This window comes from Paroedura picta, chromosome 8 (genome assembly GCF_049243985.1).
Source record: "Paroedura picta isolate Pp20150507F chromosome 8, Ppicta_v3.0, whole genome shotgun sequence".
NCBI lineage: Eukaryota > Metazoa > Chordata > Lepidosauria > Squamata > Gekkonidae > Paroedura > Paroedura picta.
Window position 1 is genome coordinate 59,274,403 of NC_135376.1, and position 70,926 is coordinate 59,345,328.

Below are 70,926 nucleotides of genomic sequence, written 5' to 3' on the forward strand. Positions count from 1 at the left end.
CCTTAAAGAAATAAAGGCTCCTATTTGTCACTCAAGGTTATTGGATCAAAGGAGCATAAGGGAAAGTAAAGGAATTCCCAGCAGCCTATGGGGGAAGCTGTGACTGAACTAATACAAATTTTCCATGTTTTGGAATGGGAGATATTTAATTGGGTAGTTTACAGGCTATCCAAGACTCCTAGTTTCTTATGCCTTCACGGGATCTCCATGACATGGAAGTGAATGCAGAATCAGGCAAACCGCAAAGATCGCAATGGAAATACATACTGTATGATTGGGGACTTTCTAAAACTGTTTTAGTTCTTGGTGCTAATTTTAAAAATGCACTGGAGTCTTTTCCAAGCAAGTCGCACAGGTTAATCTTAGCACCATCCCTATGAATTTTAAATAATCATAATAACCACTTTTCTTCCATTGCTAACTTCTGCATGTACTTCTTTTACAAAATAATATTTCTTCTTTCTTTAATAAAGGTTATGTCTGTGGATAAGAAATTTTGATTTAAAATACATGTGCAACAAAATTTGAGCCCAATGGCATATTCCTTTTTAAACAAGAAAGGGCAATTACCATGCATCAGTATACAAGGAGGGGGATGCTGAAGCTGCAAAAAAGTGATTTGCAGAGACAAGACTCAAGACAAAGTGTTGACTGCCCCTTTCCCTCTGCTATTGGGCCTGCTGCTAATGCTAAGGCATCTGATGGCTTTGTGGGACCTCTCTCTTGCAGAAGTGCCTCACTTTTCTGTGAGCCTGGATAGCAAAAACTGAAAGCCAGCACTTCAGTCATGGCCTAACAAACAGGAGAAGACTTGACTACACATCTAATTTCATTTAGACATCACATAATAATGAGCCCAACGTTCGAATGAATGATTGCTTCTTTGTTGCCTAATTCAAATCACGTTGGAGCAAAATAAATAAAGATGCAACCACAAGAAGGTCTAAAAGAAGATATTCTCTTCAGTCTGGTGCTATGAACTGTTTAGCTAGATAAGGGCTTCAGTGGCAGAATGGTTGCCCAGCTTTCTTTTGTCCAGGATTTGTATTAAACTTCTAGTTCTGTCCCTCAAAAACATTGTTTGATTTAGAACAGATACTTTTGTCATACAGTTGTCCTTTCCCAATAAAACCAAGAGTTTGCAAAATGCTGAACGAGTCCTGGAGGATGCTGATATGAGACAAGCACCACCAGTGGCAACAGATATCTCCGTTTCAGGTTGGATGGAGCAGGCAAAGTCTGACCTGAGTCTCTTCTTAGTATAAACTCCCAGAAGCAATAGTACTTGCATTGAGAAAGATGTGAGATCAATTGAAAACATGAATACCAAACCAGCCCTTGTACGTCCCCAGGCTCACCCAACCTCCTAACAAGTTGCAGGTCAGCAAGATTTTGTAGGAAGCTTACCACTCTAAGTGGATTCTATTGTCACAATCTGTCATCACTGCCAGGATCTTACAGGGGAGCAAGTAGCTTCTGGTGAGTAGAAATGTAATTCTTGTTCTTTGTTACAGAAGTTTGAACCTCTGACCATAGAAGAGTAGTTGGATTCAAATCCCCTTTCTTTGTATAGCCTGCAGTATGTTTTTCTCAGGCTGAATTTTGGTGTCTCTAGTAGTAGAGTCCTGCTGATACAACTTTGTTGTCCCCTCCATCAATGACTTTTTAAAAATGGGTTTTCAGCACTGTATTCATTTTGACAGGAAGCTAGACATTTCCAAAGTAAATAGCAGTTTTGTTTTGAGAAAGAACAGGAGAAAGAAGAAAAGTTGGTTTTTGTATGCCACTTTTCTCTACCAGGAGTCTCAAAGTGTCTTACAATCACCTTCCCTTTCTTCTCCCTACAACAAACAACCTGTGAGGTAGGGAATACCTGAAAGTTAAGTGTGAAGAATGCTGTAGTTTTTATTAGCTTGCTTTCTGCAATAAATTTGGCCTATATGCTGAGGAAAGTCTAAGCAAATGGCAGAGTATCGTTTTTTCAATAACAAGGTTTAAAAAAGGAAATAAAATAGCATATCTTACCTGCCAGTATTTATGAAACAATATTGCCAATGTTTCTGTTTTCTCAGTGTTTCATATACTGTATCAATTTGATATACCTAGATATATCCACCAGCTTGAAATCTGGTGGAGAAGTAAGGCCAGGCTTTTGGACAGGAATACAGTTTCAATGCCATCTTTTCAACTTTTCCAATATGAAATTAAACAGTTGTAGTTCTCTTGAACTTTCAAGTGGAATTTCTAAAGGCACAATTGACCACAACATCTTGTTTTAATCTCTGCTGTTAAAATTTATACCCAGATGTGGAAAATATCATTATATTCCTGTTGGGGTTTATAATCCTGACATATTTCTAATTCTCTGTTTTTTGCCTCAAGTGACAGAAACAATTTAATATTCTCTGGCACAGAGAAAAACACACAGTAGGACTCATCCTGCAGCTGATATTGTATGGAGTTGTATTGATGGCATCAGCCAGATTTCTACAAAACCCTTCAAGGACCCACAAAGATAAAGGCACGTTCCAGGATTGTAAATTGCCATGTATGCAGAACACATTTTGCTATGGTGAAATGATTGTGTGATATGAATAAGAAACCTGTTTCTTAGATAAGGAATGAGGAACAAGTAATGATCTTGAGATCTTTGCTTATTGCTTTTAATGTATCTAGGAAGCCTTTCAAGTAAAGCTAGTAGTTCCTAAACTAGTCAAGTGGTATGGTCACTGTCCATGGTGCTGAAATACAAATCTGTGTCTTTCTCACTTTTTGTATAATATTATTGTGAAGCGGATATCATATTTCCAGAAGCAAAAATGAGGGTTTATTTCTTACAGGAATGCCATTAAGAAAAACAGATGAATCAAATTTGCATACAGATTACAGATATCTATAGTACATTACATTTTTATGGTCCTAGAAATCTTTTTTAGGGATGTCAACTTACATTCAGAGTTGTCCTCCTTTAGAGTAGATACATTGATCCTTCAAAACTTCCATTTATTTGGTGAAAACTGATGTAGCAACTTTATATTTTTATTTATTTTTTATTTTATTTATATACCGCCAATCCCAGGCTTGTGGTGGTTTACATATAAGATAAAAACCCCATACAGAAAAACAGATAAAACATTCTAATCAATAAAACCCCATTCCCAATTAATCAATAAAATAGTTCTAATTTCCAAAAATGGTGTTATAATAATACTATCCCTGGATGTTACATTGAGCCTAGTTCTCACAAAGAACGCCTAGTTCTCATAAAGAACGCTGCCTAATGGCATTACTGATATCAAATCCATAGGATTGTCAGAAACGGGGGTAGGGAACCAGACTGATAAAGGGTGCAGACATAGTTTAATACACAGTTCTGCCACCCAGGAGGGGGAGGAGTAGCCCAATCGTCTCACCCTGGTCTTTCCATCTGGCCTCAACCAAATGCCTAGTGGAAGAGCTCCATTTTGCAGACCTCGCGGAACCTAGTGAGTTTTGACAGGGCCTGCAGCTCTCCGGGAGCTCATTCCACCAGGTAGGGGCCTAGACCGAAAAGGTCCTGGCCCTGGTCAAGGCCAGGTGCACTTCCTGGGGCCCCGGGACCATCACCAGTTTCATACCTGCTGAGCAAAGAGCTCGACAGGGGGCATAAGGAGACAAGTGGTCCCACAGGTAGGCATATACAAATGGAATGTTACAATTAGGAGCTTGTATCTTAGGAGCTTGTATCATGGAAGTGTTGCAATATTAGTAATATTATTGTAGATTACACAGGCACACACATACCCATGGTGTCTATATTTTAGATTTCCTAGTCCAAACCCTGATGGAACTGCTTCTGTGTATCCAGAGATATTCTTTAATTTAAAACTTAACAGCTCCTGTGGCCTTACTAGAGTCTGCAATATAAATCAGATATGAGACTCTTTTTAAGAAACTGATTTTTGGCTCAATAGACCATAACCACTTTGAAATCAATGATTATTTAGGAACTCTTAAAACTGTAGATAATTTAGCTGCTGTACACACAGATATTGGTTCTATTTTCTTCTTATTGGTTTACATGTGGATAATCTATATTTGTCTGGTTCTCTGCTACACAGGTGGTTGAGTATATCCAAGCAGTTCAGTAAAATGCTTCAATGCCATCCTCATAGAAAAGGACTTAAAGGGCAAACCTAGAAAAGATTCATGTTATAGTTCTATTTTATTTCAATGGAAAGGAGAAAAGTTCAGCATTGTTCAGGAGATACTGATGGGAAACATCAGACTTTTTTTTCTTTTCACAGATCTGGAAGTGTGCATGCCTGTGGTGGCTTCTTGAGACACAGAGATGAATCCAAAGGTCATTTCCCACCATCATTAGCCATTTCTGCCAGAAGAAAGATTATCATTCTAATTTCCTCGTTGCAGCTCACTGATCTCCCCAAACACTGTTCCTACAGACAGAAGACCCTAAGGAACAGCAGAACTCAGATGCAAGGTAACCATTCACAGCAACCGTAATGGTTATAACAAGATATTCCAAGTTGTTTTTCAATGGATGAGATATGTCATCATCTCAGTTTAAGCCATGCCAACATGCTCTGATGTATCAATGCAGGAGGTAAATCCCTGGAGAAGGAGCAATGCAGATTCAAGGTAGATAGAAGGGTTTAATAAACATGGTTGAAGACTGGCCAGAAAGAAACAAAAATGAAAGAAGGAGATAGGCTGTTCATCTAAGGTTACCAGCTCTAGGTTGGGAAATGGCTGAAGAATTTGGGGTGGAGGTAGGAGTGAATGGATTTGGAATATAATGCTATGGAGTCCACCCTCCCAAGCATACCTTTGCACTTCCAGCTTTCTCTTGTCATAGCCTGCCTGACTTGTTTTGTATTCCCCTCATGGCATGTATGGTTAACCTGCCTCTGCAAATGTTGCAGTTTTACCTCTTATATCACATTGTGACTCAATTAAAGACACTGCAGGATTTGGAGATCTTTTTAATCCCCCTTCAACATTAACACATGAGGCTGCCTTATATTGAACAATATCATTTGAACGATTAGGGTCAGCATTCTTTACTCTGACTATAAGTGACCTCCAGGGTTGAATAGAGGTTTTCTACATCACTACTACCAGAGATCCTTCAACTAGTGATTACAGGGATTGAACCTGGAACCTTCTGCATGTGAAACAGATGCTCTGGTTAGTCATGCCCCTTCTCTGGTTCCTGATATAATTTCAGGAACACTTTTTACTCAGTGGCTTGTATTCTGCCACTCTGATCAATAAAGCTGGAAGCCTTTCATCCTAAGAAGCCCTGCCTACAACAGAAGTGGCTCTTCTGTGGCAAGGACATGTGTAATTTGGAGAAAGTCTCTTTATGTTGGAGGCATGTATCTCACTTTCTTGAGCAGAAGAGTAGGGTGCAAGCTACAGTACTGTATATTACAAAATTATTCCCAGTGCCAGCTTGGTTTTATGCCTTCAGATTTGCATATATCATTTTGTATTTGCATACCCATAAAAATAAAGCTACCCTCCTACCTAAAGAGAGAAAAGGAGAAAGGGTTCCAACAGAAATAATTGGCAGGAAAATCCCTTCACAATACAGTAATGCAAACAGTCATTCTAAATCACATGAAGAAACTATCCCAAACAACACATTTACACAATTGATCCATGTAGAGATTAGCCAATTAATTCTGGGTTGAAGTAGCAATAAAAGAATTGTTTGTTGTTTAAATTCAATGTTATTTGAAATGCTATAAACACTAATTGGGCCTAGAATATTATTTATGAATAATGGAAAGATGCTAATTGATATGACATAAAAACTGGGCCCAGAACTACTTGAGAGGATGATGTTACACTTCCTTCAATTGACTATAAACTCTGGGCTTACATATGCCCCCTAATTTTCTGAAGAGCTAAAGTAATTAAAAATGCAGATTAATCCCTCCACTTTGTGTTTTATTTGCTGTTAGCTACAACAAGCAGTAATGAAATGGATGTTCTTTGCCTTAATAAGAGATATTTCTCAGACCCTTTATAAAACAGGAGGTAACTCAGATAAAATCAGTCATGATAATGAAGAAGAAGAAGAAGAAGAAGAAGAAGAAGAAGAAGAAGAAGAAGAAGAAGAAGAAGAAGAAGAAGAAGAAGAAGAAGAAGAAGAGTTGGTTCTTATATGCCACTTTCCCCTACCCGAAGGAGGCTCAAAGCGGCTTACAATTGCCTTCCCATTCCTCTCCCCACAACATACACCCTGTACGGTTGGTGAGGCTGAGAGAGCGCTGATATCACTGCCCGGTCAGAACAGTTTTATCAGTGCTGTGGTGAGCCCAAGGTCACCCAGCTGGTTGCATGTGGGGGAGCGCAGAATCAAACCTTGCATGCCAGATTAGAAGTCCGCACTCCTAACCACTACACCAAACTGGCTCTCTGTCCCATTAAGTCCCATTTAAAACAATCAACTGACAGAGTTGCAACTATTTATTGAATGGGACATCATGACAAACCAATAAATGGTTTCTGGAGCTTGCATCTAATGTCCCAGGAGCACAATGCCTGTCCATTGATGGGCTGGGGAGGACTAGGACTGGTACTTTCCATGGGCAGTAAAGAAAGGTCTTCCATTCCAGACAAGTACCAGGTGTATTGCTATGAGTTTCACAAAGCAGGTGCTCAAATGGCAGAAGAAAGTAAGGGTAATAAAAGGAATAACTGCAACAAATGGTAGTACCATACTGGCACCAATTGCTCGCACCATTACCTGCGGCAGAAAAAGTTAATCAAGTTTCAATGGAAAACTTAAATTGAATTAAAACTAGACTTCAAAACTTTAGTTTCAAACTGGAACTAAAAGTTCACTAAAACAAAATTCCATGACTAATCCCCACGATTAAGACCCATTCCACTGATTGTAATAACTAGATCATGCCTCACATAGATAAGAGGAGCACAGGGCACAGGTGATTTATGTGAGGCCAGTACAAATTTGTTATATGGGCCCCACACCACATGATTCCATCCTATGAGTCATGAAAGAAACATATTTTATTTCTAACATTGCAGTCCAGCCGATGATCCTACAAACCTAGATAAAATGGAACAATTCCTCTCACCAATGCTTGGATTATGAACAGGAGTGCAGTGTGAGGCCAGTTACCCATGGCCTGGTATTTTATATGGATAGATTTAATTTTTGTTAGTTTTGGCATTGTTAGAAATATTGTGTTATTTCCCTTCTTTTATTTTTAAATTGAATATATGCATATAATGCTAGAAACAACACTTCTATCCCATCCCCCCCCCCACATCATCTTGATGAGTAGGACTATTCTGCTGTAAAACAGAGGTATAAGACTTTTTGTAATCCCCTTGATGGGTACAGCCACCAAATGCCCACCATATGGCCATCCAAAATACCTCAGCAATATTTATTGCAGCTTTCCCTATAAGTAAACCTTGTTCTGTTGTGTTCTGTTGCTCACAGTGTTCTTTTTAAAAAGTTCTCTCAATTGAAAAATATATGATCAATGTTATTAGTCTAATCCATTCATAGCTTTATAGACCCCAGGTCTTTCAGGGAGTGTCATAAATCTTCAGGATGACCCTGGCAGGTAGGCGTTTGCTTCACTGCAGTGATTCAATGGATGGCTTCAAAATCAGACAGCTGGACAGCTCCTAGTTATATTAGAAAAACTGATAGCATTTGGAACTGGCTTAATTAAGCAACAGCAAGCTCCTGTCAGGTCCCATGTTAGTATAGAATTATGTAATTCCCATGATCTCGTTGTTGAATACATCACACATACCCCTTTATAAAGAGTGTTATTGAATACAGAGCTGAACAGATGTGAATGGTCTATAGTCCAGATTTGCTGTCCAGAACTACACAACCCAAAATAAGACATGAAGATTCCAAGTTTCAACTTTCATTTAGGGAAAATGTGCACGTATGAATGACTGTGCCAGTACAGGTAGTTGAATACTGATTGCCAGTGAGGTAAGATGGCAGCCCACTGTTTAATGAAGGATTTGTAAGATGTGACTCCACGTAGATGTGTGGGCATGCACATTGATACTGGCTTTTAAAATAGCTTCAGAAATAGCAAAATATACGATGGCACTTACTAAAAGAAATGTAGTCCCCAGGAATATGTTTGGCCTGCTGAATGATTTCCACATCATGATTAGGCAAAGGGCAAACAGCAAAGCATACTGGGGACTGAAGCAGCTCTGAATAATCATGCTCTACTTGATAATGGAAGGGGGTTACTTCACACTGGAAGTGGAAGAGATATAATAAAAAGGAATGTTGCATTTAATCCAGTGCTGAATATATTTTTTCCTGTTATAGTCACAAAGACAACCATGGGCTGTGAAATGATATGGCCTTGCACAGAGATGAAGCTGTGCATTTTTAACTTTCTTCCTGTTAAACTTTTTCTTCTTCCCTTTCAAACTGGCTATTCCCTACTAAGTATCTCATATCAAGTGTTACCTTAACAATGTGCTTGATTGTGTTGTTAAGATGTATTTTCACTTGACCCTATCAAACTGATTTGCTGAGGAAGACTTGTGATAGCTATAATTCCCTGCTACCATTCTGTCAACCAAGGATCCTGCGCATGTTATAGCTGCATGATAAGCATAAGCCATAATAAGTGATTGACCTTTTATGCACTGGGAACCTCACTGCCCCAGCTCCCATGCAGGAGCACAAATCGGGGATGAGGTGCACCGGGCCAAATGCTCCCCACTGTGAGTGCAGGAAGAGGTGGGGCAACCTGACAGGACTAAAACTCCAGACTGCAACCTGGCATGAAACCTCCATTGCATAAATGGTCAAAGGGATACTACACAGTCTTAGCACAACCTATCTCACAAGGCTGCTCTAGATTAGAATGGAGGAAAGGAGGGCAAAGTGATGCCACTTGGCTCCCCATTGGGGAGAAAGGCAGGAATAAGTAAAGTTTATAATAAAGCCAAAGCTTTAGTACAGAATAAGATCTACAAGATAAACCTGACACGCTATTGAATACTGACAGTTGTATACCAAATTCAAGCCTGACTAAGCAGTTTAACACAGATAGAAAACTGGGGGAAAGTTGGCAAGCAAGTTTCAGAAGGAGGCAAAGATTTCCCCTCAGGCCAAAGAAAGGGGATAAATGTTTGGTGAGAGGAGAAATTCTATATCAGCCAAACAGGGAGTTATCTCTATAGAGTATAGACATCCCTGGTCTGATGTGGTTAAAAAATCCCTTTAGAGACCTTAAGAGTCAGTTAAAAATTCAAGATAAGTACTGGTGTTTCAAGAGAAGGGGCTTGAAAAGAGTGCACTAACCTTCTGGAAACCAAACCAGTCAGAGAATATGCAAAGAAATTGTACCAGAGAATTTTGGAAAACACTGGAAAAGTCTCTCAGCTATTGTGAATAGCTTAGGAAACTGTCATTAGCCTGAAACAAGCACTAAGGTCTGTGCATGTACTGATTTTACCTCAGCGTCATGAATACTGAGTTTTTCATCCCTGATTTCACCTGCCTTTTCCCCCTTTGTTAAATAAAATGGCATTTTTGAATTTCAAAATATCTCAAGAACCATTTCAGTTGTGTAAGTTAAAGGATGCTCCCAATCCTTCCTGCAGGTTCCTGGACTGAGCCAACAGCCAAAATATCATAGCAGGAAAGGGTGGGACAGCCAGAGTTCTTCAGCAAAGAAGAAAACACATGACTCGGGTGGCTCAGTCAGTAAATGAAAAGAATAACAAAGGGAAAATCTTGCCTCTGAGGGAAGAGTGTAGATGAGGGGTGCATGTGGTAAGTGTTGCGATATGAAAATAAAAGCCACAACTATTTTATCCCACCACAAACTAAGAAAATATTTTAGACATTTGGGAGGAATTATCATAGAATTCCTGTCAGAAATGGCACATGAAGGTAAGGGAGAGGAGACACCCACTGAGAAGAATCCTAGTCTGAAGGTAGGACATTTGAGAATGAAAACTGAGCTGACAAAAATAGAAGCAGATAAAGAAAAAGACAGAATTTATGCAGAAAAAGAATAAGCTAAAGTGGCAAAGCAAGTGAGAGAAAAGGAAGCTGAGAGGGAATATGAAAATAAATAATAAATAAATGATAAAAAGAAATGTATAATATGAAGATGAAGAAAATTCAGTTAAGGGCAGAATTGCTGCTTTCACAGAGGGGTGGGGAAAATACCTCAGTGGAACAAAATTTATTTCCACATTATCAAAATCAGATAATGTGAAGCAATTTTTCTTCAGTTTTGAAGAAACTTATAAAGTTTTTGGGGTCCATGGTCAGTACAGAATAATTTATTTGTACCCATAGATTTGTGGAGGACTGAGTGAAGTTTACTCAAAGATAGATAAGGAGACTTCAAAGTATTTACCTTTTAAGGAGTGAGAGTTAGATTTGGGGTATTGGCTGAACAAAATAAAATAGTTGAATTCTAGAGCTGGGCCATGTAGGCCAGCTAGTCCAACCTCCTGCTCAATGTAGGATCAACCTGAACCATCCATAAGTATCTGTCCAGCTGTTGCTTAAAGACTGCCAGTGAGGGGGTGTTCACCACCTCTTTGGGCAGCTGATTCTACTACTGAACAACTCTGACTGTGAACACATTTTTCCTGATATCCAGCTGGTACCATTCTACATGTAGTTTAAGCCCATTACTGCAGATTCTATCCTCTGCTGCCCACAGGAACCATTTCCTGCCCTCTTCCAAGCAACAACCTTTCAAATACTTAAAGAGAGCAATCATGTCCCCTCTCAGCCTCCTGTTCTCCATGCTGAACTTTCCTAAGTCTCAGCCTTTCCTCCTAGGGTTTTGTCCCCAGGCCCCAGATCAACTTTGTTACTCTCCTTGGTATCCTCTCAATTTTGTCCACATCCTTTTTGAAGTGAGGCATACAGAACTGCACACAGTACTCCAGGTATGGTCTAACCAATGTGGCGTACAGCAGGACTGTGACATCTTGTGATTTTGATGTGATGCTTCCATTGATACAGCCCAAGACTGCATTTGCCTTCTTAACACTTGATCACACTGTCTGCTTATATTTAGCTTACAGTTCACAAGTACCCCCAAGATCTCATTCACACACACTGCTACCCATAAGTTTATCTCCCATCCAGTATGCATGCTTCTCATTGACCATTTATGCACTGGAGGTTTCATGCCAGTCTGCAGGCTGGAGTTTTAGTCGTGGCAGGTTACCCTAACTCTTCCTGCACCAACATGGGGGAGCATTTGGCCCGGTGTGCCTCATCCACCCCCGATTTGTGCTCCTGTATGGGAGCTGGGTCAGTGAAGTTCCCAGTGCATAAACAGTCATTGTTGTGAGCCAGATGTAGAACTCTGTAATTATTCTTATTGAATTGCATGTTTTTCTCATTAGCCCACTTCACCAGCATGTTCAGATCTCATTGAACTCTACCTTCTGGGGTGTTCACTTTCAGAGAAATTAAAAGAAAGCAGGATGAAACATACAGCTAAGTTGTCTTTTGAAATGAGCCTTAAATAAATGGACTGAGGGAAATCAAGTTCAGACATTTGAAGAACTGATGCAATTAATAGAAGACGCAGCCGCGACTTACCGGGGCCGGCTGTTGGTGCGGCGGAGGTGCGGGCGGGCAGAAAAGGGATGCGGCTGGTCCCTGAAGCTCCGGCGAGTGTGCGGCGCGCTGGAGCACGCTCGCCGGTGTGGGCGGGGCCACGGGGAGCCTATTTAAGGCTCCACGTGGCTAGGGCTCGGCCTCTTCGCCGAGCGTCTCTGAACAGCTTCCCACCCACCCTCCCTAAAAATAAATAAGGGGAAATGATGTTATTGTTATATGGTGTTGAAATATGGTTGTCATTAAAAAATTTGTCTGATTCGTCACAACTGCGGGGGTTTTTGTGCATGAGAGGGAGTGCATTTGAAGGGAGGCGGTATGTGACCGTACTCCCAAGGGAGGGGACCTCCTTAGGAGGTGGTCCAAAGTGGGCAAAAGCCAACCCAGCGGGGTGGGCGCGCGTGCCTCTTTGGACAAGCTGCCTTGGGTCAGCCAGAGCAGTTTGCACCCTGTGGCCTCCCTTATCAGGCAGCTTCCCTGAGTAGGCCAATTCCTGGGGTTTAAAGGAGCTGTTGTTCCCAGCGGGGAATAAAAAGGGCTCCTTACAATTAGGAATTGGTGTTCGTAGCAGGCAGCGGTCTGCTTAGTTGGTGTACCCTCTCACGCTGTGCCAACCCTACTGTTTTAATAAAAGTTGTGGCCATGTTTTAAGCCAATTTATGTGTAGTGTCTTTTCTGTGAGCAAAACCTGCACTCCTGCTAGCCAACAGTTTTACCAACAAGTTCCTACACAACTTATATGATTTCTGAGGGATAAAAAGTTTAAAATGGCAGATGAAACTGCCACTTTATTAGATAAGAGGAGGATTTTGGGGAGAATCTCTTTTCCAACCCCCCATCAAGAAAAATAAAGTTCAGAGCACCTCAGGGAAAACTGAAACATCTAAAATCAACCCTGTGAACTGGAACACTCCCAAGCTAAATAGGGAGGGATAGTGTGTTCTATCTTCCAGGAAGAAGGACACATGAAAGCCCATTGTCCAAAGTTAGAAAAAGGGTAACAGCAAACTTCACCCAAGACTGTCAAATTAGTTAAAAGGACAGGATTCTTAGACTTCCCACCAGACTCTGTACTGAAAGAAGCCCAAACAGAAAGTCTAGCTAGAGTCTTACAAGTCTGTAAGGTGCAGGAAGATTGTAAAAGGGGGATATTTGGAGTCTATAGGCATAACAACAAAGAAATAATAGGCTGGAGAGATACTGGAGCAGAAGTCAATTTAATAAGGCCTAAATTTATAAAGAAAGAACAATACTTAACAGGAAGAACATACAGCATTAAGGGAAAAGAGTTTGAAGTGAACTTGGCAGAGCTCCCAATTAAATATAAAGGATACCAGGGCAAATGGATAATGGGAGTGTGGGAAGAAATGGATGCTTCCATTTTATGGGGGAATGACCTGGACTCATAAGATAAAGCCGTTAAAGTAGTGACCAGGAGTAGGCATCACAATCGGGCTTCAGTGCAATAGCCTAGGCCTGAAATTCCAGTGGTTGCTACGGAAACCAATTGTAGCAGCCTAGCAGAAAATTTACAGGCAGAGCCCAATATGATAGATACAGGGAATCCATGCTGCAGAAGAAACTTTGCAAGATTTTTGGCAAAGGGCTGAAATCACTCAGGAAGTGACAATTGAATCTCCAAATCTGGGAAGCTGGGTTTGATCCCCCACTCCTCAACATGCAACCAGCTGGGTGAACTTGGGCTAGTTACAGTTCTCAGAGAAAACACAGCCAAACTTCTTAACAACTGGGATCCGCAACATCAACATCAACATGTTGTTGATGTATTTTGAATGTTGTGTGTGTATATATGTGGATATGTTTATGTATACACACACACAGAGACACACACACATACACACGATGTTTAAGAAAGGTAATAGGCATCCACATTCTTTTCCCAGTGCATAGGAGAGGCTTTTGAGAACCTCCCTGATGCAATGAACTCAAATTTTTAACAGCTAAGAAGTGCTATGTAAACACACAAAGGACTGTGAAGGGTTAATTCTTAGGCCTTTAAAATTACCCACCATTTGATCCATCTTTGAAATGAGATTGTTGGGGATTGAACCTGAGACTTTCTGCAAGCCACTAGATATGAGGACTAGGAGCAATGGATTCAAATTACAAGAAAGGAAGCTCTGCTTAACTATTAAAAGCATTTTCTGTCAGTGAGGACTGTTCATAATGGAATATGTTGCCTTGGAGTATGATGGAGTCTCCTTTGTTGGAAGCTTTTAGGAGGAGATTGGATGAACATCTGTCAGGAGTGTGTGATTTTTAAATCCCCAAGAAGGTGCCGGCCTGGACTGGATGGCCCTTTGTGGTCTCTTACAGCTCTGTGTCATTCTTATTCAGATGCTCTACCACTGAGCCACAGACCCTCTCAGTTATTTCTTAATCATGCAATCAAAGGGTGGATTTTTCTCCCCATCATTTCAATGTCTGGGTGAAATGGAGACTCTAAGGCATATTAGTGCCATCCAAAGAATGGTGCTATTCTGGAAAATTTGGCAGAGACTAAAAGGAAGCGTGCAACATGCAATGCGTACTTGTTCATTCATCCCTTGACTTGATATTTTGCACACCTCCATGTGCTGTATAATGAGCCTCTTGTGGTGCAGGGTGGTAAGGCAGCCAACATGCTGTCTGAAGCTCTGACCATGAGGCTGGGAGTTAGATCCAAGCAGCCGGCTCAAGATTGACTCAGACTTCCGTCCAAGGTCGGTAAAGTGAGTACCCAGCTTGCTGAGGAGTAAAATGGTAATGACTGGGGAAGGCACTGGCAAACCACCCTGTACTGAGTCTGCCAAGAAAATGCTAGAGGTCGTCACCCCAAGTGTCAGACATGACTCGGTGCTTGTACAGGGGATACCTTTACCTTTATGTGCTGCATGTGTGAATATACTCGTCTAAAGCAGATCAGTAGAAGGTCCTTTTTCAAACAGTGATGCTTTAAATGTTCCAGTGCACTTGCATCACTTTGCTTACAATCATCTTTGTAATGGTTCCTGTATTGAAACTCAGAATTCGTCTCCCCATAAAGCAGTCAAAAGACTGAGATATTGTGTTAACTGCAAGAGGCCAATCCTAAAAACACTTTCCTTTGAATAAGCTCCCTTGAATAGACTGGAGCAGGATTCTGAATAGACCTGATGAGGATCACTGTCTTGGTGAACTCCTTGTGGCTAAGGTAACATTAAAGCAGACATCTTCCAGGTCATACTTAGCCATACTTCACTGCATCAAAAGAGCCATGCAGTGGTTTTCCTGAATATATCCTCTGCTGTCCTGCCTATTTTAACTGAGGATTCCACTCCCTATTTCTGTTTCTAGTCAACCTGTACTCCTGTTTTAAAACATTTTTAAGGATCATTGACTTGCCCTGTAACACCTTATTGTCCTTTTATTATGAATGTGGAAGACTGAATTCCAGAAAGAGTTAAGGACACAGATTATGTTGGGATAAAGGAACTTTAAGTACCAGCAGCCTACTGATTTCAATGGGACTTAAAGGTCTACTGACTTTCTTGGGCTAGCAGCTATAGTGACCAGAGCTTATAGTATTTAGTATACATTTTTATGACAGTTCATCTGTGTTTCTAAATCTGCTAATACTGCATATATTGCATTACAAATATGTAATATCAGCTATATTATGGGTGCTTTCCCCTTCCCACAAACCTGCTAGACATTCAGCAGCCTTGGATATAAAGCATATTGCATCTCCAATTGGACAAATATGATTGATTCATAGAATCATAAAGTTGGAAGGGGTCTCACAGTCCATCTTCTAGTCCAACCCCCTGCTCAATGCAGGATCAGCCTATGCATGCATGGTAAGTTTCTGTCCAGCCACTGCTTAAAGTCCACCAGTGTGTGGGGGGGAGCTCACCACCTCCTTAGGCAGCTGATTCTACTGCTGAACTACTCTGATGGTGGACATTTCCCCCCTGATATCTAGCCAGTACCATTCTACAACTAGTTCAAAGCATTCACTGCATGTCTAGTTGTCTGCTGCCAACAGGAACTGCTCCCTGCCCTCCTCCAAGTGACAACCTTTCAAATACTTCAAGAATATTCCTCCCTAACTTTTATGCAGTGTCATAGTAGGCTTAGCTCTGTGCCAGAAATCATGTCCTAGAAATGTCATTGCTGTAACCCTACACAGGAGGCTGTTGGAATCCCATTATAGAGCAGCCTGAAGCTTGGTAGGATAGGGTCAGAAGAGACCTCATCCATTCTTTTGAGCCCTCAAAGTAAAAGATAAATAAAAACGTTTTGGAAACTGAACACTGTGTCCTGCCATAAATATTCCACAAAAAAGCTAGTCCTTGGAGACTGATGATGAGGTCACAGACTCTTTTTCTCTCCTTTCTGGAACTGCATGACCTTAAACTACTTTTATTTCATGTACATTGAAAAGTAGGGTGGCAGCAACCATGTGCGTTGTACAGGATATCTGAGCTCTTTTACTGGTACTCCATTAAGACCATCAATCTTTATAGATATTTTTAGTTTCTCTCCTAGATCTTCCGGGTGGGAGGTGTGGGTTTTTTATACAGCGGTTTGTCCTTATTCATCCGCCAGAATAGGATAGGATAGGTAAAGGTGTGATAGGAAAGTCCAACAGAGGGCGCTGTGTGATTTAGTTTTGCTGAAAGGAAACTTTTAAAAGAAAGAAAGTAGATGTGGAGGATAAAGGTTGTTTAAAGTTGATTTATTCTTCACTGCACAGACTGGCACGGAAAGTGCTTGAAACGTCAAACCAACATGTATCAGATTATCAAGATATCAAGATATTAAAAACAATTTGCTTGGTCTGTTTTGGTCTGTTGTCCCACTTGAAAATAATGCAGGGGGCTTAGGTGGGGTGCAGCTGAAAAGATCTTGGTATAAGCCAGGGGAAGGGGAACAGCTCCGGTTTGTTTTGTCTCTCGGGAAGGGAGAGAGAGAGACAGAGAGAGACAGAGAGAGAGATCAAGGTGCCTGTCAATATTCTCATCATTTAGATCTTTCCCACTAGCGTATGGGATTCAGATTTTAGCTTTAAAAGACATTTAACCGGTTGGAAACCTTTTCCACAAGAAGACCCAGTTTAAAACTTCACTTCATCCAGCGTTCTTTCCCTTCTGCTTCATCTGGATTGTCCGAAGATAAGCCAAGATGCCTGTTCTTCTTGTGAAGGTGGAGAACCACGACAGCCAAGTTAATTCGGAGTGATTCACCTCCCAAACAATGCCACGATCCACGTGTGTTTTAAACACCAAATCATCCGGGTTGGGCATTTCGTTTCCGAAAGGCCACGGGGAAGGGAACAATTACAAAGCTGTGATTGATGAGAGTTGGGGAAGGAGCCGGCCTGTTTTGTTTCGTTTTGAACAAAACATCCCGAGCTGTGTTATCAAAGCAAGAGGCGGGTCGCCAGAGCTTGTTTCTCACCCTTGGGTGGGCAAAAGAGTTCGCTTGCGGATAGTCATTTGTGCAGAAGTATCCCCTGGACCGTTTATGCACTGGGCACTTCACTGCCGCAGCTCTCATGCAGGAGCACAAATCGGGGGCAAATGAGGTGCACTGGGCCAAATGCTCCCCCGTGTGGGTGCAGGAAGAGGTGGGGCAACCTGCCACGACTAAAACTCCAGCCTGCAACCCAGCATGAAACCTCCAGTGCATAAATGGTCCTGGAGTCTCTCTTGTTGAAAGGGACAAAATCGACAGGTGTGAGGAGGTTTGGTTTGGCCCCACCTCTAGCAAAAAAAATCCTGGCAAACTTCTTCCCGAAGAAGTTGCAAATGCCGGAATGAAACAACACCTATTGGGGGGGGGGGGAGAGAGATTAGCGAAAGCCACTTCATGGATGTGCTTTCATTATTTTCCACTTTTGCATGCTCAAAGGGACGCTTGGGTCGGTACAACGCGTGGCCTTTTGAGAGGCATAGATCTTCCGAGGCGTTGCTGGGCGGGGGAGAGGGCATCGGCGTTTACGAAACAGTCGTCCCCCTTGACTGGGCAAGCACACCTGAAGGACGGGGAGAGATGTCCTCCCCTCCTAACCCCCCAGCAAGGCGTTCTGCACAAGTGGGGTGGATGAACCTGAAGAAAGCACCCGGTCGAAATGGAAGAGGCCTCCGGAGATGCAGAGGCATAGCCACTCACCCCCACCCCCAAGCCGAAGAAAGGTACTCCACGAAAAGCGCATCTCTCTGTGTCTCCTTGAGGGCTCAGGGTCCAGACCCCCCCCCACGAGGAATTGGGCCCGGAATGTGGCTGGTGTGTCACGCCCTGCTTTGCCCACAGTTTGACCCTAACCCCAGTTGGCGACCTTCTCTATTCGTTATCTGTATAGCCCCACAAGTACCCATCTATTAAATCCATCGACATTAAACAAAACTTATAAGAAACAGATTTCTGGGAAGCTTTTCTGATGGACAAATGTGGCATGCAAATGGTGCTCTTCTTTCCTTTGTTTCTTTCACCTTCCTTCCTTCCTTCCTTCCTTCCTTCCTTCCTTCCTTCCTTCCTTCCTTCCTTCCTTCCTAGTCCGGGCTGTAAGGAATGGAGATGAGACCCTTTGAGAAAGATCTAGGGCGCTTTGCCCCGCTGGCAGTGTGCCCTGCAAGGGAAAGTGAGGGGGGCCTTCCCGAACCCCCTAAATCTCCCCCAGCCGCAGGCTGGAAAGGCCCTAGGACAGGAGCCCCCGGCGGGCGCACACGACCACCCCACGCATTCAGGGGTGGGCTTTCGGGGACCATCGGCTTTGGATCAGCCATGGACAGCATCGGTGGCCGCTGCCCTGCTGGTTTCCGAGCGGCCAAGGCGGGTCCAGATGCGCGGGATCCCTCCCGCCTCCCGCTCACCTCCCGGCCGCCTCCCTCCCCACGGTGCATGCTGGGGGGGGGGCGAGGCCCGTTGCCCTAGCACGCTAATCGGCCAGTGCTCATTTGCTGCCTAATTGGACCCTCTGAAGCCAATAAGCGGAGAGCTGGCGTCTCCGGGCGCCCGAGCGGCAAGGCGGAGGGGGGCGTGGAGGGGCGAGCGCGGCTGCCTGGCCAGCGGTGCGGGGGGGGGGAGGGGGAGCCTCCTCCGCCTCTCGCTCTGCCTCTGCCTCCTGCGCGGCCGGTCTCCCTCACTCGCGCCCGCGCCTCCGCCGGGGCAGCCCCGTGGCCCAGCCGCCGCCGCCCGCCGCCCGCCGCCAGGCCCTTCGGAGCTCCACACCAGCAGCAGCAACAGCAGGAGCAGCACTCGGCGCCGGATTGACGCAGGAGCAGCCGCCCCTGACAGCCCCGGCGGCGGCGGCAGAGGAAGCGGCCAGGGAGGCCTCGATGCCCTCGGTTAATTCGGAGACCCTCCGGAGCGCAGTGTAAACACCGCCCCGTCGACGGGCGCCCAGTGGGAAGAATGCCCGAGACCGGACAGGACGCCCCTAGCAGCCAAGCGCCGCCGCCGCCCCCCAAGGAGTCCCCTTTCTCCATCAAGAACTTGCTCAGCGGGGACCATCCCAAGGCGCCCCCCAAGCAGCCCCGGGCGCTCTTCCCTCCGGTGGCCAAGGGGGCTCTGGAGGGGGCCGGCTTCGCCCTGTCGCAAATGGGAGACCTCACCTTCCCTCGCTTCGAGATCCCGGCTCAGCGCTTCGCCCTGCCTGCCCACTACCTGGAGAGGTCTCCTGCCTGGTGGTACCCCTACAGCCTGACCCCTGCCGGAGGCCCCCTGCCGAGGCCGGAAGGTACTGGGAGACCCCTCCCCCGCCCCTTGCCCACCAGCCACCCTTCCCTGTGGACCGGCCAGTTAGGGGAGGTCTGGCGGAGGGAAGTGCGGGACGGGGGTGGGAGGGGGGATCGCTGTGGCTGGGACCTTGGATTCCATCTCCAGGCTGGGACCTCCTCCCAAGCTACCTTCTTCCACCGGCTCCTCCCGGGCTTCTCGGTAGCCCCTAGAGAAGTTCTTTCCCAGTCGACTCCAATAAAGTCAGCCAAGGGGGGAGGTGGGTCTGCCCCAAACAATTGGGGGAGGGTCTGGGCAGGATAACCTGAGGGGGGGGGGTCCCCATGACTTTTGCTCCGTCGGCTTCCACAAGAAGGATAGCAGATCCTGGATAGGAGAACCCCCCCACCACCACCTTCTGGTCCATCATCTAATGAACGTCCTCTAATGAACATTAGAAGACATCCAAGGAAGCCCCATTTGCAAACAGGCCCACCTACCCAACCCATCCACCCAATCGTCAAATCGTCTCTCCCCCCAAACTTTGTGGCTTCATGGCCACCTTTAAGAATTTTGTCTCTCCCCCCCCTCCAGTGGTTTGGCATGCCGTCCAAAAGTGCTGAGTAGTTGGGTCCCGCTCCAATCCTAATCGCGTTTACTTGGAAGTCCCACATCAAAATCCTACGAATTTCGTTCCGAGAAAGTGCTGAAAGCATAGATAGGCAGAAGCCTGACGGGGAAGCGCTGGAGAGTCTTCAGGAGACCCATCCGCGTGTCGGCTTGTCCGAGGGGAAGGGGGAACCATCCGGGACTTGCTTTTTTAAAAAGTGGAATGGGACCGTCATAAGAAAGGGGCTTTCGGGATCTCATGTTCCTTTGGGATTTAGGACCCCCCCCTCCCCAGGCAATCCTTTGAAAATAAGTTCCATAGGGAACGAAACGGGACGGGCTTTGAAATGAATGCAGACAGATCCACGAAACGGGTCAGGCGGACTCCCGGGGAAGTGTGCCTGAGACTGGCCCCTCGCCTGAGCGTAGAATGGCTGGCTTGGAGGTGATTTACTTCTGAGGAGGTGCCTTTGGCCAAACCTGTCGGCACAGTGCCTCGGGAACCCTAGGGGGGGGGATTGGGATTGGGGCTGGCTGCATCCCAGCCGGCACGCCTTGGTGGAGGGGGGTTCTTCTCGGAAGGAGAGCCGGGGCTGGCCGGTTGCCCGAGGGCCGGCGGCGCTGCTCCTGACTGCGCTCTGTGTGTGTCTGTGGCTTGCTTCCCACCTGGCAGCTTCCGTGGAGAAGTCGCTGCGGAGAGACTCGTCGCCGGCGTCGGCGGGGACGGACCGGGACTCCCCGGAGGCACCGCTGCTAAAGGCTGAGCGGGAGGCACCGGAGCTGGACTCGCAGAGCCCGGCCGAGATCGTGCTGGAGGAGAGCGACGCCGAGGAGGCCAAGAAGGAGGAGAGCGGCGCCGAGGACTGGCCCAAGCGCGAGGCCGACGAGAGCGCCGACAAGAAGCCGTGCCGCAAGAAGAAGACGCGCACCGTCTTCTCGCGCTCGCAGGTCTTCCAGCTGGAGTCCACCTTCGACCTCAAGCGCTACCTGAGCAGCTCTGAGCGCGCCGGCCTGGCCGCCTCCCTCCACCTCACTGAAACGCAGGTCAAGATCTGGTTCCAGAACCGGCGCAACAAGTGGAAGCGCCAGCTGGCCGCCGAGCTGGAGGCTGCCAACCTGAGCCACGCCGCCGCCCAGCGCATCGTCCGCGTCCCCATCCTCTACCATGAGAGCGCTGCCGCCGCCGAGGCCGGCGGAGGAGGCGGAGGGGGCGGCGGAGGAGGGGGAGGAGGGGGCCCAACGGCGGGCGGCGCACCCGTCAGCCAGCCCCTGCTCACCTTCCCCCACCCGGTCTACTACTCACACCCCGTGGTCACCTCGGTGCCGCTCCTGCGGCCCGTCTGAGAGAGAAGGCCGCCCGGCTGAGCCATCCTGGCGAGGCGGCCGAGGGAGAGGGCCGGGGGTGGGGGAGGGAAGAGGGCAGGCGGGGGCCTTCAGGGACCATGGCCTGCTTCTCCTGGCCCTCCCGGCCCGGCGCCTGAGGCGGAGCAGGGGGAGAGGGGCTAGCTGCCCTGCTGGGCCAGACTTTCAGCCTCCCTTGCCCTCCAGGAGACGTCGCAACCCCAGGAGAGAGCCACCTGGCAAGCTACTTTGTCCTTGCGGGGGTGGAATAGAAGGACGATGGCTATTTTTATTTTTTTATTTTTTTATAAAAGTGGGACACAAAGCGTCGCACTGTGGAATGGCCTGGTTGGGGACCGACGGCTGATCCAAACCAGAGCCAATGGGTCCCTTGGAGACCTCTCCTGGCCGGTGCAACTCCCAGGTTCTGGGGGTCCCGAGCCCTCCCGAGGGTCTCTGCCTCTATCTCCCCCTCCCGGAGTGGAGCTCAATCCCTAGACAGAAAGGCAACCTTATGAGTTCAAGAAGCTTCGCGGTGTACACTTTTTTTTTACTTTATTTATGAATCTTATTTTATTCCGGATGTTTTTATTTTCAATTAAAAAGTTGTGAAGGGGGAAGCTATAGCTCTATGTTGCTCTTTACATACCGCCCTTAAAAAGAGAAAAGACTCCTTTGGTTTGTCTCGCTGACCTGTGCAATATTGTACAATTTGGAGGGCCCTGTTTGGGCGGGCGGTGTTTGACCGGGGAGGAAAGGTCTGAGTTTATTTTCCATTGTGCGATCGTTGTGGGGGAGGAGAGAAAGTGCACGAAATAAAAAAAAGGGGGGGGGAGGCTGAGTGAAACCGTTGCGACTGAACTCTAAACTCCCCAAGGGCAGGGTGGAGTGTGGGGGGAGCTTTAAGTGATGGACAATCAATCCGCCTGCGGAGAATTTTGTAACTTCTTTGCTCTTCTGTACAGTTTTCTTGGCGGGCCTGGCTTTTCAGAGGCCGCCTGGAATGGAGAGCCCCAGTCTTCGTTGCCTGACCCTCTCACCTGTTGTCTGACCAAAAAAAAATAAAAATAAAAAAAGATTCCCCCTTCAGATAATTCCTCCACTTCCCCACCCCACCCCCTTCTCCCTCTCCAGCAGGGATCGGTCCTATTTTTTAAAAAAAATGAATCATGGGGAGAAGAAAAAAATAATTGTTATAATGATTCAATGTTGTGGTTGGAGAAAAAAAAACACAAATAAAGAGAAGCTGTTCCTTAAGGATGATGCTGACGGGCTCGTTTTCATTCCGGGAGGATGGGGAGGGGACTGGGGAAGAGAAAGCGGAGAGCGGTCTCTCTCCAGCCCTCTGACTGGGGGGACATGCAGGCCCACCCCACCGGCTGGCTGAACCTGGAGCCCAGGACAGAGGAGCCATTGTTCTCCCGAAGGAACCCGCCGGCCAGTTTGGCCTGCGCAGCACGGGCCTTGCCTCCAGCTCTTTTCCGGCCAACGCAGCCAGCTCCCTCGGACCCTTCCCATCGACCACCTGCCTCTCCACGCCTCCCCCACGCAGGTAAACCTTTCCTCCGGAGCACGAGTGGTGCCTCAAGCCCCTTTCCGGGCGGGGATCGCGGGGCTCTGCCGCTTTTTGGCTCCGGGGAGCCCTCCCTTCCAAAGCGTCCTTCCGACGGGCAATTGGGGGGCGGGGCAGTTTGCAGCGCAGGGGGGCTGGCAGGTCAGGGGGGCGCGCTCCAGATCTCCTTGCTGCTCAAGGCACCGCTCCCCGCCCCGGCTCTGTGGCAGCGATCTCCTGGGTCGCAGCCAGCAAGAGGTTAAAGCCCCTCCAGCATCACTGCCGGGCTCGGAGGAGGGCGAAAGGAGGCGGGAGCTGCAACCTCCCGGTGCGCCTGAAGGGGCGGCGCGCACCATTGCTGCCGGAGGAGGGTCGCCGCGCCGGCTCTCCTCCCCCAGGCCGCCGCTCGACATTCGAACTCAGGACCCACCTGGCCACCCTCCAGGGGCTTCGGGACTCGTACTGCCAGCCGGCACACCTCTGCCTTTCCCGAAGCTGCCGCAGCGGACGACCCTTGTCTTGCGGCTGGAGCTCATCACAGGGGTGGTGGCGGGCCCCAGGCCGAGCTTCCCAGGGCCACAGAGACCCCTTTGCCCCCTCCAGAGCCAGTCCTTCTCAGCCACTCCTGGGGTCCAATTTCACTCCCAGGGGCCCGGGCAGATACTTTAAACTGTCTGAAGGAGACGCTTTCCCTTTGGCTCCAAGTGCGCCATTCAGGGAGGGGACAACCCAACCTGGGGGACTGATCACTTTAGCCTGTCTCAGAAAACTGCCGGCAGGGTTTCAAGCAAGCGGGAAGCCCAGCTCAGGTTTCTGTTCCTCCCTCCAGAGAAAATTTACCCCGAAAGTTTCCCCTTTTTTGTTTTGTTTCCTTGGCGCTGTGTTTTGTTTCATCTGTTCAGCTCAATTGGTACAGGGTGTGTGTTCTTTAGTGGAGCTTTTTGGCCCACTCCGGGAGATAATCTTGTTTCCCGTTTATAGAAAACTGGCATGAATCATCCTTTTTTTTGGTATGTGTATATACAGTTGAGGCAAGTTTTCACCATTAAAAAAAAACGACTATAGAGAACAGATCGCCATTTATTTTCCTTTCGTTTGGGATTGAAACCTTTTGGCCTGAGTGATCGATGGAAAATAAACAGAAATCCAGAGTCAAAATCCGGTCTTCCTTGTGTCACCTACAAACACGCTGATGCCTTTTTGCTGTTTGCAATACTAACTTGGGGCCAAGTCACTAGCAATCCATTAAAAAAAGAGCCTGTTGCAATAGCAAATACCCCCCTTTCCATCAGCCAGCACCAGGCTGCAATGTTATCAAACGCCGAGAAAAATAACTTCTCTATTTGTGGTTAGTGCCTTGAAAACGGTTCCTGGCTCACCCGGTCTTCACTCAATCGAGAAAGGACCAGTTGGAGGCGAGCACAGCTTGTCCCCCTCTTATTTCTCTATCTGGCTTTTATATGCTACACCTGCTGCTGTTGGCTACAGTCCTCCTCCTCCCCACCCCCACCCCGCCCGCCCGCCCCTGAAAGCATCCCAGACTGAGCCGCAGGAAGAAAACAACCCAGAGCCTTGCCTAGAGTGCAAATGGAGCCACGAAGAGGGCCGGACGTTATTTTGAGTCTCGCATTTCGTTCTTGCTGCCCAGGGGCTCGGGCTGTTCCTTAGAAGGCATTTCCTTGCAAGCTTCGGGAAGCTCCGCGAAGCTTTCTGGGCAAGGGGAAGGGGGGGTTGGATAGGCAGCTGTCCCTCGGGAGGAAGGGGAAGGCACCCCCTGATTCTGAGAAAGGAGAGGGAAGAAGGCCTCTTTGATTTTAGAGGCCGCCCCCAGAGTCCCTGCTCTGAAATCTTTTCCCGTTCTCTCCTATCCCTCTTCCTGGCTCCCTGGCCAGAGGTTTCATCCAGGGGGTGAAGGGGGCGGGTGGGGGCAGATTCTCCTCTCCTTTAATATCCCAGCCAAGAAAGCTACTCTGACAACTCCCAGGCTCCCCTTCGAGGCGCTCAGAGCTCCCCAGTGCCCTGTTTCTTCCAGCCGCTGAGCTGCAGTGGCCCGAGTGGTGCATCTCGGGGCCTGGATTGGAACGGCCCTGCGCGCAAAGGGCATCCAACCGCCAGGGAGACCGCATGGCACCCCTCTGAGTCCACTCTTCCGTGCCCAGAAGGGTTCTTTCCCCTCCGTTGCGCAAGCGAGGGGAGAGGGGGCTGGGAGTCCGAAAGGGGACCCCTGCTGTTCGCCCTCGGCCTGTCCTGTGGAGACGAGACTTCATGGGAGGCTTCCTTCTGGGAACACTGGGAGCGCATGCCCAGGAGGAGCCCAGGAGGGGGACCAAGTTTGGCGCTGCAGGAAGGGGGACTGAAGGACAGCCAGGTCAATAGCGGGCCGCCCTCCTACCGAGGCCTCTGGGGCTGGGTACTTCTTGCGTTCAAAATAAGCGCTGCTTTGAGCTTTGGCTCCGGCTGAGGTTATAAATAGGGGGTCCTCTTTCTGAGGACGGAGGCCACTTTAGGAGACCTCCCCTTTGGAACGCTGTCCTCTTCCTGACAGCGGTTCAAAACTGGCTCTTGGGAACCGGCGCAGGCCGGCTCTTTGGTGTCGGTTCCAAGACAGTTGCTGCAATTTCTTAATCTGCAGCCACTCCGGGGCCACTTCTCTTTATTGCTGGAATTGGGCTCTGACAAATCTCAGCCTTTGTTTGCCAGGCAAGAGAGAGAGAGAGAGAGAGAGAGAGAGAGAGGGAGAGAGAGGGAGGGAGGAAGATGAAGAGAGCGAGAGAGAGAGAGAGAGAGAGAGAGAGAGAGAGAGAGTGCAAGAGAGGGAGACACCCGCCCCTCGTCTTCTCCCCTCTCTTCAAAGCTCGAAGGAGCCAGATCCGCTTGCTGTGTTTGTATTAGCAACACACATGTATTTCTTTTATTTGGGAGTAAATAGAGGCCGCTTGTGTATAGACAACAGCAGACACCAAGATATAAAAGTCCCCTGGCCTCCAGATTTGGTGGGGAGGAATTCAGAAGACTGTGGAGCGCGGAGATTAGAACACAGAGCAGAAACGCCGCGTGCCCAAGCGTGGCCGGCCGCAGTAGAGGTTGAGCAGCGGGAAGCAGGGAGGTTGGTACCCGCTTCGCAGCCGCGGATGACGCCAGGGGGGAGGGGCCCTCGCCTACCCTGAATCCACTCCGGAGAGGGGGCCAGGGAGAGGACTCGGAGCCGGGAGAGGAAAGCCCGTTGGCCCGATCAGTCGAGCCCTGTTCTGGGGGCTGGGAGGGGGAGGGAGAGGCGCCTGCAGGAGTCCCCCCCTCCCCGACCCCCCCCCCGCCGTCACCCCGACCCCCTGCAAGTGTCTCTGTAACAATCACTTTGCTCTATCGACTTAGCATAGTGTGTGCAAACGGAATGAGAAGCCCATTAAGAGCATTAACAGATTGGCCCGGCATAATACAGCGGCTCGTATTGATCGCCAAACGTCTGTAAAATATTGTTTCAAATGAATCCATTGTTCCTCTGTGCTCTTTTCGCCAGTGTGTTGATGACCTTGGGATGCTGGCAAACAGGCACGTTATCTTCTCCCTGCTCCGCTGTGGCCAAGCCTCCCTTCCCCCTTTGTAGTTGCTCATTTGTTTTTGCGGAGGGAGCGGGGCATGGAGGCCACACGCCCAGGGCCCATCGAGTTACTTTTCTCTCTCTTTTTTTAAACGGGAAAGGGGGAGGGAGAGAACCCTAAAAGCCAGCATTTTGCCCCAGTCTTTCCAGACGGCACCGATCCCTACAGTGAGGTCCAATGGCCAGATCTTCAGAGTCCTTGTGGGAGGAGAACCTCTCCTTTCTCTTCACCCCCGCCTCTGTGCAACAGAAGTCCCTTGCCTGGAAGGGAGGGCAGGAGGCTGCAGGGCCATCTTGACTTTGGGCATCCAAAAAACCCAGGGGAACTTGTGGTCAAACCTTGGGAAGCTGGCAACGGGCAGACTCCTGGAGGCTGGGCCCCTGAGTGCTCCACTGGTTCTCTGGGGGAGCAGAAAGGAGAGGAGGTGGATCCCAAGGGGCAGGGGCGCTTCTAATCCCACCAGTCGCCCATCTTTTCTTTCGCGCCCTCAGGGCGGGGGAAGGCTGCGGGGGGGGGGGGGGAGGAGGGAGACCTCACCCTTAGGCTGTGTCTTAGTGGGTGCTGCGAGCAGCGGGGACAGAGCCCCAGGTCCCTGGGCAGGCAGCCTGGACGAGGCCCCCAGCGGCTCTTGCAGCCGCCAAGGGCTCCCAGTGTTTGCGCATTGAGTTAGCGGAGCGGTTTCCCGAGGCAGGGCTGCCTTGCCCCTCTCTGGAATGGGTTCCACGGCCGCCCATCCCTCTCAGGCCTGTCCGGGCAGCCCGAACCTGGGCTTGCCTCCCAGCAAGTCATCCCCACTGGGCCTTGCTTCCAGCAACGCTTTTCTAAAGCGGCTTCCTTTCCTGGGGCGTCAGCCCAGGAAAACACGCCAGGCCGATGTCTCCACGTTTCCTCTTTATTGACATTCTAGGGAGTCATCGCCCCCCCCCCGCCCCATCGACTTGCGCGGAATGAGAAATTCAGGCTGCCAGGAATTGAAACAGGGGTGTGGGTCCATGTGCCAAGGCGATTGCAGCTCCAGAATTCTGGAGCTGAAGGCGAACGCCGTAGCTTTCAGTGGAAACAGGATTCGGGCACGTCGGAGGGCCCTTGCAAATTGCAAACTAGTATTTTGATTAGTCTGGCGAAGCAAAATCAAATTAAAAGGCCAGTGGCGCCTTAAAGATTAACCTTGTCCTTCAATACGAGTTTTCCTCCTTCAAACAGTTGTGCGAAGAGAAAACCCTAGTTTTAAATCATACCCGGAAAGTTTATTTATTTAAGTTATTCATATTTCGCCTTTCTCACTGACTCTCAAGACGGATTACCAATTGTAAATCAATGCAAACAACATAATGAGACATCCAATGAGCAATGCAATAGGGCTGGGATTGCATAAATCTGAAACAGAGCACAACAGGTTGAACCATACAGAAACCAAACAATGGGAAGTTACCTCATAGTATGTTCTAGTAGGATTTCCCCCTCACCTGTCTTCCTAAAGTAGTGGGATGTCACTCAGAAAAGCTTATTGCTGGTCTTTAAGGTGTGGCTGGTCTTTTGTTTTACCTTGGAAATTGCCAAGGGTGTGTGTGTTGGAAGAGTTAGTTCTTACTGGTAGATCCTGCGCCAAGAAGCGTGCGTGCCTGCGTGCCTACCACGCAAGAGTATTTCCCTGGCCAGGTGAGAGAAAACCTAAGCAAGCCTACTCAGAGTTTAGTCCCATTCCAGTTAAGGAGACATGCTCCAGGGAAAAGGTTCGTCAGACTGCTGCCTTTGTCTAATGTAGCACAAAAACTTTCCTTGTTTGTTTAGGTTCGCATCCCCCCCCCCCACACCCATCATGGAGTTCCCGCTGGCTTGCCTGGAAGTCCCAGGAGGTCTCCTATAGGAATACTAACCTAATCCAGCGAGGCTACTGCACCCAAATGCTCTTCCCATGCACCCAAATGCACCCGGAGAAGTTCCTGACCTTGTGCAGTCGTGACTGCATTCCACCACAGGTCCCCTCCCCATATGAGCGGTAGTATTTCGGTCTGCCGAGGGGGAGATTTAGATCCCCCCCCCTAAAACACACATAGCAAAACAATTGACATTTGTATTATATTTCTTGAATTTGTATTTGTGTCTGATGTGATCTGCCCTGAGCCTTTGGGGAAGGGTGGGATATAAATATTAAAATAAATATATCATAGAGTAATTGACACATCTGGCCACTTCCCTGGTGGCCTACATATCTACGTGTAGGGACCTCATGTGGCAGCTGCAGTCATTTGGAAACTCCCGCTGCCTCATTCTGTCTTCTAAACAAAACCGGCTACAAGAAACCGGCTACAAGAAAAGACAAGAGCTCCCACCTTGCATGGAGAACATCAGGGATGTCCCTTGGAGCTTTCTAAGCCAAGCAAACATTCGAAAGGTCACAGTCCAAGTGGCAGTCTGAAAACACCACTTCTCACCATGTTCGGCCTAAAGTTTCTTATTTGGAAATGAATCCATTCAGGAAAAGAGTGCTCTGGAAAGGGCAGCAGGGCAAGGACATACAAGATCTGTTTTTTCCAGTATGTGGTGAGGCTGAGGAGACATGCCAGGAATGTTTCAAACCTTATTGAACTAGCAGCATTGCCCCTTCCCCAAATTGGAGGGGGGGTGCAATAGCCTTCCTGCCAGTCCTTCAGACATTCAGGTCACATTTGTAAGCGGAGGCTCTTTCAGCTCAAGTAGGCCTTCCATTTTTTCATGTTTCAGCTCAAGGGACACATCCAATGAACTAACTTTCTGCATGCAAGAGGGGTATCCAGGTTCCTGTGAAAATGAGCCTATTCAGTTTGCCGGAGAGGACACTCTGATCCTTTTTACTCCACCCCCTCTGCCCTGATGGACTAGCGGATAGCCCTTGTCCTGATGGACTAGTTTTCTAGCAAAGAGGGGACAGGCTGCTTTTCACTAAACCACTCTATAGCGGAATTCCTCATCCCACGTCTCTGACCAGAGAACGCCATGGCCTTCAGATACTATCCTCCTCACCTCCTCGTGAGAAAGACCCCGAAGAGACCCACAAAGAACTGAAGACCCCTTCTCCTTAGGCCAGCCTGGCGCGGCTTCCTGGGTCCAAAGTCCCACTGAACCCCGCGGTGTTGATATCCGGCTAGCTTAGCACGAAATTACACGCAGGGGCTCCAAGCTGGAGCGCCACTGGGGAGTTAATGCTCTAACTCGGTGCCACTGACTTCCGAGGGCCCGCAGGGAAGACTGGGCGGCCAGGGGGCCATCCTATGCCCAGCGACTTCAGAGTCAACCCCGCTGAACTTGCTGCCTACTGAGCTGCCTGACGAAGGCAACCTTGGTGGTGAAAGTGTCATACACCCCACATCTCCGAGGGGACCCTGGACTTGCTGGATAGGTCAGGCCGAGCCATGATGACTGCCCCGTCTGAGCGGGGCTCCTGGCAAGCGTTCTGAAGACCCTGAACTCAACCGTGCTGCACTTCAGTGGGTCCTGGCCTAAAATGGCTTGTTAGCTTCTCCAGTCAGGATTGCCACCTTCTAGGTGGTGGCTGGAGATCTCCTGGGATTCGACTGAACTCCAGGTGACAGATCTGTTCACCTGGAGGATATGTCTGCTTTGGAAAGTGGGGTCCATGGCATTATCTACCTCCCTCCTCTCCCCAAATGCCATCCCAAACATCTCCAGGTATTTCCCAGCCAGGAGTCAGCCACCCTACCTCCACTGAAGAAGGATGCCTCTTCAATAAGCCCAGGTCTACACCTGCTACAGGTTACCTGTGCCACTTCAGGTTGCCATCCCAACAGTAACACTTTCCATTGGTCCCCTCCTTTAAAAAATTTAAAAACTCTCCTTGCCAGTCTGTATTTATTTGCTACATTTATATTCCACTCCCCTCAAAGTACTGGGGAAATACATAAAGGATCTCTTTCCCCTCACTTTCACCCAACAGGGCTCCATTGCTGGGCGAATGTTGTTGTTGTTTTGCCCTTGGAAGGTCCCAGAGTAGAAGAAGAGTTGGGCCTTTTATACCCCGATTTTTACTACCTCAAAGTGACTTCCAACAGGAGAGGTAGGTGGGGCTGAGAGGACTGTGACAGGCCCAAGGTCACCCAGGGTCACATGTGGCGGAGGGGTGGAAATCAAACCAGGCTCTCCAGATTAGAGGCCCCCGCTTTTGACCACTATATCAAGCTGGCTCTCCAGTAGAAAAGTAGGACGGCAAGGAAAGGGCTGTACTTTTTCTTCCTGAGGTGTTAGCTTTCCACTTATCCGGAGGTTTCTTGTGCTTGGGAGCTATAAAGAAACGGGGTCCCTCCAGTGACAGCCCAGAAGAATGCGGCAAGCATCCCTGTCATAGGACCATAACGCCTCTGCCCAACCACGTATACTAACCCTCGATGAGATCCATGTTTGATTTGAAGCCTAGCAGACAAGCCTGCCTTTCTCAACTATTTTTACAATGCCCACTCCCTCCAGGGCTATTGTTGGCCATGGGGGAAGGGAGGCCGACATGACCATATATGGTCATATGTTTAAAAAATTTTTAAATATGCAAAAAATTAATTCCCACTCATTCAAGAAACCGTTCCAGTCATGAAACCCTCGTTGAGAAAGCCTGAGATAAGCGAGCCTGCAGGTGATTTTTGACTAGTAGAGAGATCTTTCTCCCACCAGATCCAGATCATCTTCCTCTTTATCTATGCTGGGCTTCCCAAGTGATCCTGTTTGTTTGTTGCCCAAAGACTTCTTTGTTTGTTTAGGAATGCCTTGTGTTCGGAAACTCAGGGCAGATTTGTGGAGGTTCCCAACACTGGGGGTACAAAATGCCAGAATGTGCTTTTCAGGAAGGGAAGGGAGGGTTTCAACTCACCCTGCCCCGAAGCGAATTATTCCGATCTATGTCCAGCAGCAATCTCGAGCAGTAATCCTTTGGTCCCACAATATCTGATCTGATTTCTACTTCAGAGACTGAGGAGTGGGGGGAGCCCTTTGGACCGTTTATGCACTGGAGGTTTCATGCCAGGCTGCAGGCTGGAGTTTTAGTCGTGGCAGGTTGCCCCACCTCTTCCTGCACCCACATGGGGGACCATTTGGCCCGGTGCACCTCATCCTCCCCCAATTTGTACACCTGCATGGGAGCTGGGGCAGTAAAGTTCCCAGTACATAAACGGTCTTAGACGGACACCTCTGCCCTGGATAAGAGCGATTAGTCGATATGCCCCGTTCGTGGTGGGGATGCCAGTCGGATTTGATCCAGGTTCGGTGGCTGCGGAAAAGAACCGATCACCTAGAGATGGGCTACAATCCCAGGGGTTCCTAGAGGGGCATTCCTGGCAGCTCTAGAGGGGTTTCCTAAACCCTTGCCTGGCAGCACCCTGTAGGTGGAATGCTGAGCTGCGGCCATTTGCAGATTCAGATAGGATTTTGCATAGCTAGGCAGTATGGCATGGAGGATGCTTTCAAAAGAACAAGAGGAGGAGCTGGGTTTTGGTACCCTGCTTTTCACTGCCCAAAGGAGTCTCAAAGAGACTTGGGATCACCTGCTCTGTTCCCCACAACAGAGGCCCTGGGAGGTAGGTGAGGCTGAGAGAGCTCTGAGAGAACTGTGAGGAGCTCAAGGTCACTGAGCTGGCTGCATGTAGAGGAATGGAGAATCTGGCTCTCCAGATTAGAGGCTCTGTTCTTAACCACTACGCCACCTGGCTTTCATGCTATGACAGCCTTTAACATCCTTCCCACAAAAGGACAAAGGTAGCTTCTTTATCATCCTCATAAAGGTGTCACACGGCCTTTGGGTGTGGTCTGGTTTAGGAGTTTGCTTCTCATGGCTGCAACCCCGTTCTCATCCCTGCTGGTGGTTTTGAGTAGAGGACTGGTTAGATTTCCTAACCTGCGCTCCTACAGCAATCAGAGAGGCTTAGTACAGTTTAAACAGGCATGATTTTGTTGGGGGATGTTCAGGACTATGAGTACCTCGGGGAAGGGTCCTTAAGTGGTGATGATGGTGATGATGATGATGATGATGATGGTGATGATGATAATAGGATCATGGTATGGGAAGGGGTCAGTTTCGAAAGAGTCTCTTGAAAAGAAGCCTTCTCCTCCCCCTTTTCTGAGGTTGAGTCACCTGGTCTCTGCTTAAACTCTAATGTTGAAAAAAAATCCGGCGGATCTCTGGCTCTCCTCCGCCCCAGTCGCTTTGGTGATGGAGTGGAAGCATCAGATTTTCATCAAAGTTCTATTAAGTGAAACATAGGTTGCGGGGCACCCTCTGATTGAAACAGTTTAAATTTTAATTGTGTTTTTAATTTGACATATAGTTGCAGAAAGGAATGACACTACAACGCCAAGGGGCGGTCGATTTTCTTAATTTCTCCCCGAGGAATTGATGAGTCTATCAGGCCACTAGATTGGAAACACATTAAAGCTCTCTGGTTAGGTTGTTAATTGGAACTTGATGGATAGGGGCGCCTGGGATAGGCTATGCTGATCCAATCTGCCTGACTTTCTGTTTTCCAATAAATTACACAATTCATTTTCCAACCACAGATTACATAAATTGTCCACCGCTCCGGCTCGCTTTTTTCAAAACCGGGGAGCCTTCTCTTCTCCACCGCCAACCCCCCCCCCCCCCGCCGCCGCGCCCTCCCCCCATCCCCTCGACGCTCCCAACCAAAGCCTATTGCGAGATGTCATTTGCACCAAAAAACGGGCAGCAGAGCTTCTTGAATGAAAATCGAAACATAATCAACGTTTATACTTAGAAAATTTATTGAGATCATTTTCTCTGGTATTTCCTTATTTTAAAGTTTGGACGCTCCATATATCATAATCCACACGTGGCAAGAGGGGGGGGAGATTGGGGGAGCCTGTGTTTAATATTTATCGAAGCTTGATTCGGAGATCAAACTTGTTTATGACTTCATCTGTCATTGCAGGGGGGAAGCCTGCGCCCGAGATTACAGGCTCTCAACAAGCCTATTTTCCAAGCGCCGCCAAAGCCGGGGAGATCAATTTTTATTAGGGACCTTTGAAAGCTTGCTCAGGGCCACTTGGAGAACTGGACCCACTCCCCAGCTGCGGCTGGCCGGCTCCGGATCGCGTTCTGCTTCGGGGGAAGGCGCTCTGTCTCTCTCCAAGGGACTTTGCTTTCTGCCGCCTCCTTGATCCTGGAGGGTGCTTGGCTGCCCTCGGGGAAGGGGGTGACCCCGGAAGCCGCGTTCACACGGCAATTGGGGGCACACACTGTGAGCCCGGCCAGAATACTGCTATGCAGGATGGCCCGCTGGCCTCGCCTGGCTTTTTGTCCGACGTGAGGCCTTGGTGTCTCGCTCGCTCTCTTCTTCCATAGGCGACTGATCTAAGAAAGGAGGCTGCGGGAAAGGCCCTCCGACGGTGTGGGTCTCTTGCAGCCTTCTGGGCCGGATCTGCCCCAAGTGGGCTGACTGCCCAGTACCACCCCCGGCAGTCGCCTTTCCCGAACCTCCCCGTGGCATGGCATACGGAGCGAGATGCCCTCAGTGTGCTGCTGGCCCTGCGGCTCCACCACAGCCCAACCCAAGTGATCACAAGTGGAGACTCCCCCTCCCCCCGTGGACAAAGAGGTCTCCTTTGCTTCATCCTCACCAGGGCTTCCTTTGAAGCCGGGGCTCTTCCCGAAACCTCCCTCCCAGAGGCCGCACTCAGAAGTGGCACACGTGTCCGGCAGGCCAGTGGGGACTTCCTGCGCTTTCAATGCACCTCAGCCACCCTTTGCCATTTTGCGCAGGGAAATCCAGTTGCAAAGCGCTCTGGAAGTGGAAAGGGAAAGCACCAGGGCGCATGGGCACAGTGGATGCGGCCTTCTGCCCTGCGAGATCTAGCCGAGTTCTCGGGAAGGGCAGAGGGCTGGAGAGAGGGGTGTCAAGGCGCAGCTGCTGCCTTCATCTTCATTAAGCCGGGCCAAGACAAGGCTGCAGTTTGGGCAGGCTGGCGGGGGGGGGGGGGAGCCCAGCTGACCCGTGAGGGGGGGTTGACTTGGGGCAGGGGCCTCAGTCCTACGGTGGGCCCCCTCCCCAGCCGCCTAGCCTCCTCAGCCCTTCTCCTGGGGCGCAACGGGGCTCCCCAGCGGCAAGGGTGGCCACAGGGAATGCAGTCCCGCCACACCCGCCTTGCTGTGCTCTCGTCCGGCCTGGCCTCGTAGGGGCTGGAGTGTGGCTGGGGCTCCCTCTATCGATCAAGCCGCCCTCCTCCTCCTCCTCCTCCTCCTCCAAGCCGCGGCGTAGCAAACCAAACAAAAAAAATCCATAGCGTGCAATAGCAGTTGGGGCTGCCGCCGCTGCCGCTTTCAAGGCATCCATAAAGTCTGTCCGTCCGTCCCCAAGAGCGGCTCCGATGGGGCGCTTGGCGCTTCTCTGCTGACAGATGTGGTCATTTAACAAGTTTCAGCTGAGGCGGGTGTGTCAAAAGCGCCCAGTGAGCTCTGACAGGGCAGATTTCACGCCCTGTCTGGCCCGGCTGTAAATCGTGCGCCATCTCTCCGCCAGGCCCCATACGTCACCAGCTCAGCCAGGGCTCCTCCGGGCTGGCCGGAGCCGAGCATATGCCGCGCTTGAACCTGCCGCTCGGGAGGGCCAGGGAGCCAGCGGAGGCCCGGGGGCTGGGGGTGCCGGTTCTCTGCAACAATGGGCGCCCCATCCTAGCCAGGCTGCCTTGGAAGGGAACGACTTCCCCTCCTGAGCAAATGTATCCGGGCTCCCCTTGGGCTTTAAAAAAAGAACCCAAACAACACCCCTCCGGACCTGTCAGGGGCAATTTGATGCACCCTAACTTGATAGAAACCCCCCCCCCCCAATAGATGGCATCGCTATCAACAGCAATGGGCTAGGATACTCTCATGGACCATTTACGCACTGGAGGTTTCATGCCAGGCTGCAGGCTGGAGTTTTAGTTATGGCAGGTTGCCCCACCTCTTCCTGCACCCACACGGGGGAGGATTTGGCCTGCTGGGCCTCATCCGCCCCCTGGGGCAGTGAAGTTCCCAGTGCGTAAACGGTCATGGATAGCGATGTTGAGCAGGAGTCTCCCAGCGCCCCGGTTGCTGTGAGGCAAACCACAAGGGAGACTCTGCTGGGGAGGGGGGCGTCCTCTGCGACTGACTGGGGGCTGTTGGAAAAGGAGAGCTGGTGGGATCCAGGGCAGCTTGTCAAGAGGGCCTTGAGGCCGGCCCACAAGCTGCTTTCAGCCCCGAGACTTTCCTCCAGTACATCCATCCCCACCAGAGATCTCTGCCTCTACAGCTGGCGCGCAAAAAGAAGGAGCAGGCATGGCTGCTGTTTTCCCGGTCCCTCTTTGCTGGGAGATCCCCTTCCCCAGCCCCCACGGCCGGAGCCCACCCTCTCCGCCTCTTCTGCGCGGCTTGAGCTCGAACGAAGGCTCCATTGGTCGCCCTGAGAATCACTGCCCAGGAAGGGTGGCTAAACCTAAAGCCAGCGGGACCGGTCAACGGGAAGGAAACGGGATCCCTGCTTGAGGTCGCAGCCCTGACCCTCCGCCAGGCCTTCTTGCCTCCCTCTAATGCCGCGGGGCCCGAGTTGACTTCCTCACCAAGCGGCTCCATCGTTTCATCCGCGGGGTGTCCTCCCAGCTGCCAAGAAATGGCACGGATGAGCCAGTGGCCCAGGCAGAGATCTGAGCCGGCCCTGCACAATCCAGTGGACAGGACAGTGGACGGAACAGGGAAACGGAGAAGAGAAGGACTTTCTCCGTGCACAATAACCCTATTCCTGTTTATTCAAAGGCAAATCCCGTTTATTTCGACGGATAACTCCCAAGTTCATAGGACGGCCACTTCAGAGAGTTCTCTTGGAGTATATCTCCACAGCCCCCCGAAGCCCTTTTAATGTACAATTTACTAAGTGTACAGTAATAGAGGGTCTCTGGGAATAAGAAAGCTAGAAGTTATTTTTTTTTTAAACCGCTGACTTGAGTCTATAGTGTGTGTCGGTTTGGTGGTATCTTCCCTGTGGGCAAGACGAAGACAGAAATGTGCAGACTTGGGTTTCTTTTGTGCTCTAAGCCGACATCTTTCCTTGGATTGCGCTGCATACCTGTGCAAAATTGGAAAGTTTTGTTTTTGTGAAGGGAGGGATTCTCCAACTGGAATGGAAATGGCGCTTCAAAGTTGTGGCTCAGGGGCTCTGGTGTTTTCATTCTTTCTTGCATTGTGTCCTGAACTTGGGGAGGGTAGAAACATAATTCGAACTGCAACAAGAAGACAAACAAAATCCATATGCTAATACCCATAGGGGTGGCTGGATCCTAAAAGAGAAGCTAACTTGGGAGCGACCTCAGGAGGAGTCAGGCCAGTGGTCTGTCTAATCCGGGGCTGCACTGGGGCTTGCACTCCGTCCTATCATCGGCACTCTTTCCAAATGTGATCCCCACCCCACACTCCATTTCCCAATGTGCCAGCCCCACCTCTTGCAGCACTGGACTGAGTCAGTGAGGGTGTTGAATTTGGGATCTTGATAACAAGAAGCTGGGGATTCTGATAGTAGAGCTACCAACAGCAACACAGACCACAGGTTTTAATCTTCCATTGTTTTAAAGGAAGCTATCTTCTATCATCAATGACTGGCTAAATTTCTCCTAACTGGAGACTGAATGGGCAGAATACTGCACACAAGTGTCATTCTCAATATGGGAAGTGGGGTGGGGGAAGAGGACAATGAAAACCAAGGGAATAGGGTTATTTAGGATACAAAATCTATGGAGACAATAGGGGGGCATATTGTGGGTGGGGTGGGGGAGTTGCTCTATATTTCAAAGAAGGCATAGAGTCCAAAAAGCTAGTGGACCATACTCACAGAATTACTGAAGCTCAAGCAGCTCCCTTATGACTTGGGGTAATCTTGAGATTAGGGGAGGGGGAATCAGGGAGGCAACTGGAGGGGGGGAAGGTATGATAATGGGCATCTTCAACTATATATTGACAAAGTATGTGAATATTCAGGTCACAAAGAGGATGTTCAAGCCATGGCAATCCTACATTTAATCCTGATTGTTTCCCAGGATCAGATACAAGAAATAAGTCTTGTTAAGTCATTTGGGAACAGTGATCACAGCAGTATTAAATGTAATATATACATGTCCTCAAAGTCCAACAGTCACATTACATTTCAAAAGAGGAAACTTCTTTTTAAAAAAATGAGGGAGTTAGTTAAAAGAAAGGGTCAGATGGGTCAAATCCTTTTTAAGGAAGCCTGAAGGTTATTTAAAACCATTATAATAGCAGCTCAGATACAATGTATATGACTTCCTAAAGCATGAAGGGAGCCAAGGATGCTGAACAAGGCAAGAAGTCTTCTTTTTAAATAAAAAGTGGAATCCTTAAGCAAATGAGAAGAATAAAAAAATAGATTAACACAAGAAAGAAAGAAAGAAAGAAAGAAAGAAAGAAAGAAAGAAAGAAAGAAAGAAAGAAAGAAAGAAAGAAAGAAAGAAAGAAAGAAAGAAAGAAAGAAAGCTGACACCAAGAGAAAGAAACTAAGAAAATCAAAGAAACAATATATTTCAGGTCTGAAAATGCTGAGCTAAAATAAGCAACATCATTGAAACTGGCCTCTTTTCTAGAGGACTGGAGCCAACACAACACTTTTAAAAATGTATCCAGGCAGAGACAGGAAACTGCAGAATCCTGGGCATGTCATAGTTTTGAGTGTTGTAATAACTTGCACTCAAAACTATGACATACCCAGGACTCAACAGGGACATGGATTTTTGTCGCACTATTCAAGCAATTGTAAGCTGCTTTGAGGCACCTTTGGGTAGTGAAAAGTGGGGTACTCCCCCAAAAAACCCCACAAAAAGCAACTCTTCTTCTTCCCTTCTAAACTTCCTTTTCTCCTTTGCTCACAGTTCTGTCCTAGAACAAAGTTTGAGTCCAGTGGCACCTTTAAGACCTGCAAAGTTTTATCCCAGGTATAAGCTTTGGCGTGCAGATAAAGTGTGCGTGCAGACAAAAGTGTAAACCTTGCATAAAACTTAGTTGGTCCTAAAGATGCCACTGGACTCAAAACTTTGTTCTGCTGCTTCAGGCTAGCCTGGTTACCCACCTAGTTCTAGATCTGGGGTCTGGAAACTTGGTTCTGTTCTTCCCTGTCCCTGAATTACAGGCAAACTTCAAATCCAGGTACCTCACTGTGGTTCTGCTCTGTCAGGCCCCCTTGGGCTAAAATCTTCACTGTCCGGCCACAAGGATATGTCCCTCGCAACAGTCACTGGAAAGAAGAGGGGCCATCAGAGGACATGGCTTTTGACAGCATGGCATGCATACCGTCCTTCATGGAACCTCCCGCTTTTGTCACACTTGAACGTTGTACCCTTCAGGTTGTACTTCTTGCATATGAAGTGGCAGGGAGAAAAACTTCACCTGTTCAGTTCCTGCCTGACCTGCTGTCCTTAAAGTGGCTTTTGGTCAAATGCAGACTGAAAGGGGGGTGTAGGTGGAAGGGAGTGGGGCATTTAGTTACCCAGCATTAATATCATTCCACACAGATTGAATAATGTGTTTTCAATGCACTTCAGAAGGAGACTTTCGTGTTTTGTACAGGAAAAGCCAGCTGCAAAAGCACACTCAAAGTGTATGATCCAGCAGTGCAGAAGACACGTGGTGCTGGGAAGGATTCTTCCCCCAGCCTCTTTCTGCTTGTGGACACCAAAGAAAGCCTCTGCTGCTGCTGCCAGGCATCTCTCCACCCACCCTTTTCCGGGCGGGCTTTGGGGAGGGGGGCCGGCCGGCTGCAGAGAGCCGAGTGAAGGACGATCCCTTACATTGTGCTTCAGAGCGGGGTCTTTCCGGGTTAATGAGCTGACATCATGATTAAAGCTGACCATTTGTAATGTGTCTGGAGCCTGTTGAAAAGCACCGAAAAGGTTAATGCGGGAGAACAGGACAGCACCTGCCCCGCACGAGGAGGGGAGGAGCCGGGCCACTTTCCCCTAATCAATTAGCCCCCTTAATGAGCCTATCCAGGAGTTAAGGAGTGAATGATCGCAACGGTCCGGTCGTCATCTCGCTCTCCCCTAATTATTTTATAAGCGCTTGATTCAATATGCCAGGCCTACCACGGGGGCTCGGAGTTAATGAAAATGTCATTTGAAAACGTCTTGACATTTGTCTGTATTGATCTGGATCTTGCTTTTATCTCTCGTTATGTATTTTGGGGGAGCGGAAGGGAGGGGGAGGAGAAGGAGATAATCACCCCATTAAGAAAACCCATCTGGCCCAAGGGAGAGGCTCCTTTACGTGAAGGGGATCAAAGGAGAGGAAGATTTTGTCTCCAGGCCCACCCTCTCTCCTGAACGAACAGGGGGAGGGGGAGAAGTCTCTTCATCCCCTCCCCTGGCACATTTGTGGGGGAGGGTAAGGCCGAGGGAGGGGGGGGGGCTTTGAAGGAATCCCCCTCCTTAGCCTCAATCCTAGGGTTGAGGGAGTGAATTTGGACTGTTCCGGTGCTTGACTTCTAAGAACAGATGGGGCTCCATCCTGCCCCCTGACCCGGCCTCCCTTCTCCTTCCCAGCCACAATCTAAAAGTGGTCTGTAATAAAGGAAGGCCGAGCCCTGCTCAGGGGCACCGCTGTGTTCGGCCAGGGGCCTTTCCGTTTTCAGATCGTGTGCCCTCGAAAGCTCATGCCTTGAATAAATCTGGACTCTGATTGTATTGTTTCCCCTCATTAGTAGGGAAGCACAAACAGCCCGAGGGATCTCAAAGGGGACCATAGTCGTTCGTCCCCCCCATCTGACTTCCGGAGCCAGAAGGCCTCAGTCCCTCCCAGTGGGGACATGCAGTCCCCAAGCGGCTTGGGCCCTCGTTGGGCCCTTGACACCGAAGGGTTGACGAGGGTGCGGCCCTGGGGCGCAGTAATGACACAAGCCGGGCTAGAAATCCGAACCCAAGCCTCCTCCCCTCGGAGTCCCCGAGCCTGCAGGAAAGGAATGCCTCGCTGCTCTTGCCGTCGCCTCCACGGGGCCATCTTGCTTGTCAAAACCGGTCCCCTTCGTTGTTTTAGCAGACGCAGCGGGGGGTGGAGAGAGTGTGTCGCCAGCTAACTCTGGACGGATCAAAGCTCTCTCCAGCGGCACTTTCAGACTTGCGGGAAGAGGCAGGCAGCTGGAATGCTGCGGAGGCGATGTCCGCCCTCTTCCACATGACAGCTTAATCCGCAGCCTTTGCGGGCCGGGGGCCATCGAAAGGGCTGGACGTGGTTTGGCATGCGGGGCTTCAGGGGGCCACTTCGCAAGTGACTGGCGCTCGCCGCATTGCCTTGCAAAGAGGAACCGTCGGAACCAAACCACCACTTCTAGGCACACGGAGGAGCCTCTTTCTCTATAGCAGGGCCTCATGTCAATACATTTTAGAATGTGAAAGCTGCACTGATGCTTTCTGACAACACCGCTTGGGCGCTCCCAGGGCTGGTGCCCCCTCCACTCGCCGAGCAAAGTCTCCGAGCCAGCCCCCCACCCCGACTGCGATCAAAGATGTACAAGCCCAAGAGGAGAGGGACGATTGTATGACAGTCATTGGGAGGCATTTGGGGTCAATCTTCCCAGAAAGCCCAAGTAATTGCATATTTATTGTTACGTTCATTGTTATAGATGTCCTTGCAAAATAAAATAAACCCCGGGCGTTTGGAGATGGATTACATCCCACGGGGCAGATTAGAGATGTACCTGCCCGAGTTTGGGAACGGCAAGACGTTTCTCAGCTTGGATTGCAAGCCCTCATTGATGCTCCTTTGCTGCCAGCTCCTCGCTAGGCATCTTGGCGCCAGACAGCTTGAATGCACGTCGTCTTGCCCTTTCTCCTGCAGTCCATGGAGAGGCTGCCGCTCAGGCTGCCCCTCCCCTCCCTCCCCTCTCCCAAGGGAGGCAGAGTTGCGCCTAGCCGGCAAGCAAGGCAAGGCTTAGGTAGCAGCCAGGCTAAAACGCCGGCGATCGCCCAGAGTTCTCGATTGACATTGCCAGGCAAGCTATTATTGGGGGGGGGGGGGAGATGAGGCTGATGGTGACCGCAGGCCGGGGGGGGGGGGGAGAGGTCTTCTGCCGCCCTCCTGCCTGAACTGCAACTCTGTTATCTGTGCTTGTCTCCAGTCGACCCACTTTTCTTCCTCCCTGTCTCATGTTCTGGTGGACACTTTGGCTTCTCTTTGAGAGGAGGTGAAGACTAAACGAGGGCAGCGGCGTTTGTTGAAATCGCTGTTGTCATAAAGGGGGAGGGGCTACTCTGACACGGAGATACGTTGAGCAAAGTTTGAGTCCAGTGGCACCGGAGATTGTTGGGGAAAGGAGGAAGAGGGGAGGACACGTAACCTACACACGCTTCAGTGGTTGCCCTATCCCTCTCAATCGTGCAGCACATTTACTTCGGAGTAAAGTCCCACCAGTTATTTACTTCCTCTAGTTAAGTGACTGAGGAGAGCAACCTCTGCCCTCTTGGAAACATGACTGGGCGAGCAGGTGTTGGCCGGGTATGCGGCCAGACCTTGGCAAATCTCGCCCGCGACTCAAAGCCTACTGTTCACAAAGCAATCTGACCCTACTAAGCTTCCTTCCCTTATATATTTAAAAATAACATTCAGGCCACGGCGATTCCCATAGATCCCATCTTAGAAGGCTATGAAATGTAGGGTGTGGGGTGGGTGGTGGGTGGGAAAGAAACTGTGACCCTCGCCAAGCTTTGTAGATGAAGCATTCATTTTTTTAAAAAATCCCTCACCTAGATAGTATTGTTGTTTGGTTCTTTCTCTCTCTCTTTTTAACCGGTCGGCGAGAGGCTGCGATCCGCTCACGTGGCCTCAGCGGGCCCCGAGCAGTCAGCTGGCTGACGGCGTTCTAGAATTTTGAAACTTTCCGGGACTGCCTTGCCGCCTGTGATTGGCCGAGGCGGATGTAACCTCCATGCAAATGAAGCCCCGCCACCCCGCCGCCTGGAGATCAATAGAGATCTGAGAGAGAAAGGAGCATGCATTCAGCCTCGGCAAGCTCAAGGAAAACCCGCCAAGGCACGCCAAAAATATTTCCCCAAACTGGTCCCCCCCAAGCCAGGCGAGGTCGCCAAGCCCCCCAGGCAGCCCCCGCACTCTCCGGCGAACGTCCCCAGTGTGTCTCTAAAGCGAGAGCTCTTCTCCTCTCCTTTCTTATGAGTCCAGGATGAGCAACAAAGACGACCCGAGCAAGTGTTGTCCCGCAGCAGCTCCGATCTCCAGTTTTACCATCCAGTCCATCTTAGGCAGCGGCAGCGGCTCGGAAGGAGGCCGGGAGCCCGGTTCTAAACAGGCAGCCGCCGCTGCCGCCTGGCAGACCAGGAAGAGGAGCCTGTCGGTGTCCTCAGAAGAAGAGGAGCCGGAGGAGAGCTGGAAACACCCCGCTTGCTTCTGCCCCGATTCGCACGGCCCCAAAGAAACGTGCCACAAACACCAGCCTATCAGTTTCACGTGTCTCAGTAAGTATCCGACCAAAAAAAAAACCCAAACCAACTTTGCTTGCTAATGAGGACGGATGGGTCTGGAGGTACAGACGGCTATGCGGGCGCTGCTGCTGGCGTTGGAGGCTGCGTTAAGGAAAGCCGAGGAGGGTCTCTGTATGTGTGTGTGTGTGCGTGTGCGTGCGGCGATGTTTCCCCCCAAGGTTGGCTCTGTGGCTATTCGCAGCCTTTCCAAGCACCCCTGCTCTTTGAAGGTGAAATTAAATTTCCAGATGAGATCTGGGAGGCTAGGTTGTGGCCAGGTCGGGAGCTAGGGGCATCCGTGGTGTAGGTCGGCTGATGCGAGTAATAACAGTATACAACCTGTATTAATTGGAAAGGGGTTTGTTTGTTTTTTAAGGCTTTTCTAGATTTGGTGTATGCGGAGTAAGGAAGGTCTTTTAAAGGAAGCTCTTGTTCCAGGAACAATCTCTCCCCCCCCCCCCCCGGGATTTGGAGCAATCATTGTTTTATTATGATGGATTTTTATTTAACCATCTTGAACGAAAGGGAATAGAGGCGTTGGTTTTCTCCAGGATTCCCATGAATATGATTTTGTGAAAGGCTCTAAAAGTCCGGATCTCTCCATTGGAGAGCGGGAGGAAAACAAGCATCTTAAAGCAAGGCGTAAAAGAACCCAATCCTTGCCATGGTTCTCGAGAAGTGAATCCCATTGGGCTCAAGGCACTTACTCCCAAAGGGTGCACAAAGGCTAGATCAAAATGGCTTGTAGTGGCTATTTTTCTCAATAGGTTTACTCGTGAGTAAGGCGGTGGGGGGTTAATGAGAGCTGCACTCTGCCTACAACTGCAGGCTTTTTAAACTCCCCGACTGAAATAAATGCTATTTAGACGGGAGAGGAAAAACGGAATCCCTTCCCTCCCCAGTTATAAAGGGGATTAAAGCACAGCGCCCTGTATTTGGAACAAGGTTTTATGGGGGGGGGGGGAAGGTTTCTGCTTTCCTGGATTCCGCAGGGTCTGTGTGATGCGAGACGTGTTTCTTTTCATATTTCTTTTCTTTTCCTCCCCCAGGCAACCCGAAGGGCAGCGGTGCGGTGCTGGGCTCCGAGAGGACGCCGCCGTTTCTCTCTCAGTCGCAGGCAGACTTGAAAGAAGAGAAAGAGAAGCGCTTCCCACCCAGCTCGCCGCCTCCGGGGGACAGGCCGAGGGACGGAGCGGAGCGGCAGGCCAGCGCGGCCAAGAAGAAGACGCGCACGGTGTTCTCCCGCAGCCAGGTCTACCAGCTGGAGTCCACCTTCGACATGAAGCGCTACCTGAGCAGCTCCGAGCGGGCCTGCCTGGCCTCCAGTCTGCAGCTCACAGAGACCCAGGTGAAAACCTGGTTTCAGAACCGCAGGAACAAATGGAAACGGCAGCTGTCGGCGGAACTGGAGGCGGCCAACATGGCCCACGCCTCGGCCCAGACTCTGGTGGGGATGCCCCTGGTCTTCAGAGACAATTCCCTCCTCCGGGTGCCCGTGCCCAGGTCCATCGCCTTCCCGGCACCCTTGTACTACCCGGGCAGCAACCTGTCAGCCTTACCCCTTTACAACCTCTACAACAAGATCGACTATTGAGCGCCCTCCTCACCCGGAGCCGCCGATCTGCTGCTGACCCCCGCCTCCTCCCGTGTAGAGCGGCCGATCTGACCTTTTCTTAACCCGCCTGTCTGTTACTCGCAGGGGAGGAGAGAGGTGCTTCTTGCATTGTTAAGAAATACACCGTGTGTATTTTTTAAATTACTACTACTATTATTATTATTATTATTATTTATGGGGATCCTGTCTGGGTCGGTTTGGTTTTGCTTCTTTTCTAGGTGGGCATAGAGTGTTCTCTTCCCCCTCCACCCCCACCCCACCCTCACCCCTCGTTATGTCTTCATTGCTTCCGGGCATAAGTGACTTTCTGACCCTGGACGGGACTAAATAAGCCCCTGCATTTCCACTCCTATTGAAATAACCCCGGGAGTCTGCGTGCGCAGGGAGGAGATGCCAAGGGTGCTTTTGAACAGTCTGCCATGACTATTTTTCTTTGGAATCGCCTTTCCCCCACCTTTTCACGGTTACTTTTCGCCCCAAGTGTTATATCTACGGGAAATAAAATTTTAAAAAAGAAAGCATATTTCAGATCTGTACATATTTTTAAAGAAAAATAAAGCATTTTAAACACCGTTGGTAACTTTGACTGAGATTTTGCTCCTGTGTCGAAGTCTTGGCGTCTTTTCGCATTTGGGTATAGGGATGGGAGAAGCAGGAGGCTTCGGGTCAAGGTGGCCTCCGGATGCAGCCAGGAAGTTGGAAGTAGGAGCAAAGTTTTGTCTGCCGGGCAGAGGCTCTCTTTCTTTCTCTGGGGCTACCGGGGATCCGGCAACATCTCCAGCCGTGGCTTGTCCAGGCAAACTTCGCAGTCGAATAGTAAATAGGGCACTGGTCAAAGCAACGCTAAAATATTGAGCCATTAGTATTACCTGTGCCTGGAATGTGCAATTTCATCCCACTTCTACGTGTCTGTGTGTGGGGAGGGGGTGTACTCTACCTCCATGTGTGTTTAGGATGGGGGGGGGGCGGAAGAAGAGGGGAAAATGCTGCACATGCCTCTTTCAGGTCACTCTATCAGATCGTCAAAACGATTAAATGCGTGTTATCGTTTGGGTCCAAAGGCCCAAGAAGACTCCTTTTAGTTTTATGACGCTTTTCATCTGATACAATTCGTTTTCAGCAGGCCCTTAAAATAGCGATCTGAGTGGCACTTAAGCGAGATCCTTCGATGGCAATGTATGCCCCTCCACATTTGTTTCAGGGTTCCTGGTTTAAATCTATTCTAAGACTATCTTCCGAGCCCCGCAGCAGGCGGTGGGGCATAAGGAGGTAAACCGCTTTGGGGCGACCCACCCCTAGGCCAGTAAGTCCAACTAGATTCAAAGAGGCTCGCTGCTAAGTAAGTGTGCAGGAGGCAATCTCCGATGGGGAGCGGCGTCCTTGGAAATCAGTAGCATTTGCCACTGGAAATCTTTGCTCGTTTCAGTGGGCGAGATCAGTTTCGGGATCGGGCTTTTTATACGCGTGCTACGTGAATCGCATCCTGTCCATTGATATTAACCACCGCGCCGCATTTACTTCTGTATCCTCATCGTAAAATCACAGATGGGGCCCCATTCTCCTCCTCCTCCTCCTCCTCCTCCGCCAACCCCTCATTAAAATGAATGGGGGGAAAATATATAACCTGTGCAGCGAACCTGGGTAGAGACTCGCAAATGTCAAGCGCATCTCGGATCAAAGCAGCTCCTGGATGTAGCGATTTGAAAAGAAGATGAACGTCCTTTATTAAGTGATCCAAACTGACAAGTGTTTCCGGAACGGGCTTTCTTCCTAGACGGAGGTGTATTCTGTGAAATGCCATGATCGCACACAAAGTGCCTTCGCCGGTCTCTCTCTTCCCCCCCCCCCACCCCCAAAATAGAAATGTGACATTATAACCGAGCCGTGATTGATCTGAACGTTCATTCCCGGCGCCGAGAAACACCTGCAGCCTCGGATATGCCGAAAGGAGGAAGCGAATCGTTTAAACAAAAAGTAAATACTTCATCAAGTGTTATTTGAATTGCAGGCGCCGTTATGCGGTTTATCACAGCCACCTGTTCCTGAGTTGCGGGAACTTAATAGAGGAGGCTATTTAAAATGCAATAGGTAACTACAATCCCGCTAAAATTACGTTTACGATGTTGTTTAAACGGAGAATGGGGATTACACCCCATATGGCCCTTGTAAATAACAAGCTCGGGATGTGTCTTCTTCGAGCAAAGGAATATTTCAGGCATTATTCTGGAACCATTTGCTCAACAGGAAAAGGGAGATACTTCAGAGGAGGTAGAGGGAAGCCCCCTGTCACGAAACTAAATTCTCCCCGGACAGCATTCTAAGTGCCGCCCTTCCCCTTTCCATTTATAGACAGAAGCAAGGAAATATGCTATTTACACTTCGAGCATATTAGGCAAATTCTACTGAAATCTGTGAAAGGTACTTCTGAGAAAGTTTGCTTTAAGATGAGGGTAGTGCCTGAAGATATTGGTATCTGACCAAGATTTTTAAAAAGTTCTTTGGGACATCAATACACCCTATACGGCTGTATTGTTGATCAGTTGATTAGAACTTGCATTCAGGCTTACAACTGCTCCCTCCCCCACACCCCGTTTTAAAAAAAGAATAATAAACATTCCTTTTAATTATTTCTATGACTATTTCCTGCCTTGCTGTATCATCCAGGGTTTTCAGTGTAGTCATGTTAACCAGAACTGCTGCAAAACAGTTGTGAGGTGTTGAACTGGAATTTCATTCCACGTTCATTGCATTTTAAATACTCTCGCTGAATGTTTTAGGGCACATTGGTCACGGTTTGCAGTCCTAGGCAATTTTACTTGGGAACAAACCTGCGCTTATTTCTGAGTCAAAGTCAACACTACCAAGATTGCATCGGCCCATTACAGTGCATGGAATCACTTGTTTGCAGATATTCACTTTAGCAGGGTGCAGGGATTCCTCCATCAATCTCAACTGCACAATAGCATTGGTTTAACTGGGGCAAAAAATCTTTCCCCATGTTGCAGAATAATGCCCCAGCAGTACAGATAGTACAGCTGATGGTTCCTGCATACTATCATATGAGATTAAAACTAGCCACTTTCATCAAGAGGAATTTTAAAAGTTCTTTGTAGACCACCGGTGATAGGTAGCTGAGAGACAGACTATTTATAAGGAAGCCCGTTCATACGTTTATAAGGTCAGAAGACATCCTGGTCTCCTGGAACTGCACAACAAAGCTGACCTCATAGGAAGTTAATTCTTTGAACTTGTTAGTTAGTCCTTTGAACTTGTCAGGTTCTTCTGGGAATGCGCGTTCGGAGTTAAGCTGTCTTTACTGCAAGGTGAATTGATCATATCTGAATGGCTACAGCCGTCTGTGCAACAGCCTCTTCCCAAAACCTTCTCACCGATTTGATACTGCGTTGATGGAAGTGTAAGGCACTGAGGAAGTTCTGGTACAAAATTTTTCACACAACCTTCTCTCTGGTCCTTAAGAGCATGCACATTTTATCAATTTCCATCAGATATCATTCTGACTCTTCTGTATGCAGTGAAATGTCCTTTTGTGGGACCATGCAGTTATGTAAATACACCCCAACCAAAGAACACAAAGCAGCAAAAATTGCCTCAAAATAAAGGATATTGAAGGAAGTAACACAGGGATGCGTAATGCAAATCCAGCAGACCAAACTTGTTATTTTATCCTATTTGTTTCCCACTTAGCTTTAGATAGGAAGTGCCATTCCACAAAGAAAGTTAAATGACCAAGATTCCCTTGGCACCAAAAAGATTAATGAATTTGATGCAGCATCAACTTTCCAGTACAACCCTAAGAACTTTCCTGGGAGTAAGCCCCACTGAATACACCTGAGTAGGAGCCTGGAGGGAGCGGCTTAGGCTTGCTCCTGTCGAAGCCACCTTTATCAGGTATTGAAAGAGCAGAGGGAAAGGAGTTATACAAGTGGTCTGCATCTACTCCCCAGCTATATGATGGATATCATAAACACTAGATACAAAAAGAAAAGGACACAAAGTCTTATTATTGGATGTATGCAAATTTAGGATGACCTCTTCTTTTCTTGTTTTTGGATGGTGTGCCTGAAAGGTAAGCCCTTAGGCTGCTTTTGAGGATACCATTCTATGAACCCCTACCATGTGATGATTGACTGTAATGGGGAAAGAACGGGAACTATTCCGCCTGTTGTGTTTTTAGGATATTACGAGTTGTGATTGTTTAACTGGGATTTTATGGGGGTTTTTTACTTGGGTTTATGTAACCTGCCACAAGTCCAAGGAGAGTGGTGGGATATAAATTGAAATAATAATAATAATAATAATAATAATAATAATAATAATAATAATAATAATAATAATAATAATAGAATGTCTCCTTTTCTTTCCATGCTTTCTGACATGCCAATATGCATACAAGGCCTCAAAATCTATAAAAGGACTTTTTAATTTCAGCTGAACTGAACCTAGTGAACACAGAAACATGGGGAGAAAGCCTAAAGTGGTTTATTCAAAATGCCCAGTTTCTGCAGAGGGCCTGACTCCCAGGAAAGTGCTCTTAGACCTGCAGCCCTGATTTCCTAGAGAAAGAACTGGGCATCAAAGTGATGATTTTCTACATAGAAATATAGTAACAGAAAGAGCTCTTGCATATTATGGGGGATAGGCGGCACAGTAAAAAATCTGGCTTATAGAGGACACAGAGCCTGTATATGACTTTTTTTGTTGCATTTTAATCACACTTTCTATTATTTATTAAATTACCAGGCTGCCCTTCTGAGACCAGCTCAGGATGGTGCGTGTGCATAGTTATGGATACATTTAAAACAATAAAACATTATTAAAATTAAAACCAATACATAATTAGGAGTATTAATAGAACAGCAATATATAATTTTCACCTGAAAGATTTATCATGCCAATAAGTTTATTCCAGGCTGGATATTTCTAGAGGTGGAGGGTGTCTTTGTCAGGGATCCCATAGATGTTACTGGATTATTGGCCCCAAACAAAAGCTTGGTGGAAGAGCGCCATCCTACAGGCCCTGCAGAACTGTGCCAGCACTGACAGAGCCCTGGTCTCATCTGGGACCTCACTCCACCAAGAAGGAGCCAGGACTGAAAATGTCCTGGCGAGGCCAAATCTAGTTCCCTGGGGCCAAGGACAACCAACCATTGCAATTTGTCGGGTTAAGTGCTCTCTGAAGGACATAGGCAGAGGGGTCCATCCTTTAGGTATGCTGGACCCAGACTGTAAATGGCCTTTAATATAAGTACCGAAACCTGATCCAGAATTCTACTGGCAATATGGATCCTCCAAGGTGTTTCAGTGAGGACCCAGGCAGTTGCATTTTGTACCAATTGTAGTTTCTGGGTCAGGGATAAGGGAAGGTGAGTTACAGAAATCTAATCTAGAGGTGACCATCATATGGATCACCATTGCTAGGTGCTCTGGGACCAAGTAGGGCACTAGTAGTTTGACTTGGCAGAGATGGAAAAACTCCAGCTGTGCTACTCTTGTGATCTGAACCTCCATGGAAAGGCAGGTGTCAAAGGTCACACTCACATTCCTGGCTGAATGTGCAGGCATAAGTTGTATCCTGTCCAGGCTGGGCAATCGCGCTTCCTCATATGGCTCTTTCTTACTCAACCCAAGGAGTGCTGTCTTTGAAGGGTTGTTTCAAGTGACTCTGCTTGTCACTGTTTCCAGACATCTGGCAAATGACTCCAGGGGTGAATTGGGTGACCATCCATCAGGAGGCAGAACTGGGTGTCATTCCCATATTGGTGACACTCCAGTCCAAACCCTTCGATGAGCCAGGCAAGAAGGAAGTAAGGCTTACTGATCACAATCGTACATACATGTTTAGGATTGAACTGGGAAAGTAATTCCATTTGAAATCAAGGGGACTTCTGACTAACTCAGATTTTAAACATGGAACATACAGCACCATGTCAGCTGCAAAGCAATGTGGGAAAGGTGCCTCAGAGCCCTGTGTCCTCTTCTAGATGGAGATGGGGTGTATGTGTGTGTCTGTCCCAACTCTGACCCGAGATTTAAGTTTGATTCAGAAGTTGGATAATACAACTTAACTCTTGAGATATATGTAATATATGCCTTTAAGTCAGCCCTCAAAACTAGTTTCCCGTTTCTCTCACCAAGGCCTGCATGGGATGGGCCTCACCATATATCCTAATAACCACTCACACACCCATCTCTGGATAGCTAAATCGGCAGATTGGAGCCACATAGAGGCTAAACAAATTTTTCAGCAAACTTGGGTACTCCCCAGATTTGCAGAATTAAAAACAAAACAAAACAGAGGGGCACATTTTAAATACCTCAAAAAGTATAGTAGCATTTTTACACTTTTCTTTTTACTTGTGTGGTGAAGCCGGGGAGCCACAGTGGGCTGTTTGGGAACTGTTCCAGGCCTGCCTCAGAGGTGGTGGATACAAGGAGCCATTCAGGGCCCTGCTATGGCAGATGCTGTAAGCTGCTCCAGGCTCTGCACAGTGGTAGTGGACACCAGTTTCCTGGCTGCTAAGACCCCAGACCCCAGAGGACACCACTTGATGTCAGAAGTTGGAGTTTGTAGAAATGCTTTCTGGTTGGGAATCCTGTATTAACAGGAAGAATGAAACAGTTTAAGTCTCCTTCCCCCTTGTGCTAAGCTTCACTGGGAATTTAGGAGACAATGGAAGCAGAAATTAAAACTGAAGATGATAACCTGATTTTGAATGGTTTCAGTTCTGGCAACTTCTGCCTGATGACATAGCAGGCATAGACTCCTTTGTTGCAATCTACAGGGAGAAATCTCAATACTGAATCTGCGACCGCCACAGGCTTGTTGTTAAGAGACACGATTATCTTTAGAATTTCAGTTAGTAAGGCCAAGGATACCTGCTGGAAACCCCAATTTAGCACTGGCTCAAGCAATTAACATTTGCAGATCAAAGGGCTCAAACATCTGCAATGACTGTGGAACCCAGAATCCTAACAGTTCAGTTCAGGCAAGAACTACCTAGATATCCCCTTAGAAAGCAAGCCACCAGGACACTTATCTCCAGAAGAGGACTTTGCAATCACAAAAAACAAAACAAAAACATTTTTTTGCAAGAGATGTGGGAATGTCCACAGGCCACAGTGATGCCCAGCTTTTGGGGAAACCTGCTATAAATGTGCAGGGAAAAATGCAGAAAATATGCCCTCTCATCTTTCTACACATATGAATTCTCTGTTCATGGGAGCAATGGCTACACACCAACAAGCTAAGCATTTGGAAAACACCGATGGTGTAGAACTGTCACTGTTGCTGGATTACCAATTTGTTTCAAGTTAGATATTGCAGCTGAGGTCAACACAATCCCTCAGGGCACTGCTGCAATACAAAGTACACAGATAAAGGACAAATATGACACTAGTTGCCATTGGGGTGGAATATTCAAACAGAGCAGTGCCATGATGGCTCACATCAAGAATGGTCTTACCACTTGTAGTCTCACATTCCATGTTACAGACAAGGGCCATTATTGGGCAAGTCAGCCTGTATTGCCCTTAATTTGATCAGGTGCATCCATAATCTAGTGCTGCATTCCCCAAGTATAACAAAGGACTTTTTTGAATATTATCCTGATGTCTTTGAAAGTCTTGGGTGGAGGTAGGGGTGAAGACAGATCCCATATACTGTCGTTGTTCCCTCACATCAGTTCTGGGAGATCTTGAGGTAAAATGGGTCATCACAAGTGTGACCTAGGCAACACAATGGATTGTCAGCCTGGTGATAATTAAAAATTATTCAGATTATGGCTAGATCCCAGGGATTTCAGATAGATAGTTCTATCACTAGGCCTTTTGTGCCCAATCTGACCATGAGCTATTAAAAGCTATTTTTGCCAAGCAAATGGTGACAGCCCCAGTGAGATTGCAGAGAATGTTATCACAACTGCAGAAGTATAACATGGAGATTCAACACAAAAAAGGTAGACATGTTTATAATTGACATGTTGTCAAGGGCCACGCTAGATACGGCTGGAATTGATGTGGAACCCTTGATGAAGGAACAGGTGATTTATGTCCTGTGCAGCAACTGCTCTCAGTGATCGCATCACTAGAGAGTTGCAGGATTTCACTGCAACAGACACAGATCTGCTACTCCCAAGGACCCTATGCATCAATAGCAGGTGCAAGAGATACAAGCAAGTCAGTCAGAGATCCAGTCCTACTGGCCCCCCCAAGACACCATGAGACGTGAAAATGATCAAGTAGGTCTCAAAATCATCATTCCACAGGATGCTAGAGAAAGCATGCTGGAACTGCTGCATGTACCACACCAAGGAATCAATCGATCCAAAGCATGCATTAGACCACTGATCTACTGTTCAAACAAGAATGCAGAATTATAGAGTTGGAAGGGGCCATACAGGCCATCTAGTCCAACCCCCCGCTCTACGCAGGATCAGCCCTATCCATCCTAAAGCATCCAAGAAAAGTGTGTATCCAACCTTTGCTTGAAGACTGCCAGTGAGGGGGAGCTTACCACCTCTTTAGGCAGCCTATTCCACTGCTGAACTACTCTGTGAAATTTTTTTTCCTGATATCTAGCCTATATCGTTGTACTTGTAGTTTAAACCCATTACTGCGTGTCCTCTCCTCTGCAGCCAACGGAAACAGCATTCTGTCCTCCTCCAAGTGACAATCTTTCAAATACTTAGAGAGGACTATCATATCCCCTCTCAACCTCCTTTTCTCCAGGCTGAACATTCCCAAGTCCCTCAACCTATCTTCATAGGGCTTGGTCCCTTGGACCCAGATAATCTTTGTCGCTCTCCTCGGTACCTTTTCAATTTTATTTACATCCTTCTTGAAGTGAGGCCTCCAGAACTGCACACAGTACTCCAGGTGTGGTCTGACCAGTGCCGTATACAATGGGACTATGACATCTTGTGATTTTGATGTGATGCCCCTGTTGATACAGCCCAAAATGGCATTTGCCTTTTTTTACCGCTGCATCACACTGCCTGCTCATGTTTAGTTTACAATCCACAAGTACCCCAAGGTCTCGTTCACACACAGTGTTACCTAGAAGCGTATCCCCCATCCAGTAGGCATGCTTTTCATTTTTCTGACCCAGATGCAGAACTTTACACTTATCTTTATTAAATTGCATCTTGTTCTCATTTGCCCATTTTCCCATTGTGTTCAGTCTCGTTGAACTCTGTCTCTATCTTCCGGAGTATTTGCCAGTCCTCCCAATTTGGTGTCATCTGCAAACTTGATGAGTAGTCCCTCCACCCCCTCATCTAGATCATCTGTACACCGCCCGTGGCGCCGCGGGCGCCACGGACTAAATAAAACAGTAAGGGGTTCTGGGGCGGGATGTGTCCGGGATGAGGAAGGGTCCGGATTGGACCCTTCCTCATGACAGACAACCGGAGGGACCAAACAGCAGGCGCGAAGCGCCTGCCGATTGGTCCCTCCGATTCCCAGCCCCAGCAACTGCGAGCCGCGCTCAGCGCGGCTCGCAGTTGCTCCCGGCCTGACGTGGTGAGAGGCGCGAAGCGTCTCTCACCGCGTCAGGCCGGCCCCAAGGAAGCCCCCGCCGCAAACACAACACAAGACTCCAGCCGCCGAGAAGCTGCAGAAAAAAGAGAAACACCCCCGGAGGAGCCTTTCGCCGCTAGCGCGACGAGAGGCAGCAGAAAAAAAAACCCCTGTAGGAGCTCCAAGCCGCCGCGCCGACGAGAGGCAGCAGAAAAAAATTAACCCTGTAGGAGCCTTTCGCAGCTCCAAGCAGCAGAAAAAAAACCCCTGTAGGAGCTCCAAGCCGGCACGCCCACGAGAGGCAGCAGAAAAAAAAACCCTGTAGGAGCCTTTCGCAGATCCAAGCAGCAGAAAACAAAACCCTGAAGGAGCCTTTCCCAGCTCCAAGCAGCAGGAAAAAAAAACCCTGTAGGAGCTCCAAGCCGGCACGCCCACGAGAGCTAGCAGAAAAAAAAAACCCTGCAGGAGCCTTTCACAGCTCCAAGCAGCAGAAAAAAAAACCCTGTAGGAGCCTTTCGCAGATCCAAGCAGCAGAAAACAAAACCCTGAAGGAGCCTTTCCCAGCTCCAAGCAGCAGGAAAAAAAACCCCTGTAGGAGCTCCAAGCCGGCACGCCCACGAGAGCTAGCAGAAAAAAAAAACCCTGCAGGAGCCTTTCACAGCTCCAAGCAGCAGAAAAAAAAACCCTGTAGGAGCCTTTCGCAGATCCAAGCAGCAGAAAACAAAACCCTGTAGGAGCCTTTCGCAGATCCAAGCAGCAGAAAACAAAACCCTGAAGGAGCCTTTCCCAGCTCCAAGCAGCAGAAAAAAAAAACCCTGTAGGAGCCTTTCACAGCTCCACGCAGCAGAAAAAAAAAGCACCTCCTGGTGTCCCCTGGGTCCTAGCGCCCATTGCATTCCTGGTTGCAATGGGCTTTCTTGCTAGTTAATAAATATGTTAAAAAGTACCGGGCCAAGCACCGAGCCCTGAGGTACCCCACTACTCACCTCCCTCCAGTCTGATGAAACACCATTGACAATAACTCTTTGAGTGCGGTTCTCTAACCAATTCCCTATCCACCTATCTGAAAATCCAGATTGCAGTCCTTCAATTTATCCATCAGAATATCATGGGGAACCTTATCAAAAGCTTTACTAAAATCCAAGTAAACGACATCAACCAATTTCCACGATCCAGCAAACCTGTTACTTGGTCAAAAAAGGAAACCAGGTTGGTCTGACAGGACCTGTTGGAGACAAATCCATGCTGACTTCCTTGGATCACCAAATTGTCCTCCAGATGTTTGCAGATCGCTCCCTTTAATATCTGCTCTATTATCTTCTCCACAACAGAGGTCAGACTCACTGGCCTGTAGTTTCCCGGGTCATCCTTCCTCCCTTTTTTGAAGATCGGAATAACGTTTGCTCTTTTCAGAGATAAAGCACTGGTTGGAAGCTACCAGGCATATGAAGAACTCCAGCTAGACAGTCACAGGGAACCAGTGATTCCACATGAGATTCCAAACCTGCCATAGTTGAGAGTAGCTGCTGACATATTTGAATTTGCAAGCAGCTGGGCAGGAAGAAGGAGAAAGAGCTAGCTCAGGAGCTACTGGTGAGTGCTGTGTTCTTTCTTACAGTGTGTGAGGTCAATATGTGAGGGTATATAAGGTTGCAGGAGAGTGGGGGCTGTTTGAGTGTTGTCACATTAGCTGATTTGAATTAGTTGGCAGTGTTGATTGGGTCTGACTGATAGCTCCACCCTCTGCTGGGTGGGCCTTTATGCTATAAAAGGTTCTTGCTCGCCAGAGGGTAAGAGTTAAAGGGCTCTTGGCTTATGGATCAAGCCAGGGAACTCTATAAGTATTCCAGTTTGCAGAAGGGGTCTGCATCTTCCTTCAATGGATCAAAGCAGCATACCTGGCAATGAATCGGAGGCTGTGACATGCACTGTCTGTGGCATGTTTGTATTTTACCTCAGAATAAATTAAATATTCATGCACCAAGTATAAGTTAGTCTTAGAAAGAACTCATGGAGCACTTTTTGGAGGACAATTGAGAGAGGTGGGAATGGTGTCTTACCAATTAGAAGAGAACCCAATACAAGAGGACAGTGTTACCCAGAGGTGTCAAAAAATAAGGAGATATTTTGCCCCTCTGATACTCAGAAATGGTTTCCAGGATCTGCCCATAGATAGTGACTCTGGACCACAGGAACAAGGGCTTTCCCCCCAACTCCCCCTTAGCTCAGAAGATGAGTCACAGGTCCCTGGGGCTGAGAAAACTAGCTCTTCTGCTCCCCAATTTGTTAGGACTAGGATACACATGCTGGTAATTAGGTATTACCTATCAAGAGGAGTAGAAGCCAAAGTCTGTTGACTGGACGTTGTCTCAAGAGGTATGCTGTCTACCTCGCAAAGTATCAAGGATGTCACAGAAAGGGTAGAAAGACTTGTAAAGCCCAAGGACAGATATCCCTTCCTGCTCATTCATGTGGGAACAAATTATATTGCCAGTGCAGTGTGGAGCATATGAAATGAAACTATGTGGCCTTGGGGGGAAAACTGAAAGACTTGGGAGCACAGGTTATTTTCCTCAGTTCTTCCTGTTAATGGCTGAGGTTCAGGAAGGGAAAGAAAAATAATGCAGATAAATGACTGGCTACATCATCGGGAAAGGCTTGGGTTTTTGAACTGTGGATTGTGCTACTGTGATTAGGCTTTTCTACCGGGAGATGGTTTGCACCTCATGAGGGTGGGCAAAAATGTCGTTGCAAAGTGTCTTGTAGTCCTGATGATGGGGGCTTTAAATTAATCCAATGGAAGAGTGAGATGTACATTCAAAGCCTACTTTGATGAAGATAACTGTGGATGGGAACACCGCAGATTTAAAGGGAATGGCACCTATGCATGGAACTATTACAGGAAAGTTCAAAAATTAAAAGCTTGATGTACTTGTATGAAGGATTACAATGTCTCTACATTAATGCACAGAGGATGGGAAACAAGCAGGAAGAACTAGAAGTCCTAATTAAGGAAAGGGACTATGATCTAATATGCATTACAGAAACCTGTTGGGTTAACTCACACAACTGGAATAATAGGGTTGAGGGGTACAAATTATTTAAAAGGGACAGACAAATAAAGAAGGGGGAGGAGTAGCACTATGTGTTCAGAATATATATACTTGTGAGGAAATATATGTGTTTGAGCAGCTGAGAGTCTTTGGGTAAAAATAAAATGAGAAGGAAATAATAGTGGCATTATGGTGGGGGTCTGCTATAGACTACCAGGCCAGGTGGAGGACTTGGATGAGATGTTCCTAGACCACTTTACAAAGTTCATAGAGACAGGACCTAGTAGACACGGGAGATTTCAATTACCCAAATATCTGTTGGAAGACCAGCTCTGCTAAAAATGAAAAGTCCAATAAATTCTTGACTTGTCTTGCTGACAACTTCATTTCCCAGAAAGTGGAAGGGGCAGCCAGTGTGTCTGCTGTTTTAGACTTGATTCTCCCCAATAGGGAAGAACTGGTTGATGAGTTAAAAGTTGTGGGTTGTGCTTGGTAGTACTGACCATATGATTTTGGACTTTGTGATCTTGGGGAAGAGAAAAGCTGTGCATTGTCATGCATACAGTTTGAACTTCAGGAGAGCAAATTTTAACAAACTTAAAGTTATGTCGGGTAGAATCCCATGGACAGAAATATTAAGGAGATGGAAGTCCATGAAGGTTGGGAGTTTCTCAAAAGTGAAATACAGATGGCACAATGGGCCTATTATGCACAGCCGCTGAAACGGCGGCATGGAGAACGCGGAAGAGGAAGAAGCAAAGCAAACCGCTTATACACGGGACAGACAGGCAATGCAACGGCGGCAAAACCCAGAGTATCCGATTATGCACATGGCTACTCCAGAGCCACTTCTGGTTGCACCCTGGTCCCGGGAAGCTCCACTTTCTTCCACATCTCGCTAACGCGGCTTTTTCAGCGGCATACATTGATTCTGCGCCCAGTTGCCGCCTGCAGCGTGCATAATTGGTGATTTTAGCCGCCACCCTTCTACCCCGAATGCGGACCTTCCACTCCGTACATAATGGGCCAGTCACAGAAAATTCCCTTGAGAAGGAAAACTGGGAGGAACTTAAAAAAACAGGATGGCTCTATAAACGTCTTTCAAAAGAACTGAATATTAAAAAGACTCATTTAGCAAATGGAAGGAGGACCTTATAACCAAGGAGGCATATAAACAAATAACCAATGCTTGGAGGGAGAGTATTAGAAAAGCTAACACTCATTATGAGCTTAGATTAGCAAAAAAATGGTAAAAACAACAAAAAAGGTTTTTTTTTGTTATATTCAAAGTAAGAAAAAGTATAGGGACATGATAGGACCATTGCAGGGACAAGAAAATGACATTGTAACACGTGATGAAGAGAGGGCTAAACTAGTCAATTCCTACTTCTTCTCAGTCTTCTCTTGTGAGGGCAATCATGCTCAACGTCGCAAAGTTATTTCACATTATGAGGGATTGGAGTTGTGGCCTAGGATCACTGTAGGGGTAATCCATAAACATCTAGTTTCTTTAAACGAAACCAAATCCTCTCGGCCAGATGAATTGTGTCCAAGGACACTAAAAGAACTTGTAGATGTAATTTCTGAGTGTCCACTATTTTTGCCAATTCTTGGAGAACAACTGAAGTGTCAGAAGATTGAAGACAGGCAAATGTTGTCCCTATCTTCAAGAAGGGGGAAAAGGAGGATCTGGGTACCTACCGACCCATCAACTTGATGTCTATAGCTGGAAATGTTTTAGAACAAATTATTAAACAGTTGGTCCTTGAGCAGCTAGAGCGGATGGCTGCAATTACTAAGAGAAGAACTCTGTGGATGGTGTCTTCCTTCCCCCAGGACCTGGAAAGGCTGCAGGCCCCTGGGAAGGGAACTGAGTAGCAGGGGCTGCTTTCATGCAGCAGGGATCTGCAGCCTCTGAGCCTTTGAGGGAAGTGGCAGGAGGAGTGGGTGAACAGGGGTGGGGGACAGAAAGGGATTGGCTGGCCACTGGACAGACTGGCAAGCTGGTTGGAGGAGGAGGCACTATCCATGAGACACGCTCCGCCTCCATTCTCTTACTAGAAATATATACTGGTACAGAACAGATTATATAGCCACAATTGATCACCAAATAAAAAGCAAACTTTGATGGTGTAAATTAGTACAGCAAACTAGTAAAATTGGCTAATTTCATTAGCGAAAACATTCCTTTTCTATAGATTAAAAAGCAGTATGTTGCTACATCCCTTGAGACTGATTTAACCTTTTCTCCCAGTAAAAATATCACAAGAGGACCCTCCACATGTTCCAAATAACTTTCTAAGGGCTTAAAGTGAGACAAACAGGGGATTATTAAATTGTTCCTTTCATCCTTATATAATGTACAATGTAGCAGAATACGATGGGGATTATTGATGTTGGCCAGATGGGCTGAGGCAAAATTTGTCTGATTTTAACCAAGAGTAGGGAGCTAATACATCCTATGCGCACAGGCTACAAGGGTGCGTGAAGACATAGAGAATCCTGTTGCTGAAGGCTGCCCTAGTCTCCTGCATGCCAAGTGGATAGGGAAGCTTACAGGCCACACCCAAGGGAGTTGCACCATAGGCACGCGTGAGCCTGTAGGAGTCGGTCTTTCGCTTATTCTTTCCCATGATTCTCAACATGTTGCCTGAAAAGCAAGGTCTATGGAAGTCGGTGTGACTTCTGTCAAAGAGGAGTGGTTTCTGCAGCAACTGGAATTGAAGCGTGGAGACAAGCAGCTGACACTGCTTAAAAAAACCCAGAAACATCCGAAGAGAAGACCAAAGCCGCGGGAGGAGACCTGTCCCGCGCGGCACGCTGGGAGTTGTAGTCCAGCGGCGGCATCCTGGGCGTTGTAGTTCTGTTGTTCAAACCGACCAATCCTCGGCCTCGGCAGCTCGGCCTCGAACTGGGGCTGCTGGGAGTTGCTCGGCGGCGCGCGCGCGGAAGAGGTCCGGGAGACGGTTGTCGTGCGGCGCGCTGGCGGCGGCGGGGGACAAGGTAACGGGCGTGGGCCCCGCTTTGGCTCGGGGCCGCAGTGCGGGATGGAGGGCCGGGGGTCGCTGTGGCGGGGGCATGTTCACCGGGGCACGGGGCTGAGGCGGCGCGGGAGGCACCGAAGAACTGCGCCCTTCCTCCGTGACTCTTCCTGGCCTTCTCGCTTCACCCCTTTCTGCCTCTCGCCCCCAACCCCGTCTGGAGACCCCCGTCTGCTTTTGTGCCCAGTTCGGCTGGTCGCTCTTGAAGGCAGCCTCTGTTTAATGACCGCTTAACGCCCACCGTGGGCGAGGAAGGATCTGCTATTCATCCTAGTAGCCGGTCTCCGTCTGTGGTCAGGGAATAAAGCAGGGTTGGTCAAACTGCGGCCCTCCAGATGTCCGTGGACTACAATTCTCATGAGCCCCTGCCAGCAAAGACAGGGGCTCATGGGAATTGTAGTCCATGGGCATCTGGAGGGCCGCAGTTTGACTACCCCTGGAATAAGGAGTAGGGGCGTGCAGGGGAAGAGACTGGTGAAGAAAGTTTATCATCGGTCCTCCCCACTTTCCACTGTTCCCCCGGGAAGCTTCTCGTGGGTGTCATTATCGATAAAGTGTTTTGAAAAAAGAAAGAGCAGCCATTGGGTGTGTGAATTTACAATATGGGGTAGTAATCACTGTTTATTAACGTTTCTCTGTAGGGAAGGCTAGTGTCTGCCTTGACTCTTTGGGAAAGCTGGTTTATAATTAAATATATTTGTTATCTTGGTATGCCCTGTTGGAAATAATGGAAAGTGTACTAGACTAGTGGATGAAATGCACAGTATTCTGTGCAGCTTTGGTTGTGTGTGAGTTCCAAGATACTTTGACTGGGAACAGGCTAAAACAGTCTGGGAGAGATGCTTTTTGGTATTTCTCTTTCATCAGTTTCATAATTAGCTGGTTTATGACAGTGGCCCCATAGTACTCTTCCATATAATGTTGTGGCGGGAAAAATAACTGCTTTAAAAAACCTGCATTAAGCATATGTATGTACAAAATAAGTGCTCATTTATACAGTATTTGTTGATTGTTAATATTAACTAGCTTTTCTGGTGTACACTGATATTTACACTGCAAGGTTAACCCATAATTTTACTAAATTAATGCCAAGTCCTTATGTTTTTAGTAATGGTTGTAAGTGGTTTCAGTAGTGCTTGGACTTAATAAGCACTTATAAATTTAAAAAACCCAGAGGACAGTGTATTGTAATCTTTGTGCTCTGAAAGCTTTGACTTATTTTGTTCTTTTAATTTTTTTGAGTTCTCAAAATAAGATACTTTTATGGCAGGAAATAACAGGCATATTAGGAAGTCATAACTACTAAAACCATCAGCCTACAGATACTGTAATAAAGTAGTATTACCGTTACTGTTGTGAGGATTTATACTGGAAATGTCAACTTAAGTGTTAAGAGGCCGTTCATTAATAGTTCCAATAACATTTTAAGAAATAAGGCCATTTGTTCATTTCAGTATCTTTTCTTACAGAAATGAAGCCAACAATTTTGTTCACTCTTGATACATTTTGTAATATATAGGGAGATCTAATTTTCCAAAGTGCTTTTTTGGGTGGCAGTAAGTTTGCAACCCATTTTTATGCATGCTTAGTTAACAGTAAAATCTATTCTATTTGGTATAGTTTACGCTTAAATTGGTATGTGGAGGTGCTCTACTAAGGTTTGATTACTTTTTGATAATTGAGGTAAAATTGTTGTGGCTTATTCAGCCTTACATAGGAGGAGGCACTGAGTTGTTTCTTCCTGGCATCATTATACTGAAAGCTCATTGCATTGTAACATCAAATGTCAAGTCATTAAATACACGAATGATCCGTTACAGATTGAACTTTTTCTCCTAGTTCATATATTCAGCCTCTAGAAACTACAGCTGGTGCAAAATGCAGCTGCCAGGGTCTTCATCGGAACATCTTGGAGGGCCCACATCCAGCCAGTGCTGAGGCAGCTGCATTGGCTGCCAATTGCTGCCTGGATCTGGTTCAAGGTTTTGGTTTTAACCTTCAAGGCCATATGCGGGTTGGGACCCACATACCTGAGGGACCGCCTACTGTTCTTTGCCCCCCGCAGGGCCTTATGCTCTGCAGGTGAGAACCTGTTGGTCGTCCTTTGCCCGAAGGAAGCGCACCTAGCCTCGACCAGGGCCAGGGCCTTTTTGGTCCTGACCCCTACCTGGTGGAATGAGCTCCCGGGTGAACTGCGGGATTTGTCGGCTTTCCGCAGGGCCTGTAAAACGGAGCTCTTACACCAGGTCTATGGTTGGGGCTGGGGTCAGCGAATCAGGGACATCGCTCCACCCCCCCAGGAGTTGGAGCGTATGCTACTCCCCCATCCTTTCCTTTTCACCTCTTTGATAATGGGGGAGGGATGTGGCTGCTATTATTATTATTATTATTATTATTATTATTATTATTAAATTTTTAGACTGCCCTTCTCCAAATAGATCTCAGGGCAGTTTACAACATAAACAGTTAAAACACAATAGAATCCCCATAAAAACCCCAATTTACATCAACAAGTCACATATAACATATAAGTGGTGGTGGTCACAATTCTAATCGTATTTACCCGACTTCCCCCCAAATTCAGTTTTAGCCGTCATGTTAGTAGTTTGATGTTTGATATTTTAATGGGAATTTTAATGGGGTTAGTTGTTGTGACCTGACTCGAGCCTGTCGGGAGAGGCGGGAAATAAATCTAAAAAAATAAAAAATAAATAATAGTTATGTTGTGTTATTCTAATACTAGGAAAATAGCCTGTGGCATCAAGGAATGCAATGTGTGCTAGTGAAGGGCCCTGACATAGGACCGGGCTTCAGCCCTACCTTGAGTCGTGACTGGAGGCTGGGGCTAGTAGGGTGGGCGTGCTGGTGTGCGGCACTGGAGGCATGCAGTGAGTTGGTGGCTGGGGTGAGGGCAAGGCAGCTGGGCGTCGAGCGCAGTGGGTGAGCAAGTAGACCTGGGCTAACATCTCTGGAGGCGGCTGGGCCGGTGTTGCTGTTGCCGGTTGTGGTGGGCTGGTGGCCTCCTTGGCAGCCAGGCAGCCTCTGGCCGCGTGGCTGGATGCTTGGCTTGCAGCCGGCCTCTGAAGGTGGGCGCTCCAGAAGCCGGTCCAATCTGGTTGTACCTAGCAAAAGTGGGTGTGCCTGGATTGGCCCGTGCAGATAGAAGTGCAGTCCAGACACTGGATGTATCCCGGACAGTGCTCCACCCACAAGGGCCTTTCCCAAATATTTGGGAGAACAAATGGTAAGGATAATTATTACTGTTACCCAAAATAAAAAATTAGCACAATTGGTGATTTGAATTCTAGGATCCTTATGTGGGAAGTGCTGATAGATATGAAATTTTCTGTTATATGTTGATAAAAACTACAGAAGGGGTGATTTTATCCCCCTCCTCACAGCAGCCTTCCAGTATGCTTGATTGACAATCTATGCAACTCCAGGATTACATTTTCTTAGGAACAGAAAGGACTGTTTGGGGAAGGTTGAGACAGGAAAGGTCTGTGATCCTTGAATTTGTGGGTGGTGAAGTCCACATTATTAATGCCATTATGACCCTACAACCTAATACTTTAATTTTACGCCCAATAACTGATACAGCTTTCCCCCTAGAGCTTCAAGGCTTGTGTGAAGGAACAGTCATGCAGGTTGGTGTGCTGGAGGAAAGGCTTTGAAATAACTCCATCTATGACTTCTATACGAGAAGGGAGCGGATGTTCACATCTTTCCTCCTCTTCACTATAGCACTTTGACCCATGTTGCAATTTGTGCACATGGGTTTTAAAAATCCCTGAACGATTTTTCTGTTTTGGAAGGAGCTGTTGGAAAGGAGATGAAAGTGGATAATCACTGTGCACCTTCTGTGCATGCATGGTTGGCTACAAGCCAGTGACATAATTCCTTATCTAAAACATTCCTATATAAATGTTATAGATAGACAAATATCATTTTAGGAAATCTTTTCAAAATCAGTGATTAATTTTTGTGCAATCCTTATTTAGATGACTGGATCAAATGAATTTAAGTTGAACCAACCACCAGAAGATGGAATTTCATCTGTGAAATTCAGTCCCAATACGTCTCAGTTTCTACTTGTTTCATCATGGGATACAACAGTTCGCTTGTATGATGTTCCAGCAAATACCATGAGACTCAAGTACCAACACACAGGAGCAGTACTTGACTGTGCTTTTTATGTAAGTGTTTTATTTCATTACTATGAGGCTTTAATTATATAGCTGCTCAAAGTACTGTTGTACTTTTAAGATTATGTCAATGGACAGCCAAGTTTAGGTGGCGATTACTGTATTGGTCAAAGCTTTAGGTTGGGGTTGAAAACACTGCTTGGTGTTCTTGTCTATGCATTTTTATCCTGTCTTTCAACCAAGGAGCGCAGGAAGATGTACATTTTTCTGCCCTCTCCAAAACCTTACAAGCTTTATGACCAAATTGAGATTTGAATCTGATCCTAATCCCCTGCTCTAACCACCGTATTCAGACTAAGCCACTGGTTCTGTGCCTGTAGAGAGGCTATTCAGGTCCTCGTCTTCTGGCAGAAGCCCCCACCCCAGTTTTCTGTTAAAACTATAGAGTCAAAGAACTGCCAGTGGAAAGAAGAGGCCATTTCTCTTCCCTTGGTATGCACAAAATCACTTTTCATGTGCATGGGTTTCAGTCTCTGTTTTAATTTTGTTTTGTTGGGTATGTTGTAACATTACAAGGGGAACAAAAAGAAAATGCTGAAGATGACCTTCCCTTCTGACATTCAGTGTTTGAATGTTTTTTTAATGAATTATTACTATGTTGAATTTGGCACTTATCTGTCATGTTGCTTTGTGGACTAGGATTTTTTTTAAGTGGCTTTTATAATGAACACTTTTTTTTTTTGGAAGGACCCTACACATGCATGGAGTGGAGGATTAGATCGGCAGTTAAAAATGCATGACTTGAACACTGATCAAGGTAAGCTAGCCTAATGGTGTAGTAGAGCCAAAGAAAACAGAAGATACTTCAAAAGCCAAATTTTAGTTCAGCAAAAACAATCTTTTAAAATATATTAAAAAGTTATAATCAGATTTTAAAGATATTAATATAGATAGTAGTGGTAGTGTCACAAAGCAATAGACAAATGTTTTTGGTTCCCCTAAACTGCAGAAGATCATATTTACCATGCTATGTGGTTTTATATGAGCACTTTGTACAGCTCCATTTATTGCCATGCAGAGTTGCTTTTGGTTTTTATCTTGTGTTTAACGTTATAGCACTCTTTACAAATTTTTAGATTGCTGAAAAAGGAGTTAAGTGTTTCATTTTGCCTCCCAGACTATATAAAAAATTAGGAGTGTTTCTTAAAAGGCAGTCTTTGTTTTACTAGAATTGCTTTTTTCCCTTCTAAATTGCAAGGGAAACTATTAACTATGTTATGACATTGTTACATGCAGTCCTTTATCTACCCTTGAGTGTTTCATTTGTCATTCATCCATTCATACCTTTCTAAAAGAGAACTTCCTTTAACCTCATAGCATTTCAAATGGCAGTGGCCTGAGATTTGGGAAGATGGGCATTATCTTGCCTTCAGCCCTTACATGGACTGCAGCATACATACCATCTGCTTATGCAGTGCTAAGGAACATCCATTTTGCTCTTAAATGGCTGTACTGTAAAAAATGGATGGGGCTTTAGAGCCATTTAAAGGAAAAATGGGAGCGTATGCATCTGGTGCCATACAAATCTTTTATAAAACTGATAAATGCTGATTTAATTGATAGTTTTAATTTTTTATTTCATACATACAAAGTCTGGTCAGATTTCTGGGTATTTGGAAGCAGGCTTGTTGAATGTCAGAAAAGCTGCTTAGGTGTCCCTGCCAAGATAAAATTAGATGCTGTGACATTGTAAAGGGATAAGAAGTTCCCAGACAGTGGTTTCTTGAAGTCTTGAAAGATAGTGAAGAATTGGGCTATTACTATGGTACAGAAAGCTATTTAAAATAACTTCTAGAGGATTAAAAAATGTACTCATTTGTTTCTTTCCTGAGTTGGAGGGCTGAGGTAACAAAGTAAGGTATTATAGGATGAGTATTCAACATCACTTTAAAAGCTTCTAAAACCGTTTAATAATATAGGGCACAGAGATAAAATGGCTGATGGTATGGAATTAAGGTTTTATTGACAAATGTTTTGTTGAAAGTGCCTAATTTACTCACAAGTGGCAAAGGCATGAACTAATGTGGTCATGCCACACTCACTGATTATTAGATCTTTCTAACATGCCATTCATGGCTTGGATTTTCAGAGAAACCCAGCAGAGTTAGGTGCACAAATCTCTTTTGTTTGCTTGAAAATCTCTGCATGGGTACCAACACCCCCTTAATCTTCTTTGAAATACTGAGTTGATATCTATTAGTCTACATTTAACACTTCAGAACCGTGTATCTATTGCGAAGATTAGAGGATCAAGCGTCCTTTGAAAGATGTCCCAGCATGCACATACATTAGTGAATGGCAGATTAAACCCTGCTACTGCAGTATGAATATTGCTCAGTTCTTTTATTAATTTTCATCGTCAATAGTTCTACTGTAGCTATATATTCAGATTTGCATCACTTTTTCCTACAGAAAATCTTGTTGGCACCCATGATGCTCCTATCAGATGCGTGGAATATTGTCCAGAGGTCAATGTAATGGTAACAGGAAGTTGGGATCAGACTGTTAAGTTATGGGATCCCAGAACGCCCTGTAATGCAGGAACATTTTCTCAACCTGAAAAGGTTTGTACTTAAGCAGTAAGATTGTAGTGTTTTTCTTGTGATTGACAAATGCATTTTTTAGTAAATAACAGGGCAATATTATACTCTAATCTAAGCCCATTGAAATTATCCTCCGTGTCCATTCGTTTTCTCCCTTACATTTGTATCCCATACTTTCTCCAAGAAGCTCGAAACAATGTACATGGCTTTCCCTTCCTCCACTTTATTATTTCCCCAATGGGAGGGATAAGTGAGAGAAAGAGGCAGAAGGTTATCCAGTAGGCTTTGATTCAGGTTTTTCTAGGCTTAGCCCAGCCTTTCTCAAACACTGGAAACATTCTTCAGGCTTTAAGCCTGAAGAAACCCCAGAAGTGGCACAATTCTGCAGAATATGGTTGGGAAACACAGCTGTGTGCACACTAGGGGCTCTTCCCCTTCTCACCCTCTCCAGGCTCATCAGTGGTCAAGGGGGGGGGGATTGACATGACCATATATGGTCATATCACCTGATAAATGTTTAACAAATTTTAAAAAATAATTAACTCCCATGCATTCAGGAAAACCCTTCCAGGGCTATTAAGAAACCTTAGAATTTCAGAAAACCCTGGTTAACAAAGCCTAGCTTAGCCCAAATATGTGGGTTTTATTTTGTTTGTGAGGTTTGCAAAAAGTGTTTTGAGAAAAAAGCTACATCCGAACCTAACTCAAGTTCTTTGAATTGGATGTATTCATAATATTGCATTCCATTGGGTTGATTAGATGCAGGTTTTTACAAAGTACGATTGGGCTTAAAGTGTCTTTGCTCAATAGACAATTTTATTGCTATTAATTTATTTATACCCCAACTTTCTCCCCACTGGGGACCCAAGGTGAGTGACATTGTTCTGCTCTCCTTCATTTTAACCTCACAACAACCCTGTGAGTTAGGTTAGGCTAAGGTCCAAGGTCACCCATTGAGCTTCCATGGCATGAGTAGGGATTTAAATCTGGGTTTTCCAGATACTAGTTTGACACTGCTAACCACTATACTAGGGGTTGTCAACCTGTGGTCCTCCAGATGTACGACTACAATTCCCATGAGCCCCTGCCAGCATTTGCTGGCAGGGGCTCATGGGAATTGTAGTCCACGAACATCTGGAGGGACCACAGGTTGACTACCCCTGCACTATACTATCCTGGCTCTTTTCGTTTAAATATTCATTAAGTTTGAATGTGCAAACTCGTTATCATCTTAATGGCCAGAAGGGTACAAGTATTAAGCCTTCTCTGGCTTATTACAAACTTATCACTTTGAACATTTTCTGGTTATAGTGGTGGGATATCATTAAATATCACATCATGTCTAAATAGCCCAGTATATAGCCAGCAATGTCCATTGCACAACCTGAATCTACTTCTGGCAACAGCTTTGATCAGAATAAAATAGCATTGTTGTAACATGTGATTTATAGAAAGCTGTGATAAATTGCTTATAGAATGCCATATAATGGACAGTGACACTGAATCAAGTATCTTATTGGCATGCCAGTGTTCCTTATGTTTTAAAGCACTGGTTCTGATAAATGTGTATACCTAGCTTTTTTCATGACATAGCTTTCATTTGATTTATGGTTATTTGATGATATAGAAAGAGTGTTGGTTTGATGTCAGTTTGTAAAGATAATTTAAAGTGGTTATTGTTCCTGATATAACATTTCCCAGTACATTTTCCATATAGAGATTGTATGCTATCACATTTTATATTGTAGTCAAGTATCTTTTGTATAATTTTTTATTTATGTTTGGGGACTTGTCATTATTTTATACTTAAGGACATTCTGTTTATTTACTGTGCTTTTAATGCCACAGTACAGTGAATTAACAGAATGTGCTTAAGTTCCATTGATCCTGGTAGATCTTAGTTTCCTAGATTGCATGCCAAGTGTACAATAATCAGAAGATAGTTTTTAAAGAAAAATTGAATAGCTTGAAATACAAATTAAAAATTGATACCTCATGTTGTATGGATTCTTAATCATGGTTTTATTTTAGTTTAAATAAATGTATCAATTTTGCTAGATCATAACTGACTTTTATCACTGTGCAATTATATTCATGTTTATTCAGTCCTGATTTATGCCATGATTCTTCTTTCCAAATAAGTGTGTATAGGATTTCAACATTAGTTCTGTAAGCTGAAATGGCAAAATAAGTGGTAAGGTATCCAGTGGAATGCAGTTTTTCAAATTGTAGGTTTTCCTTTGGTACCTACAGTTAAGTATTGGGGTGTTATTGTCTTCTATAGGATATAATATATGTTAGTCTTTTGTTTATCCTTCAGAATTGTTTTTGGTGATGCAATCTGATCACATAGCCTTGGTTAGGAGCAGGGAAATGTACCTGTGTTTTTCCCCCTTCCCCTTAACACAGGTGAAATCCTCTCTTCACTTCAACCAAGTGATGTTGCAATATTATATTTGCATATATGTTTTTGCATGGCTAGCTTGAAACCTCAATCCTGGTTACATGTTGGTTTGCATCAAGCGGTAGAACTGGTAGCTTCACAGATAAGAGCTTAGAGAACTTAAAATTGGTCCATTAGTTTTGGGGATTCTGTGAAAGGATGAAAGGAGGGCTTGTGGCTTAGAGGGCTGAGAAATGTTACCAGAATATTGAAAGCATTGGTTAAACAACAGTGACAACAAGATTGGGGCTTCATCATAGGCTGTCAGTCATGGTAAGATGTTAGTATGTAGAATTCTTAATTGTGTGGTTGATGGGCTATCTGTTGCATTTTAGTGTTGGGCCTCTTTAATTTGGCAGCTATTTACTTTTGAATTTCAACTATCATTGCACTTGTCAATGGAGCAAATAAAATATTACCTTTAATCTGCAAACATAAAAATTCCAAAATTGAAGTTGGAAAGTATAATGCCTATCTTTGATTCTCCCCAGGTGTATACATTGTCTGTATCTGGTGATAGACTGATTGTGGGAACAGCTGGCCGGAGAGTTTTGGTATGGGACTTAAGGAACATGGGCTATGTTCAGCAGAGAAGAGAATCAAGCCTTAAATATCAGACCCGTTGTATCAGAGCATTTCCGAACAAACAGGCAAGTTAGCTGTGCTGCAAAACTGTTCCTGCTGTAACAGCTCTTAAGGTCATGTTAGCACTTGAGGATAAAATTATGCTACTTTTATCTTTATCTAAAAGAAGTAATATTTCTCTGCTTAACTTAAGGTAATATCTAGAGATGGCCAATGTGGAAACTACAACAGTGTTAATATTTATTTAAATGTAAAGCTAATACACAGAGTTCTGAATTATGCAAGAGCATAGATAGGCAAGCATAAAACTTGCAAAATAAGTGTATTGTTACCAGCAAATAAACTGTTTGCTTAGGTGTAGTTTCTTAGGATGGGAATGATTCTTTCCTAATGCTAGAAACAAGGGATTTATGCGATCTGAAGAGAAACCAGAGTATTAGAAACAAGGGAGTCATTGTCATTGTTCTTCCACTGAGATCTAATGTGATACATGCCCATCATTTTCTACTACTTTTGAAAAGAAGGCTCAAACCTAACAGTTTTTGTTGAAAAGTACTATATGATGTTGTACAGTTATTTTCTGAAGTGAGTGCATTTAGTGAGAATAAATTCCAATCCTGAAGCTGTTTTCATATACAGAAGTGATCTCCGTTGGGAATCCTTTTTTGGGAGACAGAAAACAACTCACTTTCTCCTCAGAGGTTGCTAATCATTTGCAGTTGTCTTTTGGCACCTTCTCCCTGAGAACTTTTTAGGATTCAGTGCACCTGTGTGTCTTGGTAGTCAGGTGTTTGATGTAGAATTGTAGTACATTTGTTTTATTTTTTTAAAATATTTTTACCCTTACTGTTGTAGACATATATAGGTTTTCCGATATGCCTAACATTCAACAAAATAGTAAATTATACAAACTTGAATAAATATAAAAATAAATAAAGCATGGTAGATCAAAGTCAAACAGCAGAATAGTGCAATTAAAGATAAAATCATAAAGCAT

The 70,926-nt window shown here is 47.0% G+C and overlaps 3 protein-coding genes across 3 annotated transcripts in view; all 3 read left to right on the forward strand.

Moving 5' to 3' along the window:
• Nucleotides 1-18,731: 18,731 nt before the first annotated feature.
• On the forward strand, nucleotides 18,732-22,538 carry HMX3 (H6 family homeobox 3). The gene is made up of 2 exons (XM_077350018.1): nucleotides 18,732-19,352; nucleotides 20,613-22,538. Exons 1-2 carry the CDS (start codon nucleotides 19,028-19,030, stop codon nucleotides 21,281-21,283), a joined length of 996 nt encoding a protein of 331 aa, XP_077206133.1. The 5' UTR covers nucleotides 18,732-19,027; the 3' UTR covers nucleotides 21,284-22,538.
• Nucleotides 22,539-25,836: 3,298 nt separating this feature from the next.
• HMX2 (H6 family homeobox 2) lies at nucleotides 25,837-45,094 on the forward strand. Its single transcript, XM_077350019.1, has 3 exons — nucleotides 25,837-25,938; nucleotides 42,609-42,901; nucleotides 43,957-45,094. The coding sequence occupies exons 2-3, from the start codon at nucleotides 42,610-42,612 to the stop codon at nucleotides 44,499-44,501; spliced, it is 837 nt and encodes a 278-aa protein (XP_077206134.1). The 5' UTR covers nucleotides 25,837-25,938; nucleotide 42,609; the 3' UTR covers nucleotides 44,502-45,094.
• Nucleotides 45,095-59,956: 14,862 nt separating this feature from the next.
• BUB3 (BUB3 mitotic checkpoint protein) overlaps nucleotides 59,957-70,926 on the forward strand; it is a 16,032-nt gene continuing 5,062 nt past the window's right edge. The window contains exons 1-5 of the mRNA XM_077350020.1: nucleotides 59,957-60,115; nucleotides 64,155-64,349; nucleotides 65,046-65,115; nucleotides 66,771-66,922; nucleotides 69,836-69,994. Coding sequence (XP_077206135.1) covers nucleotides 64,155-64,349; nucleotides 65,046-65,115; nucleotides 66,771-66,922; nucleotides 69,836-69,994 — 576 coding nt within the window. The 5' untranslated portion in view covers nucleotides 59,957-60,115. The remainder of the gene's footprint in view (nucleotides 60,116-64,154; nucleotides 64,350-65,045; nucleotides 65,116-66,770; nucleotides 66,923-69,835; nucleotides 69,995-70,926) is intronic.

Coding starts and splice junctions, on each gene's coding strand:
- HMX3 (XM_077350018.1), top strand. CDS start 19,028: ATGCCCGAGACCGGACAGGACGCCCCTAGCAGCCAAGCGCCGCCGCCG. Junction 19,353..20,612: donor CCCCCTGCCGAGGCCGGAAG/GTACTGGGAGAC, acceptor CCCACCTGGCAG/CTTCCGTGGAGAAGTCGCTG.
- HMX2 (XM_077350019.1), top strand. CDS start 42,610: ATGAGCAACAAAGACGACCCGAGCAAGTGTTGTCCCGCAGCAGCTCCG. Junction 42,902..43,956: donor TATCAGTTTCACGTGTCTCA/GTAAGTATCCGA, acceptor TTCCTCCCCCAG/GCAACCCGAAGGGCAGCGGT.